Source organism: Tachypleus tridentatus, chromosome 6 (assembly GCF_004210375.1).
Source record: "Tachypleus tridentatus isolate NWPU-2018 chromosome 6, ASM421037v1, whole genome shotgun sequence".
In the NCBI taxonomy this organism is placed as follows: Eukaryota; Metazoa; Arthropoda; class Merostomata; order Xiphosura; family Limulidae; genus Tachypleus; species Tachypleus tridentatus.
Window position 1 is genome coordinate 33,297,277 of NC_134830.1, and position 60,948 is coordinate 33,358,224.

A 60,948-nucleotide genomic window follows, 5' to 3' on the forward strand; every position below is an offset into this window, starting at 1 on the left:
GTTTTGGAGGGTACACAGCATTTAAACTGCTCTGCACACACTTTCCGGAAGTACACTTTACTCACGTTTGTTTGTTTTAAATTTCACGCAAAGCTACTCGAGGGTTATCTGCGCTAGCCGTCCCTAATTTAGCAGTGTAAGAAGAGAGGGAAGGCAACTAGTCATCACCACCCACCGCCAACTCTTGCGCTACTCTTTTACCAACGAATAGTGGGATTGACCGTCACATTACAACGCCCCCACAGTTGAAAGGGGCGAGCATGATTTGTGCGACCGGGATTCGAACCCGCGACCCACGGAATACGAGTCGAACGCCTTAACACACTTGGCCATGCCGGGCTCACGTTTGTTGAAACATGGAACATACACTTTACCCAGGTTTGTTTTACTACACACAACGTACCACGTATCTTGCTCATTATTGTTAAAACACCCATTACGTAACTTGCTGACGTTTGTTAAAACACACACTAGTTAACTTATTCAAGTTTGTTAAAATACACATGACGTATCTTGCTCATGTTAAAATACACACTACATATCTTGCTCAAGTTTGTTAAAATACATAGGACGTATCTTGTTCAAATTTATTAAAACACACATCACGTATCTTGCTTAAGTTTGTTAAAATATACGTCACGTACCTTGCTTAAGTTTGTTCAAATACACACGACGTATCTTGCTGAAATTTGTTAAAACACACATCACGTACGTTGCTTAAGTTTGTTAAAATACACATCACGTACGTTGCTTAAGTTTGTTAAAATACACACCACGTACCTTGCCCAAATTTGTTAAAATACACACCGGGTACGTTGCTTAAATTTGTTGAAACACATATTCTGTATCTTGTTCAAGTTTGTTAAACTGCGAAGCATTAAAACAATTCAGAAAAGCAGTTGTTATAATTTCTCTATACACCATTGAGGAAAAACTAACTCAAGACAAGAGAAGATAGAGCTTTTGGAAGAAAACAAGCACCAGGGTACCATTTTATGTTGAAACAACCAATTAAATAACAAAAGTGTGTCTACGTTGAAATTTTGTGTGTATGTTTTCCTTGATGGTTTTCTTATTAGTCTTCCAACACACGTTTTTCTGCTGCCTCTACTCAGGACTAATGGAAACTGTATAATTTAATTTCATTATGGTGTTTATGGAGTCAGCATGGTACAGAAACAACGGAACTATCACTTTTGTTTTAAAGTCATCAATTATACACGAAGAGAATACTGCATACATATTTTATATACACCCTAGTGATTTCCTCTCACAAGTGTTTATTCCTTTTTGTTGAAGACGGGGAAACATCGTCACATCTGACCTAAAACAAACACACTAACATATGCGACAAAATAATGAAAAAAATCAATTATTCATTCCAATGTTTTCGCACACTAAGATCCCAAAAATGCTTTTAGGTATTGGCCAATTCTACAGACCGGATGAAAAAAAAAAAAAAGTCACTTTTTTCCGCGCTTGACAATTATTATACTAACTACTGTACGCACTTTCAGTAATGGAAAGCCTAGCAGAAATAGACTACTGAGAGAGCTACCTACACAATATTTCAGTTTGATTAAATTTACATGATGAAATACGGGGGAAAAAATCAAAGTAGAGGGGAAAGTGATGAAGGTTGTTGTACGGTTCTTGTGCTACAGTGAAGACAATGTCGCGTAAATGTTCTTTCAGTCGCTGTTTCAAATATAGATTTGAATTTTTTTTCCGTATTACCGTATTACGAAATAAAAATTCACGGTGTCGCTGCTCATCTGCCTTCAAATGGTTTTTACCTTACTTCACGTGTTTTGTTTATGTGATTCTATAGCTACATAAAATGACTTTCACAAGTTCAATTACTGGCTGTTTTGGAAATTGCATAGACGAAATAACCAGGATATATTTGGACTAAGAATTACATACACAAGCATACTTCTTCGTATTCTATTTAACTGTTATTAAAAACTAAGTGGTTTACTAGTTAAGGTTGTTACGAGAGTGATTCTGGTTCAGGTCTTGTTATGACCAAAAAATTTGGCATATAACTGAAGAACAGTGATGCCTTTACTACATTATAGCAACTCAGCTCGAATTCTGGTTTAAAATATTTAATTTCACGGCATAATACAAGTGATTGTTCAATGTTCTGGACTTCATTATTTATTATGTGATCAATACAAAAGAATTCAACAATTTTTAACGTTCGCTAATTCCTTCTGCTTTTAAGACTATGACCTTTCTTTTAAAAACTGAACATGGACGTCACACTTAAAACTAAATATACTCTTATATGTATTATTATTACAACCAATCAACACCAAGTAAAGTTTTACTTCTATCTTACGTATCATTATCAGAGACAATCTACAATTAAGGCGTTCGACTCGTAATCTGAGGGTCGCGGGTTCAAATCCCAATCGCACCAAAAATGTTCGCCCTCTCAGCTGTGGGGGCGTTATAATGTGGCGGTCAATCCAACTATTCGTTGGAAAAAGAGTAGCCCAAGAGTTGGTGGTGGGTGGTGATGACTAGCTGCCTTCCCTCTAGTCTTACACTGCTAAATTAGGGACGGCTAGCGCAGATAGCCCTCGTGTAGCTTTGCGTTCAATTCAAAAACAAACAAACAAACAAACACAATCTGTGCGCAGTTAGGTTTAACTAGGATAAGAACTAAAATAAACACGTCGCTTGGATACCGTTGATTTATCTTGCATGCGATAATAATAGTTTATAAAGTCTATACGTTACAGTTATAAAAATATGAAAGCAAATTTATATCTATATATAAATAAAACAGTCGTACACCAAAGGCTGAAACGTTACTAACAAAGATATACAATGAGAATAGCAATATAATGATATAAAATAATTTAAAATTTAAGTATGTGTTTTGTAAAGACCACATTCTCTTTTAGCTTACTTCTGGTTTCATATTTTGAACCATTAAAGCCTCTATACTTCCTGTCTAGAAAATTCAGAACAGTAACGCAACTGATCTTCTTCCAATGTTACCATTACTAACGTCTGTAGGGTATTTTTTAATAAGAATGCCAGTAGGTATGGATGATTCACCAATATACATCTTGTTGTAAATTTTGAAGGTTAATCAATAAACATTATTACTTATAAGGAATTTTCCGCGTAATACTATTTTGTATATGACAGCAATTTATTTTACAGATACTGATATTAAATCAGACTTTCCGAAAGGTATTGAGAAATCAAATACTTCATTCAATCCAGGCACAAGAGAAACATTGTTGTGCTCGTTGTGTTAGATTATCATCCATCCCAGGCGCTTGTCTTGATAAAGTTGTTTTAGAAAACAATGAAAATCCTTCTTGATCAACCCCTTGAAAGCTGGAGGTTAACTTGTTTAACAGAAATACAAACAAACAGAGGGGTATGTTCCACTCCTTAACAATGGTAAGAACTATTATCCATTGGACAAGAAAAGAATTTATGTTATAATGTGGTGCAAAAGCTATAGTTTCAGTTTCGGGGTTGAGTGAATTCCTAGAGACAAACTGTCTCTCAAAACTAGAATTATTTAAATGATTTATATGTATTTCTATTGCAAGTATGATATATTTTATCTTTATTTGTTCTTACATCCGTTTAAAATCTAGTCCCAGGTTTGGACAGCTAGCTAAATAAATCTAAGTGGAACAAAATATTAATATCAAACTATAATTTTCTTTGCAGTAATATCAGAATGTCATATCTTTGAAATATACGTATATAATATTTTATATAGAATTTTAGCTTTTTTCTATACTGAAAACTATGCGTACACGAAGGAAATAGTACAATATTTGTTTGCTTTTGCTTTTTCTAATTTCGCACAAAGTTACACGAGGGCTATCTGAGCTAGCCGTCCCCAATTTAGCAGTTTAAGACTATAGGGAAGATAGCTAGTCATCACCACTTACCGCCAACTCTTGGGCTACTCTTTCAGCAAATAACAGTGAAATTGACTGTAACTTTATAAAGCCCTCCATTCAAACCTTCAGATTACGAGTCGAGCACCCTAACCACCTGTCCATGCCGGGCCATAGAAGAATAGCTGAGAATATTGTACATTCTTTTAAGACTGATAAGTCTAGACACATTTCTGTTGCGTATTTTGGTAAATTTAGTGCAATGACCTTTCGAACAGTGTTACCCAGATTTGGGGCAAATTTATGTGCCCCAAAAACAAGACAACAGAAAGTAACGTGAGACAGGTAGAGAGATAACACCCTTTTCTAAATGACCCACGAAAGATCTGTTAATAGAATATGTTACTAACCGTGTCTCTGTTCTGTGTGGTACATGTGATTCATAGAATATAATGTTACAGCGACCGAATGTGACACCTGATACAAAGTTATATATATATTTATTTGAAGAGCTGATGGTGCTTGTGAAAGTGGTAATAGGAACTGGTTGTTTTTATTCAATGTATGAGATTTGAAAAGAGATTCATACGAGTATCACAGTGGACAATAAAAGAGCATGGGAAAGAAAAAACTTATATTACTTTCACTCAGAAGAAAACGTAAACCTAGGAGAGTTTTGTTGCTAATATTACCTACTTAATTCACACCTGCCCAGAGAGTTTTGTTGCTAATACTACCTACTTAATTCACACCTGCCCAAAGAGATTTGTTGCTAATACTACCTACTTAATTCACACCTGCCCAGAGAGTTTTGTTGCTAATACTACCTACTTAATTCACACCTGCCCAGAGAGTTTTGTTGCTAATACTGCCTACTTAATTCACACCTGCCCAGCATGGCCAGGTGAACAAGGCATTTAACTCGTAGCCTGAGGGTCGATGATTCGAATCCCCGTCACACATGCTTGTCCTTTCAGCCGTGCGGGCGTTATAATGTGACAGTCAATCCCTCTATTCGTTGATAAAAGAGTAGCCCAAGAATTGGCGGTGGGTAGTGATTACTAGCTGCCTTCCCTTTAGTATTACACTGCTAAATTAGGGATGGCTAGCGCAGATAGCCCTGCTGTAGCTTGGCGCGACATTCAAAAACAAAACAAACAAAATGATGTTTACGTGACTCTAAGCTGCTCAGAAGTAACTTCGAGAAGTTATACCCCCTTAAATTCGTGGTTCGATTCCTCCTGTTGGCACAGTTCAGGTTGCCCATTGTGCAGCTGTGCAGTTAAAAAGCAACAAGTACTGTTAACGTAACATTAGAGACAATTATTAATACAAGCAGTTGAACACAATAAATAAGAAATGCACTTTAAAATAATATGTGTTCCAGTCGAAATGGACTTATAAATAAACGACGTAACTTAATTGTTTTACTCAGAAGATAAACTTCTATTTAGACTATTTAGAATACTTGAACAAAAATCAACAACCTTTTTTTCTTTAAGTTTTACACATCTTCGTTGAATAACAAACTGACGTACTCAGCAGTCTCAACGGCCAAGAACAAAAGTGACAATGTATATATTGACGAAAGTCAGTATGGAAGGAAATAAATGGATTACTCAGAAAGCCCGAACACAATAAAAGCAGGAAACTGCCTGAAATATAATTGTGTTTCCCGGAGCGATTTGGGAACAAAACCATCTGTCGTCTTCCATTAAAAAGCGGCTTTATTCAAATCGCTAACAATTAATTCAACCATCAGTCGAAATTCATCAACGAAGACAAAATGCATTAAGCTGCACAAACAAAGTGCCTTCATCATTGACTATAGTGGCAGGTGAGCTATTAAAGACTATATCAGTATTTTCCATGGAAAATTGAGTTATCACTCACATCTTGCGGGTTGTCTATCAGTGGAAGGTAAGAAAACCAGGAATTTAGAGAGAGAGGACTACTGAAAAGTGATTTTCATAAAAGTTCCACTCCAGCACGATAGGGGGAATATAAAGTACCCTTGTAACGACTGACTGAACACGCAAGATTAGAGCCCATGAAGGCTATATGTTTTGAAAGCTATATATACATATATATATTTATCTATGTAGCTAACCAACCATTTCTCATGAAAAATAATTCTACTAACAATGAACTTAAAGAGCTTGTGTGCACAATGTTGTTGTTTTTATTAATAAATTGTTGCGTGACTTATTTTACCAACCTTCTAAAGTTTTGTCTAGTTTCAACATATTTTTTAAAGAAATATATATCTTAGAAATTGTCAAAATAATTAAAAAAAACCTGTAAACTGCGTTCCTAAAATTAAACTGTAGAAAATTTGACATAGTTTGATAATATACTTTGAAAATTTTAGTCGAGTTTTGTTAAAAAGATTATATAAGGAGAATGTACAATTTGATTTTTTTAAACGTTTAGAAAGAGAAATAAATGTTATATTTCGTTCCAATAGTCAATTATAAATATAATAATACATATTAATAACTACAAATATTCTGAAACACAATACTGTTTAAGTTCAACATTTTAGCTATATTTTGAATTAATTTGAATAATCCAACTACATCTACAGATAGGCACAACGGTGGGATTTTTCACACCTGTAGTCTGTAATTCATGAGCAGTTATCTCTGTTTCCTTCTTTTATTAGTTCCCAGTAGTCAGAAATTTGATCTACGACTTACTGTTATAAACATGAGATAAGGAAAGAGATTTTCTTTTAAGATAAAAATTTTATTATTCTGAATAACCCACTTGTGTGGCGAGGTTTGGTACTAAATGGTTACTTGTAGTGATTCTGATTGAAGATTTATTAGAGAATAGATGTTTCTCGTTAATACATTAAATATAAATTTATTGTTTGTTTGTTTTGAAATTTCACACAAAGCTACTCGAGGGCTATCTGTGCTAGTTGTCCCTAATTTAGCAGTGTAAGACTAGAGGGAAGGCAGCTAGTCATCACCACCCACCGCCAACTCTTGTGCTACTCTTTTACCAACGAATAGTGGAATTGAACGTCACATTATAACGCTCCCACGGCTGAAAGGGCGAGCATGTTTGGCGCGACCGGGATGCGAACCCGCGACCCTCAGATTACGAGTCGCACGCCTTAACACGCTTGGCCATGCCGGGTCATATATAAATTTATTAAGTCAGAGGAATTACCAAAAGGGCAACATTATACTAGGCTATGTCAACTGAGGATTTGAGTTCCAGTGTTAATAAAAGGTAATCGAACACGAAATAACGCTATCTATTGAGTATTAATGCCTATACACTGACAGTTATTTACTGTTATTACATTTCGCTACCTTAATTTTAGATCTATTAACTTTCAATCATGGCTAAAATATTAAACAACACTGAACCTTCCTAAAGTATCTATGGTAATAATATACTTTACCTTTTTCATTCACTATAGACAAATATACTGTTCTTAATTCTTTATAAAAAAGTGTATGTATTTTCCCTAAGTCCTAGGCTTTAAACAGTACACGCCCCCCAGCGGCACAGTGGTATGTCTGTGGATTTATACACAAAAAACCGGGTTTCGATACCCGTGGTGGGCAGAGCACAGATAGCCCATTGTGTAGCTTTGTGTTTAATTTAAAACAAACAATTAAACAGTACATGTATTTGAGTAAGCTCTGATAATTTTCTGTTAGAGACACCAGAGTTGAAAAGATTCCAGACAACAGATTTCTTGGTACAAAGACTAAGACTTGTTGAGGAGTTTGTTTACAAGCATGGTACTTCATGTTCTGTGTTTATAGGACCCCCAACAACTACACAAAACTTTTAACTTGAGCTATTAACGTTTTGTCATTTTTATTAATTACATCAGACCTGATAACATAAGACAATTTAACCCTTTTTTGGCCAAACGTTTTCCTTTAGCTTTAAGTCGGATAACACTGGTTTTAATGCTAAAATAGAAAGATATATAATGTAATAATGTTTCTATGCTTAATAGTTTGGATTAAAAACGATTGATATTATTTAATGGTATACTAATATCTCTATTCGTTTTCATCGCATTTATTTGTATTATTATTATTATCCATATTTAGAGAAAGTCTTAAACATAAGTAAATACACTGTTTCTTGTGTCCGATTGCGCAGTAAGAATAACAACCATCCCTTACTTCCAAATTATTTTACTATTCTCGACTCCAAAACCACGGATTACGGACTCTTATTAAAGAAAGTCTCTCCATCTTTAACGCTGGACCAACAACAAATAATAGCATCACCTTCTCCCTGTTGTTATTAACGTAATTAATTCTGGATTCTCAGTGTTTCCAGTTTAGATCTAATGGTGTCTTAACTACATCATGGAATAAGATAATTAATGGTTCATAATAGGGTTCGCATCGAAATTTACTCACAACAGTTGTTACACAAAATCAACATTTGTTCATATGGTTATTATTACCATTAATATTCTTTCACGAACCTGCAGCAAAACCACCTGGGTTTTTGTACCAAAACTCAGACACGTATACAACATGAAACTATTTGAAAGCTGATTATTTTGTCAATGCAATCTGGTTTGCTTTGTTTTGAATACATAATAGATACAATGTTTCTACGAGCTGTCTTTTTTATTCGAAGTGTGTGTAACGCGTGTTTATACGAAACCTCAGACACAAAGCCACCTGGCTTAAAATACTTTTATTTAAAGTGATGTTTTATTTTGAAAAAGGCTGCTTTTTTAGTAGTAAAATGTTATACTTGATTAGTGTGGATTGTGTCTTACTCGAGGCAAATACTTGTCCATTGCAGGGCATTAAAAAAAGCCAACATACAAGATAATTATAAACTGAGAATTTGAAATATATAAACAGGCATCTCTAACAAGTAAGCAATCAAGGATCTGCTGCGAACTGTTTGTTCAAGCTACAAATCCCTTTTATGGCTCCACTATAAAATTATTGCAAGTAATATCTACTGTAGTGTGAGATCGTACAGGAATTTAGCGAAAAACTGAAAGATTGATTTTTGAATTTCGCGCATAGCTACTCGAGGGCTATCAGCGCTAGCCATCTCTAATTTAGCAGTGCAAAACTAGAGGGAAAGCAGCTAGTCATCACCACCCACCGCCAACTCTTGGACTACTCTTTTACCAACGAGTAGTGGGATTGACAGTAACATTATAACGCCCCCACGGCTGAAAGGGCGAGCATGTTTAGTGCGACCGGGATTCGAACCCGCGACCCTCGGATTATGAGTCGAGTGCTTTTACCAGCTGGCCATGCCGGGCCTGCTTTCTATCATAAAAAAAATTCTGCGTTTTCCTGTCGTGCGCGTTAGTTTTCTATAAAACTTTTTGCTTCCTTAACAAAAAAAATGGGCATATCTCGATATTTTAGGTCACTCATTTCGCCGTCTGAATGTCTCGAGTTCGAATCCCTCTTCGACCATGCTTGCCCTTTCAGCCGTAAGAGTGTTATTATGTGCGGTCAATTTCACTTTTTGTTGGTAAAAATTACATCAAGAGATGGCATTGGATGATTTGACCTACTAAAGTACCTATCTTTCACTATCCTTCGTATAGTTTGGGGAAAAATGAAAAACAAGCAAGGTAATCAATATTAAACATGTCGACAAATCACTAGATTGATTTTTTTTATTGTTAGCAAAAAGCGTATGTGTAGATTGGTACTACCATAATAACTGGAGGAATGACAGAATAATGCAGGCAATTAAGTTACAAACAAAAAGCGTAAATGAATTCAAAAGCTGTGATAGACAAAAAAAATGCTGGGACTAACATAAATCTCGAAGTGGTTGATATAAATGCTGTCAAGACCTAGACAACATAACAACAATAACTTAACGCAAAAATATTCAGTGGGAAAATTTGGTCATTTAGTCTCTTCGACCTTAAAAGCCATCAGAATGCAACACCTTAACACTACATAGTGTTTAATCTGCTGTCGAGACTATAATTTATATTCATAAATATTGTTTCTCACAGCTGGACGAAATTTGACTCTGAATTGATCTAAAATTCCCTTATAGTATAATTTATATATATCCTGATATATAGCCAATCAGAAAGCAGTTAGAGATTAAAAACTCTTCCACACTCCCATGTAAAGATTGAGTTAAAAACTTCAAAAAGCTGACTTTACTGGTTACAGCTAAAGAGATGTGATGAACTCAGAGCATGAGTTGCAAGCAGTGAATAGTAGACATCTTCTGATATATTAAACTGCGTTTGTAACTACTCAGAAAATTCTTTTCTTTCAGATCATGGTGTTTTAACTGGTCGCTTTGGGAGATGCTTAATAACACTGTTGTGATATTTTTTGTCAGTAGCACAACTGCATTATTTTTACGTACGTCATTTGTGTATCTGGGGCAGGACAGGGTGGTTTTAAGCAGAGGTATTGGATTTTTCGAGTATCTTTGCTTACGCTCCCCCAAACAAATATTTAACAACCATGCTCTTGTTTATAACCTAAAGGATTTTAAGAAATCAGTTTTTTTATTTTAAAGTATTTTATTTTAACAATATTGTTTTCAAAGAAAAGTTTATCCTTATGGAAAAGGATTTAGCTCTTTTGTTCAGCAGTGATGCCTAACATATTGGAAGTAAAGAAAGTTTGAAATGAAGTTATAAAACAACTTTCCTTAAAAGCATTTTAGTGAAGTGTACATAAGACAACTTTACTTGGTAATTAATTCTAGCTTCATGCCTCATAATGGGCATAATAATAAATTAGTTGTGCTTTCTAAGTAGATTAGAAATTTGTCGTTAATTTGCCTCATTACGCCTCCTACGAAGAAGAAAAAGCTGATAAAGCTAATGAGATTATATTAAGGATAAAGATACTTTATTACAAAACGAAACTTAATAAAACTAAGTTTGGGTATTGAACCAGCTTTTGCTTCCTTTCATATCTTTCTATTAAACATTAGTGTATAGCCATTTTGGAGACAAAAATATGCTCTGCAAGTCAAACAGCAATACATAACAACGGAACTCCGGTTGTCTTACTGTTTTAAGAAAAACACGTCCTATCAATCGATTAAATTAGTTTATTATAAATTCAGTATGAAAATGGCACCTTATGTGCACGTGAGCTAAACAGCTTGGTCAGGGGCCTCTAAGAATCAGATAACTAATTATGATATATTGATCAAATGGAAAGCTGCCATCTAGCAAGAATCGCTGTTGCAAGGACTTTTCCGGCTTTTCGAAATTAATAAGCTGGTTAAACGTCCCATCTTATAAGCAACCACAGTTAAAAGTACAAAGAATTTCAGCGACATAGCGTCTTGAATCTCGGACTCTTTCATTCGCATTCCGACATGCGAACAACTTATCCACATCTGCTGTAGCGTATAGTATACACCTTTCGATAAAACAACAACCAAAAGACGGGCCTGGCATGGCCTAGCGCGTTAAGGCGTGCGCTTCGTAATCTGAGGGTCGCGGGTTCGCGCCCGAGTCGTGCCAAACATGCTCGCCCTCCCAGCCGTGGGGGCGTTATAATGTGACTATCAATCCCACTTTTCGTTAGTAAAATAGTAGCCCAAGAGTGGCGGTGGTGATGACTAGCTGCCTTCCCTCTATTCTTACACTGCTAAATTAGGGACGGCTAGCACAGATAGCCCTCGAGTAGCTTTGTGCGAAATTCCAAAAAAACAAACCCAGTAAATCTGGAGGCTTATAACGCTAAAAACCATGTTTCAATATTCGTGATGGACACAGAAGAGATATCTCATTGTGTTACTTTGTGCTTAACAATAACAACAAAGTATAGCTGTAAATAATATTGTCGTTTTACTAAAATGTATGTATATGAATTTTAGTCTTTAGTATTAGTAAATCTTTTGACTTTAACATAAGTTGGCTTTCAACAAATACTTATTGTATTTATAATAGTGTATTTTTATCACCAAATATGATGTGTTGTTATTGATGCTTTCATGGTAAATCCATTCATGTTCTTTACAAAAAATAAATCTATGTTCTCATAAATTCCGTTTCACTATTTTGCGTTCATTTTGTTTTTGTCTTTTTTTTTACGACATATTTAATCGGTGGTAAGCAGAATGCTAACAGAATCTAGGGTTGGCCTTGTAGTAGAGCTATGGAGCTCTGAGGTGGCGTGCCGGGTTTGAATCCGAGATACCATAAAATGTTCCCGTCACTTTAAGCTTTGGAAGCATTATAAGCGCGACAGTCAATCCTTGAACGTGTTGGTGGTAGAATGTTTCTGATTGGCTGTCTTCCATTTGGTGGTCAATAGTTCAAACTCAGCCTGAGGAGTTTTGATGTAAATACAAAATAATGATGTAAAATAATAAGAAATTTGATTTAAAGTTTTACTGTTTCAAGGGAGCATCAATGCTGACCACTCTTACCCTAATTATAATCCTTCGCTTGTAGTCATTATTGGGGTCTACTTGGAAGATCAGGTTTGGTTGTTATGAAACCAGTGACAGCACACTTTCAAAACTTTTAGTCTATTTTTAAGTGTTGTGCAAGTAAAAAGAAAGTCGAACACCTTACACGTTCAACAAATTATTTATTTGAATGTATGTTTAGTGTACTGTTTTTTTGGAAAAGATATATTTTCTTTTCTTTTCACTTACATTTGTAGTTATCCCTAATCGCTTCCCTTATTCGCCAGTCAATATTTGGTATCTTCTTAGGATCTCACTGGTTGTGAAAGAGCTAACTGAAACTTTGTATAGATTTTTTGAGAAACTTTGTGTATTGTGGTAATTATCGGAATAAATCCTGGATCTTCTTGTTAGAAAGTATCGTGTGTTATATAACAAAAGTGAAATATATCAAACTAATAAGACTTTAATGCCTAATACAAAATGATGAATAAGTAAGAGTCATTGGCTACTAACTATGAAAACGATCGGCAACAAATCGCCACAACTATACTGTATAAGGTAAATACAATTAAGAAACTCTATCTCTGAAATATTAAATAACATAAAATAACCACCTACGGCTAAAGGGGAATTAAATGAAATGTTAACTCTCTGGTAAACAAAAAAGAAAACGTGATATTTCGTCGACTTTAATTCTGTTAGATTTTAAATTATTTAAAATTATCCACTCAAGAATAAAGCGATTTTTACGTTATTTATTATATGTTCAACCTAAACGCAATCTTATGCGATATATATGGTAAATGGTCAGTTCATGGACCCTAAGATTTTTTCATAGATGTTTCTAGGCCTCAGATGGTCTAGCGGTTAAAACATTTGACTCGCATTTTAGTGGTGACAGGTTCGAAATTCAGCCATCAAACATGCGCGTTTTATCAGCGGTGAGACGATATGATGTGACGATCAATCCCACTATTTATTAGTAAAAAAAATAGTCTACGGGTTTGCGGTGGATCGTGTTGCTAACTGCTTTACCTACTGTTACTGATAAGTTAGGATTCACTGGCACACATATCCTCTGCAGCTTTGTGCGAAATACAAAAACAAACAAGCAGATGTTTATAATTAAGACTTTTGTTTGCTTATTTATTTATTTTAAAGAAAAGCCACCTTAAGTAATCAGCTGTGTCCACCGCGAGAAATCGAACCTCAGATTTTAGTGTTGCAAGTCCTTATCGAAGGACTTAAGACCAGAGAACATATATCCTTTTCTCAGTATTTCACACAAAAAAACACACGGGTTACGTGCACATAACCGTCATTAATTTTTAGCTTATAGACTATAGGAAAAGCGATAAGTTAACAGCGCCCACCGCCAACCTATTTTTTTATAGTCTAATAGCTTCCCCACCATACACTCATAGGATAGTTTTGTACAACAGTGGTACAAACTTGATTTACGTATTCTGTGATGTAACAATATGAGTAGATTCTAACGTTTTGTTCTAGTAGAGTTTGGTTTTGTTTGTTCTGAATTTCGCGCAAAGCTAGACGAGGGCTATCTACGCTAGATGTCCCTAATTTAGCAGTGCAAAACTAGAGGGAAGGCAGCTAGTTATTACCACCCACTGCCAAATCTTGGGCTACTCTTTTACCAACGAATTGTGGGATTGACCGTCATATTATGACACCCCCCACAGCTGAAAGGGCGAGCATGTTTGGTGCGACAGGAGTTCGAATCCGCCACCCTCAGATTACGAGTCGAATACCTTCTGGTAGAGCTAGTATAATTATGTCGAGATCAAATATCGACAGCGTGGTCCTTTGTATCACTAGTACAAAGATAAGTGAATTATAAATAGAATGGTATTATTTTTAAAATTAAAACGTATTCCTTTTGTGCTTCTGAGGATTGAGTTCTAATTATTTTTTTCCTTTTTTACAGTAAACCTGGGTCTCAAGCGACATAGTGGTCAGAATGCTCGGAAATGTATTGATCGCGGTGTATCATCACAAAAAACATGCTCCGCATTTTGAGCCCGTGGGTGCGCTGTAATCCAACTATGTCAGTTTGTAGTTAAATGCAAAGCTACACAATACGCTATCTGTGCTCTGCCCACCACGAGTATCAAAAACTAGTTTTTAGCGTTGTAAGCTTGCAGACATACCCCTGTGCTACTAGCGGGTTAAGCCTAACAGAAACAAATTAATAATTAGTTCACACACGCGTAGCACGATAATTGACGGTGGATTTTGTGGGGTATTTTTGTTTCCTCTAGTCTCGTAAGTTAAAGAGGTTTGAGCAGGCTCCCGCTAGTACAGCGGTATGTCTCCCGGATTTTCAACACTAAAATCAGAGGTTCGATTCCCCTCGGTGGGTTGAGCAGATAGCTCGATGTGGCTTTACTATAAGAAAAACACACGCAGATTTGAGTAGAAAATAAAAAAATAATTCATTTTTTAGATTTTTAAATTTAATCTCGTTTGTGTTTATAAATAGGCCAGAAAGGTCTTTTCATTTGAAAATTATCTATCAACTGGTGTACTCGTTCATGTTTCTAAATCATTTTCCGTTGTGTTAATTATTGCACAAACAAATATGTACACGATTATTTTTTAACATGCATTATATATGAGAAATAGTTATGTTAGAGCTAGTATTTTAAACCATTCGTTATTGGTATAACTACAACGTTTTTAGAAATATCTCAGACTGGATTACGTCCACCATATTACTTGGTACAAACAACTTCCTGGTCGATTTTACATTTTTTTCATTAGAAAATCTTTCTATGTCTTTTGCCTTTTATTACAATTTTTGATCTAGAATCAAAGATTTAGAACTTTAGTCAGCATCGCATGAGAAAGTCTTACTCTATAAGACTGGTATTCCGCGGATTTCCAGAGGAACTTCTCAGTAATTGTCGATGGATCTAATGTTGTAGATCACACTGTGGCCATCTTCATGTACCTTAAGCTAGATCTAGAGTTTTCAGGCTGAGTTAGTGACAGGTGTAACTCTATCCTCAAACCATAAATCACAATAAACTAAAAGTGTGTGCTGGATGGATAGATAGCGAGTGTACATGTAGCTTTGAAATATGCTAGAACGAAACCTGGATAACATAACCTCCTCATCTCTACCGATTATTCAATCATCAAAGAGCAAAGAAAAAGATCGTTTGAAGTAAATGACTAGACTCAGTAGTCAGCACAATAACAGATTAATGTAATAATATGTCCATTCGGTGATATCTGCTCTTATACCTTTCACGTGGTAAAATACGTGGCAAGAAATCACTTAAAACGCATGAAAATATTTGTGTTTTTAAAAATCGCGGGAAAAATCAAAACAAGTTGTGTTTGTACACGTATTTTTCTGGAAAGGTCAAAGTGATGAATCTCTAGTACGATGCGCGCGCGCAATATGGGTAAACAGACAAAATACCCCCCGATGGTTCAGCAGTAAGCCGGAATATACTTATAAAGTTAAAATTCGGGCTTTGATTCTTGTGGTGGGTATAACACAGATAGTCCATTGTGTAGCTTTGTGCTTGACAGCTGTTTCGTATTATAATTTATCTCGGACGAGTCTCCGACTTATTATGTTAAGTATATTTGTGTTAAGAAAAAAATGTTACGTATCCGTCTTGTTGTTAAATATAAATTTAATACATATTGAAATTCAATTATCTTCTACATTAAAATTAAAATTTCCGACTATTTGAAATCTTAATACGTAGTATACTTAACATAATAAGTAGGAGACTCGTCCGAGATAAATCATAATACATAACAGCTGTCAATAACACAATAACTGTTATTAAAAATAATGATTTATCAATACAAAACTTTTTACAAACTCACAAACAATATTCAGTCTTCTATCTTGTTTGGAACTGAATATTTTATCGTCGGTTCAGGCCCACTTCGAACGAGATAATTATGAGTTGATTCACAGATACACTTCGCTTGGTGGAATGCTAGCTAGTTCTTTTTTTGTCTGGTCTCATGTAATTTATAAGCGCTCTTTTTACCGAAGAAGAATTTGTTTGTTTTTTGGAATTTCGCACAAAGCTACTCGAGAGCTATCTGTGCTAGACATCCCTAATTTAGCAGTGTAAGACTAGAGGCAAGGCAACTAGTCATCACCACCCACCGCCATCTCTTGGGCTACTCTTTTACCAACGAAAAGTGGGATTGACCGTCACATTATAACGCCCCCACGGCTGGGAGGGCGAGCATGTTTGGCGCGACTCGGGCGCGAACCTGCGACCCTCAGATTACGAAGCGCACGCCTTAACGCGCTAGGCCATGCCAGGCCCGGCAAAGAAGAAAGCTAACGTCTTCGTAGAAATACTAATGTCTGAAGTTAACCCACTAAAGTTTATGATGTTAGAAATGTATAAAAGTTCCTGGTCAAATTCTTTATGGTTTTTTCCGATGATTGAGCGTTTATCACAATTATAGCTTCCAAGGCTTATAGTATACTGACTGTAGCGGTCCAACAATATTAAACTGTCCTCGTGTTGCAATGACTAGCTTTTATAATCATTAAGCGAGATTCTCGAGAACTCAGCTGACCCAACAATACACTAGTGTTTTCTTAAAACATATGACGTTGATTGTTTGTTTCACTTGAGAACATACAAATTTAGAGAACAGGTGGGACTTGCGCAATACATGCATTAAGTTGAAACAAATATAGATGTTAAAATAAAAGTATAACAATAAATCTGTTACATAGTAAAAAAATTGGCGTTATGCATATAAAATAATAGACATATAAATGTAGAAGAACATAACGTTTAGCTAACAAAAAATTAGTTTACCATTTCTAATCTTCCCACGATACATTAATTATTGGTTAGAAAAGCGGAAAGTACGACGTATAGATGGCCAGTAATAGTTTGTTTCTCATCAATGTGTCAACTCTGAAAAGTGGTGGATCAATATTTCATACGATAGCCCTATCGGTCAATATCTTTACTCTTGTTTATTGCTTTTATGTATTAAAAAAGGTCAGAGGTGTTACCGCAGTCGGTTCGTGTTTTGTAAGATGAAACCGACAGTCAGGTTTCAATTCTCGCTGATTCCCTAAGGCAAAAGGGGTTAACGTGTTCCTCATTTTTTGGGAAAAAATAAGATTTTTGCGTGCAGATTCCCTTCCCTCGTGCAGGTGTGTAACCTCGCAGACTATAATTATCCATCTGGTGGAAACTGTTGTAAGCTTAGGAAACTTCTAACTGATACAGACCTCTCATGACGGATCACGTATAATTGGTGCTTCAGTATAAAACATATCTTAAAGAATTGAACACAATCACCGAGAGATTAATTGTTGTTTTTAAAATACTCGGTTTTTAGTGGATATACCAATTAGTTAGTGCTCAGAAAGCGTTAGATTATGTTACAAATTAATTACAGTGAGCAATATGTAATTCACAACCACATTTTGTTCACGTTTTCTTACATGTTTACTGGCTTACAATGCTAACATACGTGGTTGGATCCTCCGCAGTAAACAGGTCGCAGATAGCCACTGCATAGTTTCACGCTATAGAACCACGGTTCTACTGTTTTATTCTTATAGGTTATTCCTGTTTAGTGACGAGGTCAGGTTGTGATCTCCGATCAACCTTTCTACTCTGACTACCACGGCTGCATGTCTGCGGACTTACAACACTAACAACCAGGTTTCGATACCGTAGTGGTGCGAGTACAGATAGCCCATTGTGTAGCTTTGTGCTTAACTTCATGCAAACAAACTTTTGACGCACAATTTAGTAATCCACCAATGTCGTACACAACAAATAAAATTCATCAAAATATATTTTATAACGCATTGTCAAAATGTATTTCACCTTTGTCGAAATAATATAAGAGCTCGTACTAAAAATAACTTGCCATTGTAATTAAAACATTGTAAAGACGATGCATTTTACTTCCTACGTAGTTTGAGTTTTTATCAAATAGATACTGATGTTTCTATTACTTTTGCAGGTCATAAATAAAAACTGGATTTTTATACGTTGATTCTTAAGGCCCAATAGAAAATAACCGATGAAGTCTTCTGTTCTATTTCCCCTCAGAGCATTCATTTTTTACACCATACAAGTAGCACCTAAAAATGCTATTTGGAAACCAGCCAAGTATTTAAGAAAGAAAGTAACCACATCCAGTGGTTGATTTTGGTACCTAAATATAATTCAAAATTTCTACTTATGAAGATTGTTTTTCAGCGTTATAAGCACACAGAACTTGCTGCTGAGCCACGGGAATGAAGCTGTATGACGTATATGAAATATAACGCACGAGGTTAAAATACTGATATAAATGCGTCTTCCAGTGATCTCTTCAGAACTTCTGGCATTCTGAATATTACAGAGTATTAAGATGATTATACGTGATTATAACAAAATATTAGCTAAAGATAATCATATCAAAACTATCACTAACATCAGATAAGTAGGGATAACCTTAGTCCCAAATTTTTATTATTAACAAGATTTAAAACATTCTTAAAATCCAGCTTTAAATGTTATAGAGCAGGGCAATATTTAATAATTCGAAAGACCCATTTCAGCAAAAGCACACTCCGTAATTTATTATCGTACACAAAATAAGTGTCAAATCCCACTATTTAATAAAATGATAGTAGCCTAACAGTTGGCGGTGGATTATACTGGCTAACTTTCTTCCATTAGACCTATCATTTCAAGATTTGAGACTGCTATTCTTTTCTAGGCACATGAAACAAAAGACGAAATTCAGTATCTTTGCGACGAAAAGCCTTAATCCAATAAATAAAAGTATCCAATAAACTAAAACACGCGTTTGTGTCATTGCAATTAAAGACAACATATTCATAATTATAAAGGCAGAAATAGTTAATAATCTAAAGAAAATATTCAGAAAATGTCAAGGGTTTTCTGGAAATGTTAATACCTGATTTATATGTATATATATTTTTTTAATATTTAAATAAAATGCTAAAAATACTAAAATTAATATAATTATGCAGCTAATTTATCCAGTAACGACCATTTTTTGAATCTTTCAACAAATTATAATTAAAGTAAATTGTCGACCGTGTTTGCTATGGTGTAACCACAACGGTGTTGATAAGGATTAATACCCTTCTCTTATGCTAACTTACGAAAGTTCCAGATTATTATTGTATTAATCCACATAGTAGAACATATGTTGTTATATCCCATGATTCGTATTAATGTTTCTAGTACATTTTTATTGACATAAAATATTTCTTCAAGGATTTTGTTTGGAAAATCGTAAAAGAGACTTACACGAAGCATTTGGGAACTGACAAACTTCAGAACATACTGGCTTAGAATCACGTATGTGACAAAAGTTACCTTCACAAATTTCATCAGTTCTAGTGACGAACTCGGTTTAGCAATATATTTTTTATTTCTTTTAATGGTTAGACATGGCCAGGTGGTTAAGGCACTCGTCTCGTAATTTGAGGGTCGAAGGTAAAAATACCCATCACACTAAACATGATCGCCCTTTCAGCCGTGGGAACGTTACAATGTGACGATCAATCCCACTATTCGTTGGTAAAAGAGTAGCCCAAGAGTTGGCGGTGGGTGGTGATGACTAGCTGTATTCCCTCTAGTTTTACACTGCTAAATTAAGGACGGCTAGCGCAGATGGCCCTCGTGTAGCTTTGCGCGAAATTCAAAACAAACAAAACTTTTTTATTTCTACGATCACTTTCTATCGTATATAAAAAAAGAACATTTTACATTTTCCAGTACTCGAATATTTATCATATAATGGACATACTGGTGTCAGGTGACCTGAGTGTGAATTGTTATTCCATTTAATCCATGATAATTGACGTTAATGATAATAAATGTAAGTTAAATAACATCAGTTACTTCAATCTAAACGACATGGTGCCATTCTTAATAAATACTATTTAAATAATGAAGTTCCAGCCAGGTAAACTGTCGTCTTTTCTATCAATAATCATGTTAAATACGTCTTACTCTGAAGACACGTGTCATTATTTTCAGTGAAGAATCTATTTCTTAATGGAATGTTATTTGCACAACTTTTGCCATTTTTTGTGAAACTTCAGTGCGACCAGCATGACGTACGATAGCTATTTTCAATTTTTTTCACTAATGAAAATTAAATAGACAGTGTTTACACAAAGACACGTCCTTCATCTCTTGTCAAAGGTTATTGTTGGTTTTCCAAACAAGAGCATGTCGTACAGCTCTTGTCACATACAGAGGTTGAGTGAGTTATATTAAAACGATTTTGGATCCTCTCCACGTAGTTACAGTCCATGTCGTTACGTCGGGTCTTACCCTATCTGGGGTAATGTTGTCATGTCCAAAGCTCTCTATGATCCTTCTAAAGTACAAAAACAACGGGTTTCCATTGCCCTTTTCAACAGTCCCAATGAAACAGAAATTCCAGTACGTTTTTCCAACTGCTTCTTGAAGTACATAACGGTTGAACGGATATGTGAAAGAAACAAGTTTTGTACTCGTGAATTATGTTGCTTTTTCAAATGGAAAATTTAACTTCCATGCTCAAATGTCTTTAAGTTAACTAAGAAAAATGGCATTATTCTTGTCCAACAGTTATAAACATCGATAGAAATAGCTGATCAGATCTTATGAGGTTACCAAAGTGTTTATTAAGTCGTGTAGGAAAACTTGTCCAACAGTTATAAACACCGATAGAAATAGCTGATCAGATCTTATGAGGTTACCAAAGTGTTTATTAAGTCGTGTAGGAAAACTTGTATAACAGTTACTGCCAGCTTTGAGGAGAGTTACTTAAATCACGCTGGGTTGCTTATACAGTAACTGATGTAATAAGACATTAGACTGACAGCACTTGTGCAAACATTCAATAAAAATAACGACACCAACGCTTAGCACAATAATTTATTTGTATAAAGTTAAAATCATGAAAATATAAGCAAAACGGCTACATGTTTCGGTGGAATAGCTCCACCATCTTCAAGGTTAATGTCACATGGTATTCAATCTCCTGAGGACAATGCACAAAATTAACTTAGATCATTTCATTTACTTCAAGGGTAGCTGTTATAATCTCTAAAAAATGTAAAAAAAGATGTTATTAAATTATTTGCAAAGTAACTGGTTGAATATTTCTGAAATCTAAATAGGTTATTTTGTATAGTAGGTAGGACAACCGGTATCAACAATAGCAAAATAGAACTAGGCGTTTTTGTGAAGCAGACTGTCGTAAAGTCTTGTGAAAAGAACATTGTCAGAGTCGTCTCAAATAACCAAGACGACAAAATTTTGTGTATCTTGATAGATATCCGTCTCTGATGAGCAGCGGATATATGACAAGAGCTTTTCTCGAGAAATAAATGTGCATAATCACTGTTTACAGGTAATCCTATAATACTAGGTCTCGTTTACAACAGCTCAAGTCAAATGTAGCACACGTCAAACCGACGTGTTTAAATTACCGACTTACGGAATATTGTCATCCTCGGCGAAGGCCAATATAATAGCAAATCAAACATTCTTCATGTGATATAGCTTGAAGATGGTATTAAAAATCGTTTGTAAGCTAGCTAAATATGGACTATAACGCCTGAATAAGTTTATATTTCATGTATTAATATCAAACGTTCAAATTCTCTATTCAGTTCTTGTTTATCGTGTACAATTGTTTCAAATATTTTCATTTAGTCAGTAAAATTTTGTTCCCTTTTAAACTGTTTGTTTGTTGTTAATTGGCTATCTGTGATGTACCCACCAAGGGTACCGAAACTCGGTTTTTAGTTTTACACGCCTTGAAACTCACCACTGAGTCACTCAACAGCAGGTTTCGAAAGGATGAGTTGAGGAAAAAAGTTCGGTTTGAATTTCGCGCAAAACTACACGAGGACTATCTGTGCTATTCGTCCCTAATTTAGCAGGATAAGACTAGAGGGAAGGCAGCTAGTTATCACCACCCACCGCCAACTCTTGGGCTACTCTTTTACCAACGAATAGTGGGATTGATAGTCACATTATAACGCCCCCACGGCTGAAAGGGCGAGCATGTTTGGTACGACGGGAATTCGAGCCAGTGACTCTCGGATTATGAGTCGAGTGCCTTAACCGCCAGGTTATGCCGGACCCTGAGAAAAAAAGAACCCTAAACAAGCGAAAAGTGTAGTATATGAAATAAATTGAACAATACAGTAAAACGAAGATTAAAAGTTTTAAATTAACAATAGTTGTAAGTAAAAACTGAATTATTTATAAATAATACAGTGCTTTCTTAAAAGCAATTATAGTTTTGAAGAAATAGAAAATACATGAATATCTTAAAAGAAATTTAGCTGGACTACACGTTACATTCCTATTGATTCGTATAAATGCAATGAAAAATAAAACATGTATTATGTAGTTTATAAGAGATACTGCATTCACATAGATTTACGGATAACGTCCAAGTAGGAAACAAACAGCACCATAGAATGTTTATAATGGGCGAAGTAATAGACATAAAAATCACTTAAAACTTAAAAAAAAAACAGATAAAACTTTATGTAATAAGAAAAAACCAAATCAAGTGACACAAATGACAAGCAGTGTTATGACGAAGATCTAATACCAAACAATTTAGAAACATGAGAGTCTGTGAAAAATGTATCATAACACCTGAGAAATCTTGGTACGTTTATTTGAAATATTGGGTTGATTTTTCTTTCTGAAGGTAGGGCAGGGTGTTGTATCAGCAATATCAAAGTTAATGGCGCCAGTTTTATTCTCTGCACAAAACAAAGTTGCAAACTTCAACAAACAGGGGGCGTTCTGAATGGTGCATTCTAATGCATTATTTCGTAACTCCGTTTCTAATTAAGGGGCGTGAACAACTTTTTTTTTTTCAAAGTTACTGGGAGCGAGATTACTGATAGAGATTAAGAGTAATTAATGCATGTCATCTATGAAAGCTGTATAAAATAGAAAGCCTTTTCCACTGAAAAATAGGTACACATATACGTATGGTTTTCGAACCTTGTAATTTAATGCCTGTGTAATTTATCCCTGGTTTTAATCGATCATCATTCTTTGCTGTAAATTATTTTGATCGCACGATTGTTTCTATGTAACTAAGGTATTGTATTGCTTTAGCTGCTATCCTCGTCCTAGTTCACTTCACCCACCTTCGTCTAGTCACATGACACTTTGATAATGAGTCGCAACCAAAGAACGGAATGCAGAACATAGCGCCATTTATTAACTTGATGGCCTAATAAGAAACAGGAGAATGAACCGTATTTAGAAAGGATCCTCACTCATAATTAGCCGTTCTAAGACGAATAGTCGGTCCTGTCAAAGGCTTACCTTTAAAACTTACACGTCATAACTTTCACTACAATTACTCCTGCAACATATATACGAACCGAAGGCGAGATGAAACTTCGCAAACTCTGACTCAAGTTTCCTGTCTTATTTAATCTATTGTCCATGGTATTGATTTCAGGAACAAACAGACATTACATTACAGAACTCTCTATGTACATATATAAATTTGAAAGAAAGTTTAGCGTTACTAACTGTACAGCTTGTTAAGACAACCCATTTATGTTCTGGTTAAGAAGTTAGCAAGTAGGATTGTTTGTTTGTTTTTGAATGTCACGCAAAGCTGCACGAGGGTTATCTGCGCTAGCCTTCCTTAATTTTGCAATGTATTACTAGAGGAAAGGCAGCTAGTCATCACCATCCACCGCCAACTCTTGGGCTACTCTTTTACCAACGAATAGTGGGATTGACCGTACCAGTATAACGCCCCCACGGCTGAAAGGGCGAGCATGTTTGGTGTGACGGGGATTCGAACCCGCGACCCTCGGATTACGAGTCGGGTGCCTTAACCACCTGGCCAGCCCGAGCCAAATATGGTTTTCCTCCAGAAAAAAACAACAAAACTTTAACATTAATAGCTAAAATTATATTATGCGTACTCTTCTGTGGTTAAAAGCTTTCAAAAGGCATAATGCGTTCGTGAATGAACAAATAAAGGGAAAAAACTTCCTCTACGGAGCTACAGCTGAAAATGACACATTGTCTTACACAATCAAAAATATAATTATAGGGTTTTATACTCGAATGAACTAAGCATGTCCTGCTCTGAACCAGAAATCTCTTCTGTTTAATAAACACTTTTTTGTCGAATTTTATCTTTACGTTTTATAAAAAAAAAAGTCAAATAAATAAAGTCGTCTTAGTCAAACATCTTTTTATAAATCTGAGTGAAGTTTATCTTTGGAACAATACACAAGGTAAAATCTTAATGAACAACACGTAACTCATCTAGTTTGATTATTTCAGAGTTTTAGAGTAGAACCACATTAAGGACTTTCTATGCATAAATATCTTTAAATTTCAGCTAAGTTTCTCAAACCAATTGCGATTTTACCCTCGAGATTTGGGAGTAATAGGTTGTAAGCCATGAATATTTGGAATTACAAGCCCGTGCTAAACAACACATTGAATAGAATGGAAGAAAGTAGTTGTCCGTTTTACACGTACAACATTTATGTTTAAACTTTCTCCCCGGAATGAGGGTCGCGGGTTCGAATCTCCGTCGTAACAAACATTCTTGCTCTTTCAGCCGTGTGAGCGTAATAAAGTAACGGTCAATCCCACTATTCGTTGGTAAAAGAGTAGCCCAAAAATGGGGGTGGGTGGTGATAACTAGCTGTCTTCTCTCTAGTCTTACACTGCTAAATTAGGGACGGCTAGCGCAGATAGCCCTCGTGTAGTTTTGGGTGAAATTAAAAACAAAACAAAACATTCTCCCCAGAAATACTGAACAGATTAATAGGATATAATTATATAGATTAATAAAAGAGAATTCTATTTTTTTCAGTTCTTAAAAAAACAAATACTACTTATAGCACTTGTTGAAACGTTTTAGAGCATAACCGCATTAATTTCTAGGAAGAAAATACACACCGTACAACGTAGATAAAATCCGAAAGTGAAAAAAAGCAACATAATTTACAATTTACAGTTTTGTTCAACTGTAAACATATCAACGATTTCTACGAGCTTTATAAATACATTTGTTTAAGCTATTTATGCATCGAGTTGCTTATGAACCTATTACTTTGTTGGGTACAAGATTTTTAATTATATATGTGTCATAACACAAAATATTTTTGCTGAAGTATCTTATATATATATATATATATATATACATTACATAGAACATATGTAATCTGGCCAATTGTTTTTAATAATATCTTTACAGTGAGTACTATAACAAGCAAAAATATGTGGTTCTTAGTGGTAGTGAATGATTCTAAGGCAGTTCGTTGCTTGAGAATTTAACATTCGTTACAGAGTAGCGCTTTGAGAATATTTTATGTCCTTCAAATTCCTGATTTTCCTTACTTAATCTGTAAACACACGCTGATAAATCTTTGGATCTTTCTACAGAAATCTGACTTCTTACATCAGATGTTACCCAGACAAGAGAGTTTGAAAAAAAAGAACTACTGTCTTTACGATAAGGATATGTGTCACGCTACATGCACTTCGGTTAACTTTCCAGTGTGTTATCTGGTTACTACCATAATTTATGTTTTCATATATTTTCATTCACGTGAAACCTGTAATGACGTGAACGATGAAACGTGGAGTACAAATTTTGGAGAATTTTACACATTTTCTTTCTTTCTTTGTTCTAAATTCTTCAGTTTGCAATAGTTTCTAATCATGTTTTATTATAACGTATTCTGTTTCAGAATACGATGAGTACACCTCGTGTAAGGTATACCTGTTAATACTTACCTTTAATTACTTATGTGAATCAGCTGAATTACGTATTCATTTGTTTGTTTGTTTCTCTCTCCGCACAATAACTTAACAATCGAGGAAAAGATCCACACGTTAGCTATCTTATCACCAGGTTCTTACTGAGTTAGTCAGTCCTATGGTTCAGCAATTAATGCCACAACCGTAAATTATCCCAGTGTATTTGTTTGTTTTTGAATATCGCGCAAAGCTACACCAGGGCTATCTACGCTAGCCGTCCCTAATTTAGCATACTAAAGGGAAAATAACTAGTCATCACCACCCACCACCAGCTCTTGGGCTACTCTTTTACCAAAGAATAGTAGGATTTACCGCACATTATAACGCACCCAAGGCTGAAAGGGCGAGCATGTTTGATGCGACGGGGATTCGAACCCGAGACCCACAGATTACTAGTCGAACGGCCTACCCACCTGGCCGTGCCGGGATCATCTCAGTGTCAGTAAGTAACAATGAAAGGTTAGCAAATTCATTATGTAAGTTGTTCTTCAAATTATGACGTCATTTCATTTTTACGTATTCTCATATCTTTCAATGAAAGGACTAGGACGCTGATATTTCTGTACCTATCCCCAATTTTCCAGCCATAATTTCTCAGCCTGTTCTTGTTTGGAACGATGGAAACAACATCAAGGTTGTTTGTGTATTTGTATTTTAGCTATATCTAAATAATTTTATACCTTTAATTTAAACAAGATGTGGTGATATATTTTAATTAGTATGTGTGTGTGTTTTCTTATAGTAAAGCCACATCCGGCTATCTGCCGAGTCCACCGAGGGGAATCTAACCCCTGATTTAAGCGTTGTAAGTCTGTAGACTTACCGCTATACTTTAATTAATAACTATATGATCTAATTATTTGGACTTTTTAATGGGTTTCTTACCTGTCTTAAGATATTTCCCAAAAAAACATTTTCCATTATTTTTTGTAAAATTAATTTGTTATTCATTAAATATGTGATCACGTTTCTTAAGAAAAAAATGGTGAATGAAACTTTTTGAACTAAACTGGCCTACTGGTTAGGCATTAATTCATAATCAAGTTATAGCTGGAAAGTCTAGAATATCTATGTTATTGAATTATTCATCTGTGTAAAATATTAAAGAAACATAATATTCGTAATAGTTGAACATTTAATTTGTCGTCTTATTTCGTTATTTTTTAATGTAAACTTTTCTCTCGATTCACTGATCTTAGAATGAATATTTAATATTTTTATTATGTGAGATTCTAGAAGTTTATTACACTCATGTAGCTTACCAGAGACATGTAACGTTTTTATTAACTTATAGGTTTTTATATTAATTATTCCATAAATTTGCGTTTTAAAATTAAATTAATAAACACGTAAAATAACCTCATTGTATGGAAAAACATGCTACATTATAGCTATCTGTACGCTACAAACTGTGGATATCGAAATCTGAATTTAAATTTGAAAAGTTCTCAGACTTTCTGTTAAGCCACCATGGAGGGTATTTTTCCATATAATGAGTTTATTTTATGCTTTCATTAATTTAATTTTTAAGATGCAAATTTATGGAGTAATTACTGTTAGCAACCTATAAGCTAATAGAAACGTTACATGCCTCTAGTTAGCAACATGAGTGTAATAAACGTATAGCATCTCACGTAATAAACACTGCTTCCAAGTATTAACATGATAAAAAATATGTCTAACTCAGACTCATTTTAACACGTTCCTTATGCAATACTGTAACGTATAAATAACAGAATATAATTTTTATTGTATGCTTGTTTATAAGCATAAAGCTACACTATTGGCTAATTGTGCTATGCCTACCGCGGGTATCAAAACCCGGTTTTTGTGGTATAAGCCCACAGACGTTATTTCAAGCCATCACGGAATACACAATAGGTTATCTACGTTCTCTTTATCACGCACACCTGAATCAAAGATTTGACTGTTATGAGTCGTTAAGCGTACAACTGACTGACAACAAAGAAATTAAAGAAAAAAAACACACTAATTTCCAAGAACGTTTAAACAACGTGTATCGTATCAAATTTAAAAGTTTGAATCATGTAATTAATATACTTTTTAATCTTACCTACAAGTGCTTGGAGGTCTTTCGCTTATTAATTATTAGAAACATTCTACTAACTTGACATAGTGTAGTGTTTCTGTTTTGTTTTCAGTTCCATCATATGAATTATTAGAAACATTCTACTAACTTCACATAGTGTAGTGTTTATGTTTTGTTTTCAGTTCCATCATATGAATTATTAGAAACATTCTACTAACTTCACATAGTGTAGTGTTTCTGTTTTGTTTTCAGTTCCATCATATGAATTATTAGAAACATTCTACTAACTTGACATAGTGTAGTGTTTCTGTTTTGTTTTCAGTTCTATCATATGAATTATTAGAAACATTCTACTAACTTGACATAGTGTAGTGTTTCTGTTTTGTTTTCAGTTCTATCACATGAATTATTAGAAACATTCTACTAACTTGACATAGTGTAGTGTTTCTGTTTTGTTTTCAGTTCTATCACATGAATTATTAGAAACATTCTACTAACTTGACATAGTGTAGTGTTTCTGTTTTGTTTTCAGTTCTATCACATGAATTATTAGAAACATTCTACTAACTTGACATAGTGTAGTGTTTCTGTTTTGTTTTCAGTTCTATCACATGAATTATTAGAAACATTCTACTAACTTGACATAGTGTAGTGTTTCTGTTTTGTTTTCAGTTCCATCATATGAATTATTAGAAACATTCTACTAACTTGACATAGTGTAGTGTTTCTGTTTTGTTTTCAGTTCTATCACATGAATTATTAGAAACATTCTACTAACTTGACATAGTGTAGTGTTTCTGTTTTGTTTTCAGTTCTATCACATGAATTATTAGAAACATTCTACTAACATAGTGTGACATAGTGTAGTGTTTCTGTTTTTCTGTTTTCAGTTCCATCACATGAATTATTAGAAACATTCTACTAACTTCACATAGTGTAGTGTTTTCAGTGTTTTGTTTTCAGTTCTATCATATGAATTATTAGAAACATTCTACTAACTTGACATAGTGTAGTGTTTCTGTTTTGTTTTCAGTTCCATCACATGAATTATTAGAAACATTCTACTAACTTGACATAGTGTAGTGTTTCTGTTTTGTTTTCAGTTCCATCATATGAATTATTAGAAACATTCTATGAATGTTTTGTTTTCATCCATCATATGAAACATTCTACTAACTTCACATAGTGTAGTGTTTATGTTTTGTTTTCAGTTCTATCATATGAATTATTAGAAACATTCTACTAACTTGACATAGTGTAGTGTTTCTGTTTTGTTTTCAGTTCTATCACATGAATTATTAGAAACATTCTACTAACTTGACATAGTGTAGTGTTTCTGTTTTGTTTTCAGTTCTATCACATGAATTATTAGAAACATTCTACTAACTTGACATAGTGTAGTGTTTCTGTTTTGTTTTCAGTTCTATCACATGAATTATTAGAAACATTCTACTAACGTGACATAGTGTAGTGTTTCTGTTTTGTTTTCAGTTCTATCACATGAATTATTAGAAACATTCTACTAACTTGACATAGTGTAGTGTTTCTGTTTTGTTTTCAGTTCTATCACATGAATTATTAGAAACATTCTACTAACTTGACATAGTGTAGTGTTTCTGTTTTGTTTTCAGTTCTATCACATGAATTATTAGAAACATTCTACTAACTTGACATAGTGTAGTGTTTCTGTTTTGTTTTCAGTTCTATCACATGAATTATTAGAAACATTCTACTAACTTCACATAGTGTAGTGTTTATGTTTTGTTTTCAATTCCATCATATGAATTATTAGAAACATTCTACTAACTTCACATCGTGTAGTGTTTATGTTTTGTTTTCAGTTCCATCATATGAATTATTAGAAACATTCTACTAACTTCACATAGTGTAGTGTTTATGTTTTGTTTTCAGTTCCATCATATGAATTATTAGAAACATTCTACTAACTTGACATAGTGTAGTGTTTATGTTTTGTTTTCAGTTCTATCACATGAATTATTAGAAACATTCTACTAACGTGACATAGTGTAGTGTTTCTGTTTTGTTTTCAGTTCTATCACATGAATTATTAGAAACATTCTACTAACTTGACATAGTGTAGTGTTTCTGTTTTGTTTTCAGTTCTATCACATGAATTATTAGAAACATTCTACTAACTTGACATAGTGTAGTGTTTCTGTTTTGTTTTCAGTTCTATCACATGAATTATTAGAAACATTCTACTAACTTGACATAGTGTAGTGTTTCTGTTTTGTTTTCAGTTCTATCACATGAATTATTAGAAACATTCTACTAACGTGACATAGTGTAGTGTTTCTGTTTTGTTTTCAGTTCTATCACATGAATTATTAGAAACATTCTACTAACTTGACATAGTGTAGTGTTTCTGTTTTGTTTTCAGTTCTATCACATGAATTATTAGAAACATTCTACTAACTTGACATAGTGTAGTGTTTCTGTTTTGTTTTCAGTTCTATCACATGAATTATTAGAAACATTCTACTAACGTGACATAGTGTAGTGTTTCTGTTTTGTTTTCAGTTCTATCACATGAATTATTAGAAACATTCTACTAACTTGACATAGTGTAGTGTTTCTGTTTTGTTTTCAGTTCTATCACATGAATTATTAGAAACATTCTACTAACTTGACATAGTGTAGTGTTTCTGTTTTGTTTTCAGTTCTATCACATGAATTATTAGAAACATTCTACTAACTTGACATAGTGTAGTGTTTCTGTTTTGTTTTCAGTTCTATCACATGAATTATTAGAAACATTCTACTAACTTGACATAGTGTAGTGTTTCTGTTTTGTTTTCAGTTCTATCACATGAATTATTAGAAACATTCTACTAACGTGACATAGTGTAGTGTTTCTGTTTTGTTTTCAGTTCTATCACATGAATTATTAGAAACATTCTACTAACTTGACATAGTGTAGTGTTTCTGTTTTGTTTTCAGTTCTATCACATGAATTATTAGAAACATTCTACTAACGTGACATAGTGTAGTGTTTCTGTTTTGTTTTCAGTTCCATCACATGAATTATTAGAAACATTCTACTAACTTGACATAGTGTAGTGTTTCTGTTTTGTTTTCAGTTCTATCATATGAATTATTAGAAACATTCTACTAACGTGACATAGTGTAGTGTTTCTGTTTTGTTTTCAGTTCTATCAGATGAATAATGAGAAACATTCTACTAACGTGACATAGTGTAGTGTTTCTGTTTTGTTTTCAGTTCTATCACATGAATTATTAGAAACATTCTACTAACGTGACATAGTGTAGTGTTTCTGTTTTGTTTTCAGTTCTATCACATGAATTATTAGAAACATTCTACTAACGTGACATAGTGTAGTGTTTCTGTTTTGTTTTCAGTTCTATCACATGAATTATTAGAAACATTCTACTAACTTCACATAGTGTAGTGTTTCTGTTTTGTTTTCAGTTCTATCACATGAATTATTAGAAACATTCTACTAACTTGACATAGTGTAGTGTTTCTGTTTTGTTTTCAGTTCTATCACATGAATTATTAGAAACATTCTACTAACGTGACATAGTGTAGTGTTTATGTTTTGTTTTCAGTTCCATCATATGAATTATTAGAAACATTCTACTAACTTCACATCGTGTAGTGTTTATGTTTTGTTTTCAGTTCTATCACATGAATTATTAGAAACATTCTACTAACGTGACATAGTGTAGTGTTTCTGTTTTGTTTTCAGTTCTATCAGATGAATTATTAGAAACATTCTACTAACGTGACATAGTGTAGTGTTTCTGTTTTGTTTTCAGTTCTATCAGATGAATAATGAGAAACATTCTACTAACGTGACATAGTGTAGTGTTTCTGTTTTGTTTTCAGTTCTATCACATGAATTATTAGAAACATTCTACTAACGTGACATAGTGTAGAGTTTCTGTTTTGTTTTCAGTTCTATCAGATGTCTTGAATACTACTGTTATTTCTTATTTCTTTTTTGCCGTTTAGAGGCTCACGCTAAAAAGATAAGAGAAAGAACAAGTATCGCACTTCTTAAAACGTGTAAAACGCGCATGCACGTTAAAATTATTCTACGAATTTTGATGCTTTTAAGTTTCACACGCCATACGCGGAACCCGTCTAATAAATCATATGTAGTTCTCCAACTTTTCGCCATGTAATAACATTCTGTATAGGAATTCAACATCATCTTGTTGTATCATGTTTGCGGGTAAGTTAATCATGCAGCAATCCCTGCAATTTATTAAACGAAAAAAGTGGTTTCGTCTCTTGTTTTTTATTCCCTTTTAATGATTTACAAGTCGTCTATTCGCTAACATTGAAGGATAGATGGCCCAATGATGAAACATTACAATAATAACTGCTCTGCTCGGCCGCAGCCAGCCCAATCATATTTTCCTTTTGACCACGCCATACCTAACCCTATCATTGACCATGACAAATGATCCACGAGGCCCACCATGCTGTCGACCAAGAAACTGTAGTAATTATTGGCACGAGCGCATTACTCCTATTGGCTAACTGACCATTCCAATTTACACAGCGTTCGAGTTATTTCGTTACGTCACGAAATCAGCCAAAAACGAAACCAAAGAGGTCTGTATCCCAGTTTGGCCACGCCTAGTTCTTCATTATATTAATAATTACATAGAAGCCAATGTCTACACTGTTTGTAGCAATGCGCCATTAAAACATATCAAGAAAAAAAAAAGAAGCGCATTAAATGCCAGTAATGGAAAATAAATCTTGCTGAGTAGTTTCTTAGTGCAATTACTGGTATTTTCCTTGATTCGCTTCGTGTACCTATCTAAATATTCATGCTACTAAAACGAGAAGACCAGTGAAGCTCGTTCATCACACGAGACATCAAAGTAAGCCTCAATCAAAGTCACGCTGACTTAAAAAAAAATCAAACAAAAAATCACATAACATGCGGTTATTTTCTCTTTTGCAGCTTCGAAACGTCTAAGAAAATATCTTTTGATTACATGTTGAAAGTTTTCTTGGTTGTGCTTTTATGAAACGCTTTCGAGGAACTACTCTCTATAATTTTCAAAATGTTTTCATGCTATTTCATGGGTTAAATGGAGTATTATTTAGTTTTGAAACTCATGCCGAAGATGCATGATTTCATGTTTAGAGGTCAGTTCTAATCCTACTAAAACTATTCTAGAGCTTTCTCTTCTTGGTGAACATGGAGAAAATAAGTATTAGACTGTGCAAATTAATATAACTAAAATTAAATTAGTATAGTTTAGTATTCGATCCTTCCAAAATTCAGTGTCTAACTAATATTTCTTATTATAAAAATGAGGTGTGAAACCTAATGTTACAATCGAGTTACTAACGGTTTTGGGGAATTGCACAATTCTTCGACAACCATCGTTAAGAGCAAATGAGAAAAATAAAACATTTAAAAAACACCTATACATCCATCTGACAGTCTTCTAAAGCAAGACAAAACTTTAATTTGTTCGCTAACTATTTATTTAGTTAAAATTTGAGTAATGGATATTACACGTGTCAACGTAAAGTGAACCATAATCTCTTAACGTAATATATAGTGGATTTCGCAGTGTGAACTTATGTGCCAGTTTCACTTGAACAAAAACAAGCACTTGAAAACTGAATTCAGTATCAACACAGATTAAACTTTATTAGAGCTTTCCAAGGTAGAAAACCTATCACAGGTACAAATAACTGAATTTCAACGGTTCTGATTTTTGCATTTTATCGTCTGTTTCAAACACAAAATGAAAGAATTATTATAATATCTTCTATCTCGTTATTCAAAAATAAATCTTCTAGTGCTTTAAATTCTAAATGGATTCCAAATTATTATTAAGAGACATATAGGAATAGTAACAAGAAAATATTAAATAAGGCGACACAAAGCAACAAGCGACTGATCATAATAATATCGAGAATGTTTCAAAGAAGGACAGGTTTTAAATATACATATTTATATTACTTGCTGATACTTTGGAAGACGTAATCATCGTTCATACGTCTTAAATTATTGTGATAACGACTGCAATATATGATAAGTTCATTATTTAAGTGTTTCTAGCTACTGTTTCCAGTTTTTTCTTTATCACAGAACGCACAAAAGTTGTTCTTGATTTCACGGTTTAAGCCCCGAAAACTAGCTAACCGTTACAATCGAGTAGGCTTAATGGCTGTAATAAACATCACGGTTGACTGCAGTGCCTCGTGAGAGACAAAAGATTGATCTGAAATGCTATATCTACGCACCTCTAATATGAAATCCTTAATGGACAAATTAAGAAGGAAGTGGATAAAGCATAACAATATTAAGCTTATTTCTCATAGTGTTATTTATTTCATATCGTTCTCATGAGGCGTGTTTATTATTCACTTGACAAAAGCTTACTATATAATTTTGCGTGTGTGTGTGTGAAAAAAATCATTTTAACTCTTCTATAAAGAAGTTTTCTATGAACTTCGAAACTGTTCATGAAGGAAAATATGGTAAGCTGAACCAGATAGTTTTTTTGTTTTTTTTTTAGTTTTATATATCAATGAAAACAACTTCCGATATTTTCTCTCATGTAAAAATTGTTTCATCTTTGCATTATTTGCGTGTATTGGCACGTATTTTAACGACCACTTTGCCATCCAGGATTTTCAAACACAATCAGGGAAAACTAATTATTATTCAAGCCTAGCAACGTCAAGCGAGCATTGTCCTTACCTAACAACATTAAACGAACATTATTCTAACGTAACAGCGTTAGTGGGTTTTTTTCTAGCCTAACAGCTTTAAGTGAACATTGTTGTAGTCTAACAGTATTAGCGAGCATTGTTGTCGCTTAACAGTGCAAAGAAAAGAACTAATTATAGTAATATAAGAGTTTAGTTATAGTAAATCAATTTCATTAACTTTAGGAAGTGCCATTATTTCAGAATGGTATTATTATTAGCATAGTTACAGTTTAACAGTGAGAGAATCGTAGAGGTTTTCACAGTTTAACGGACGTCTCGCACACACATATATATATACAAAAACAACAAATCTAATTTGGTCTTTTTATATTAAGTAAACACAAGGTTGTTTTTCAATCTGTGCTTACAACAGCTTGATGAATTCAAACAAATGAATCCACATTCGGTGTGTGAATGCATTGAAACTTCATGCAATGATAATTCCGTTATATGTATATATATGCGAAAACACACACACATAGATGCATGTACGACAGATATGCATTTTAATATAAACATTTATAATATGAAATTGGTGGTAATAGTGTTACTTTTTTGACACTAAACGCATAGGATGAGTAAATCACTTCATAATTATGTTATTCTATGTCTATGTAATTGGCAAACCTCTGAAATATGTTTAATTTTAACTAGCACAAACTAAATCCAGTGTTTCTAATACTTAGAAAGTCTATCTAACTGATATATTGTCTTATTGTTCATTGTGCCATACATTTTTAGCATACCATGTCACAGTGGTACACTTGACATGCTATGTTGTAAACTTTCAGCGTACCGCGAGGCTCTTTTATGAGACGTATTACTGAATAAATACCATAATGGTAATACAAAAAACACAGAATATTCACGTATGTTTTAAATTAATACATATATCAATGGATTTATAGCAAATTTATCAGAGAAATAGATACAACCGTCTTTATTGCGGACTAGATTGTAAAGCAAACACAATGTAGATTATTGTTGTAGTGTTTTTGCATAATTTATAGATTCGCGCAACAATTATGTGCAAAATTTACGAGAAGAATATGGGATGTATATAAAAACTTTAGTCAGTTACTGGAGATCAAAAGGTAATTTAGGAGTTATAATTATTAACATTATTAATAATTATTATTAATTGTTAACATTGCATAAGACGGCTTAATAGTCTTTTGACCTTTGACCTCCCGTCACAAAGAACGAAACCTTGTAAATATAGAATTCGTGTACGGAATTCAAAATGAAGTTTGTTCTTTCACGTTAATATTTCCAGTAGCATTGAAATGTTCTGTAATAAAGAACCATTAAACAAGACTTGTTTCAAATCCAGAATTTAACCTTCAGTTTTGTGCGAATAATGGCCGCAGAGCTCGGATGACAAGAAAAATGGTTCATAAGAATACAAACACTAGAATTCTGCAATATAAGAAACATGGCAACTTGTTTGGTATTCATGGGACAGATATAGTCAAAAGTTGGCCCTTCTGTCCTGTTTCTCTACCTTTTCTATCAGCATTTATTTATAAGAGATAACAAATTTGTAGGGTAATAAATAATTCATTTAATACTATCCAGTGACTTCTAGATAACATTCTCTCTCATCAAGTCAACGTGTATGTGTGTGGAATAAAAAGAAACACTGATTTATCAAAGCTCGTCTCCATGCCATGCACAAATTCCTTTTGTATATCATATCACAGTAGGCGTGAGCTTTTATGATTTAGCACCAAAGCGTGCAAGCGACTATATAACACGGCTGATAAACCCTACTTTATGAAATATATATCCAATAAAACTTAGTTTCCATGACAACCAACGTGCGTCGAAGCACCTATATTGTTACCTTTAAGTCTCCTTAACATAAAATTAAACCAATTGTTCTTGTTTGCATGAAACTCAAAATGAAGTCGAGATATATAAATATTTTCATTAAATAAAACACTAACAAAAACACAGGTGGTTACTCAGTTGCACTTCTTAAATAAGGCAATTCCTAATGTTCTCTATAAGCATACGAAGTAGAAAATTATACTTTCTATAAGTAGATGGAACTTTTACTTTCTTAAGGATGTTTCCTGTCATGGAAAAGTTTGAGGTTTTTATTACCCGAGCTACCCTAGCGTTAACAATAGAAGTTATTTGATTTAAGGTGAACATTTCAAATCGTTGTGTCAGATTTAAGACTTCCTTTCGTTTCTCTCTCTTTCAGATTATTATAAACCACGAGTTCATTGCACGTGTCTGATAGCTTTAGTTGATTGCTATAACATTTATAAGAATTAGATAATTAAACGGTTCTGTATTCAAAATAAAAGTGAAAATTATCAGATACTTTTACACGACTAAGAATCTATTGTTGTCATAGTAATCATCAAACAAGATATTTTGTATGTTCAATATATTTCAGGATATTAAATGAGGACTCGCTATGAAAACTAATATTTCTGTGGAAGTCCCTTTGTTTTATTACAAGGTGGCATAATAATAATAGCTATAATATTGTTATGAACGTTGTAAGTGTTTTGTTATATGTACAACAGGAATAACAGTGAGCAACAGCAAGCGTATAACAGAATATAATTTTGTGTCAATATTACAGATACAAATCTCTTGTTTTCTTTTACACAGTATCTGCAGTTAAAGAATATACAAAGGATAGCATAAACGAAATTATAAGTCATTAAAATACACCATAATATAGAATGTTTTCTTAATGTCTTGTGCTTTTCTTAATATATTATCTCTATATGTGTACAGTGCGAAATAGACCTAGCCATATCAAATATGGCAGCTTAGGCCTATCACATACACGGTGCATGTGCTGTCATTACGTTAGGTACGCACTATGTGAATCAAATTTAACCGAATCAAGCATACTAAAGATTTAACTACTCCGTTGTATAAAATATATGAATATTTCACATAGTATATCTGGAAAAATAAAAACGTAATTGCTTTGCTCGTACATCTTGTAGCGTGTAATTAGTATATTAAAATAAACCCTCTTGTTCAATATTGCAAAACAATGATTTTGTACTTGACCAAGACGATTCGAACAAATGTGATCGAAACATAAGTCAAAATATCTCCGCTTTGCAATAATAAATAATTATGGTTTAAAAGGTGTACCACATTTATCAAATAAAGTTATTCGTGTATATCATATTTTATTATACAGAAATTAAATATTAATAGGAGCTTCTGACCCTCAGGGAAGACAAAATACATTTTTTGTTCAGAGTAATACCGACTTTTTATTTGTTTGGAAGCTTTAAATATGAATAAGTTTCTGTATCAGTTTGTTTGTTTGTGTGCATTACGCATAAGTGCAAGTGATATCTTAAGCAAAAGTTCACATGGAAAATTCAAGGATTGTAATACGTACATGTTTCTAAACTGATAACTTATTTTTTACGAATAAAATATTAAACAGCATACAGTTAAATAGAATAAAACGCACAATTATCTCAGGGATTGTACAATATTAGCCCCCAGTGGCACAGTGGAATGTCTGCGGACTTATAATACTACAAACCGAGTTTCGATACCGGTGTTGGGCAGAGCACAGATATCCCTTTGTGTAGCTTTGCGCTGAATAACACACAATAACAATTGTACTTTAAAATTTCGGTTTTATGTTTAGTCAAAATATAACGTTATTGATGCTATTAATAAACTAATGTATACACATAAGTACAACGTGACAATCACGAATATCTGACATTTAGATGTTTTTAAAAAAATTGCTTTGATTTGCAACAATTACATTTTTACTCTCACATAGTGTAAAGCCATAAAATTTAGTATTTTAATATCTATACGCAGCAATAAGACATTATTATGGATATATTTCATGTTTTTGAACTGTTCTAATATATATTATATACGCACAATGAATACGCACGTGTGTATGTACGTTTTTTTAATTATACTGATATATATTATTAGTTTAGTTTTGTTCGGATGTTCATAAAATGTAGAAACAAAAAAAAACACGATAAAATTGAAACAATGTAACGAAATTACGACACTCAAAAACACAGAACTGCAGTTTGAAATTTCAAATTTTCTACAGACTGCAAATCACATCAGTTATATAAATAAATGATAATTTCATATAACATTAGACCAGTATTTTCTATTAACAATTGCCTGGTAAATAAATGACATTTTTTTATTTTAAAAAATAATTATACGAGCCATGAAGTCAACTTTTTATTTTTTATGTTAAACCAGAAAATTAGTACCTAGCAAATGCTTATTGGAATACGTTTTAAGTTAGATAGGAACAAAGACTTAAACTGTATTCACCATCATGCAATGTGGCACGCATAGAGGAAACATCAAACAATTCCAAACCGTTCGACTTTATTGTCCGAGATCAAATGCACGAAAAACATTGTAGGTTACAAACTAGGATTCGTCCCAGGTTACACGGAGCGAGTAGCGTGTCGCCATCTTCAGGGAACTTTGTCTACAGTTTCGTAAGTTACCAGAATCGAAGCTACTGCTTATTTAGTTATAACTGAAAAGAATGCCTGTAGGAGATCATAGATTTCCCCTAATACCATCTTCTATATTTACATCATGCATGAAACAACATGACCTGTGTCCTCTGTTTCATAACGAAAACTATATGAGAAACAAATTAACGCTGAAATAGATAAAAAAATAATATAACCGAATGCTTAAAACTGTGTTGAAACGCACAGTTACACAATGGGCTATCTGCAATGCGCCCACCACAGAATCCAATCCCAATTGTTAACATTATAATCCATCAAGTTAACCGATGAGCCACTAGAGACGGGAAGGGTAGTTGTACACTTGAAATAACCACAGTGAATCAGTCACCATTACCACACAACAAAAGAAAAAAATGTTGTAACAGTGCACTTCTTTTCTCTATGACGAAAGGTTTCAAAATAAATTGAAGAACAAGAAATGCCTTCAGCTTGAATGTTTCAGATACATTTATGAACAAAAGTAGAAATCGTGTTTAGTTTTAGTGTTTCAGACACATTTGTGAACAAAAGTAGAAATCGTGATTGGTTTGAGTGTTTCAGACACATTTGTGAACAAAAGTAGAAATCGTGTTTGGTTTGAGTGTTTCAGACACATTTGTGAACAAAAGTAGCAATCGTGTTTAGTTTGAGTGTTTCAGACACATTTGTGAACAAAAGTAGAAATCGTGTTTAGTTTTAGTGTTTCAGACACATTTGTGAACAAAAGTAGCAATCGTGTTTGGTTTGAGTGTTTCAGACACATTTGTAAACAAAAGTAGCAATCGTGTATAGTTTGAGTGTTTCAGACACATTTGTGAACAAAAGTAGAAATCGTGTTTAGTTTTAGTGTTTCAGACACATTTGTGAACAAAAGTAGCAATCGTGTTTGGTTTGAGTGTTTCAGACACATTTGTGAACAAAAGTAGCAATCGTGTATAGTTTGAGTGTTTCAGACACATTTGTGAACAAAAGTAGAAATCGTGTTTAGTTTGAGTGTTTCAGACACATTTGTGAACAACAGTAGCAATCGTGTTTAGTTTGAGTGTTTCAGACACATTTGTGAACAAAAGTAGAAATCGTGTTTAGTTTGAGTGTTTCAGACACATTTGTGAACAAAAGTAGAAATCGTGTTTAGTTTTAGTGTTTCAGACACATTTGTGAACAAAAGTAGAAATCGTGTTTAGTATTAGTGTTTCAGACACATTTGTCAACAAAAGTAGCAATCGTGTTTGGTTTGAGTGTTTCAGACACATTTGTGAACAAAAGTAGCAATCGTGTATAGTTTGAGTGTTTCAGACACATTTGTGAACAAAAGTAGAAATCGTGTTTAGTTTGAGTGTTTCAGACACATTTGTGAACAAAAGTAGCAATCGTGTTTGGTTTGAGTGTTTCAGACACATTTGTGAACAAAAGTAGAAATCGTGTTTAGTTTTAGTGTTTCAGACACATTTGTGAACAAAAGTAGAAATCGTGTTTGGTTTGAGTGTTTCAGACACATTTGTGAACAAAAGTAGCAATCGTGTATAGTTTGAGTGTTTCAGACACATTTGTGAACAAAAGTAGAAATCGTGTTTAGTTTGAGTGTTTCAGACACATTTGTGAACAAAAGTAGAAATCGTGTTTAGTTTGAGTGTTTCAGACACATTTGTGAACAAAAGTAGCAATCGTGTTTGGTTTGAGTGTTTCAGACACATTTGTGAACAAAAGTAGAAATCGTGTTTAGTTTTAGTGTTTCAGACACATTTGTGAACAAAAGTAGAAATCGTGTTTGGTTTGAGTGTTTCAGACACATTTGTGAACAAAAGTAGCAATCGTGTATAGTTTGAGTGTTTCAGACACATTTGTGAACAAAAGTAGAAATCGTGTTTAGTTTGAGTGTTTCAGACACATTTGTGAACAAAAGTAGAAATCGTGTTTAGTTTGAGTGTTTCAGACACATTTGTGAACAAAAGTAGCAATCGTGTATAGTTTGAGTGTTTCAGACACATTTGTGAACAAAAGTAGAAATCGTGTTTAGTTTTAGTGTTTCAGACACATTTGTGAACAAAACTAGAAATCGTGTTTGGTTTGAGTGTTTCAGACACATTTGTGAACAAAAGTAGCAATCGTGTATAGTTTGAGTGTTTCAGACACATTTGTGAACAAAAGTAGAAATCGTGTTTAGTTTGAGTGTTTCAGACACATTTGTGAACAAAAGTAGAAATCGTGTTTAGTTTGAGTGTTTCAGACACATTTGTGAACAAAAGTAGAAATCGTGTTTAGTTTGAGTGTTTCAGACACATTTGTGAACAAAAGTAGAAATCGTGTTTAGTTTGAGTGTTTCAGACACATCTATGAACAAAAGTAGAAATCGTGTTTGGTTTGAGTGTTTCAGACACATTTGTGAACAAAAGTAAGAACCACGATGTGTTTGTCCATTCTGCAAATCCTTGTAAACAAAAGTAAAAACAGTATTTAACCTGACTCTTTCACACGACTTTGTATACAGCTTTATAAAATAAAATATATCGTCTTTAATTCGGCTTATAATCCTGTAAATAAGAGTAGAAAAAATACAAAGATTGACATAAATCTCACGAAACTTAGCATGAAGACTGTTTACAATTCGAACCTTTCAAACGATATTATAAACAAACATCCATATTAGATTCGATTTCCTAAATACAAGTCTAAACTGTTTAATTAGCTACTTTCACACTACTTTGTACAAAAGGCCTTTATTTTCTTCACATATTCATATATGTATACAGTTAAACAATTGCTGTTCATGTCAAACATGCCTTCCTTTCTTTGTGTATATATTTACGTATGTGTTCAGGTCATGCATGTATTAGCAGCATTCAGAACACAGATGTTTTAAGCACAAATAGCTTTCATTTGAACCTAAATTCATTTTCTTGACCCGAGGCATAACATTGCTATTACACAGCGCTATTACTTTTTTCAATATAAAAGATTATTAAGACCAGCTTTTTTGTATGCAGTCTCTATTCTTCCATAACTGATTGCTGCCTATTTTATTGTGAGTAATGCATTTTTAGGCAACTTTCCTCCCTCAGTCTCTTCTGTGTGTTCTGTCATGGCGTACAATCTCTCTTGTCAGCTCTTCTTGCCTGCATTTCTTATGAAGAGAATAGTGGGAGTTAAGCTTCTGCATGAGGTAGCAATTTTATTACTGTATGTAGGATATTCTTTTGTTAGACAGCATGCTTAGTATGTGCTTCTAACTCCCGCGGTTTTCTGATAACAGCGCACGTGCATCAAATGTGAACAACTTAAGCGTTTTCTTTTTTTTTTTATGTATATAAAAATTTCTTAATTAAGAATTTTGTATGATGTAGCTTTAAACTTATTTTCATTTTAATGAGTTACCTATATCTGTCAAATGTTGTTGTTTTTTAATCCATTTTGAACGTTTCTTTCGTTCCTGTTAAAACAATACTCATTTCATAATCCATTGTTTTGGAAGATAAAGACTGTAATTAGCTCAGTATTATTTCTTATAAAAGCTTATTCGCTACTAAGTTATCTAAAATGGTGTTCTTGCCACACCTACACAACAGATTTATTGATACGGCGACATGCTTTCTTTATACCTTATCAATTTCTTCATTTACTGAAGTGTGAACTGAAGATCAAAGATAATATTGATTTCAAGTGGCTGAAAGCTTATCACCTGTCTAGACTATAATCTAAAACCACGAGTACATTTTCTAAAACTACAAGGAAGGTAATCTCACCACTGCCGCGGGTATTTTTATCTAACTCTGTGCTATCAGGAAACTCAGGTGTGTCCAAACAGCAAACGTAATTCATCGCGCGGATGATGCATTGGTCTACCGCAGGACGAGACAACCACCGTGGCATTCTTCTTCGGCCACTAATGTTAGGGTAGCAGAGTTCCAGCTTCTGCTATACAATTTGGCGTTGATTCTACAGTCCATATCAGAGGATATACTCATAATCACCGCTCTGCTGTCTCACCGTAGATCTAGTTGCACCACGTGAGATTTGTAGGTATTACAGGTGTTATAGTCAAAAGGCTTAACCACTGACTGAGGTACAGCCTTTTCAAGTATTGCAACAATGTGCGTCACATGCGAAGGTACTAATACTGTTACTATCTTAATAAAAGCGTATGAATATTGATAATAGCCGCTCATGACTGGTAAAATTATAGTTCGTTATATTCTATAGTTCTTTATTAGGAGAGTGTATAAACACGACAATTTTATTTTCTACATCACAACTGGTACAAGAACAGCTTTTGAAGTGTCTGCAAATAACACTAAGTACAGATTAAGCTAAAAAATGTATGTGCGGTTAGAATTTTCTTTAAGGAAGTAAAAATGTACTAATTAAAGATGAACGCAAAATATATATGCATATATATATGCTCATTATTTCGAAGAAAGTTACTTAGAAACATGTCGTACTTTGCATATGTAAAATGGACATTTATAACTGCAAAGGTACGAGGGTAAACGAAAAGATTGATAGATGAATGAATGAACAGCCAGGTGAACAGATTGCTATGTAGTTTATTGACCATATTTCTAGAAATAGTTATATACATAAACCAGGTTTGATGATGAAATCTTTATTTTTGAAGTAGACGAAATTATTATTTTGATATATATATGCTGTAGGAATACTTAACATTATCGCTGCTTTAATGTTAAAAAATTTAGGAAAATTATGCATTTTCGTTTAAATACGTTGTCCTACGTCTATAGGTGAATTGCATAACGAAACATAAGTCATTTAAAATAGTTTCAATGAGCTGTATATCTTAAAAGTACGAATTCCGTTTCACACAGGAAGTGACGAATTTCATGAGAGTGTGATTTTGTTTTAGATCTTACGAGACAGCAATAGTGTTGAAACAATATATTATCAGAAGATAATTCTAAATTTTTTAACGCTATAGACATCTATATGTTGAACAAGTAGTGAGTAAAACCAAAACAAATGCCAGTAGCCCTGTTTGTGTATCGCTTTCGAAACTGTTAACGTGATAAAACTAATAGGTTTATACAAGTCAAACCGATTCTCTCTCATATTGAGGTGGCGCGTGGCATTCGGCGCTGAACTCCTGCTTAATTAACACCAGCGGAAATAGATTTGGTGCTAGTGTTTAAAACGCTAATATAGCAAAAAGCGAAACAAATCGAAAGTCGGTCTTAAAGTATTATTTGTAGCAATATTAGCAGTTTAGTTTCAACGGCATGGGATGGTCCGTCACGTTCGAGTACAAATTTTCGTTGTTGGCTCTCTTCGTTTTGGGCCAATGCTAATTTAAGTTCTCGAACCGATCACCCCCTCACACACGCATCAGACTTGTGCTGTGTAACATTCCTTGGCACTTCCAAATAAATATGAAAAATATTTAGTCCTACACACCCTTGTGAAAACTTGTAATGGGCTAACTTAAACAAGTGTGACAAAAAATGTGAGCACATGACCCGATAAACTAAATAAATGTAATATCAGGTCCTCTGTTTCCTGCTAGAAATTCGCGAAGATGTATGTTTATTATACGACTCCTTAACACTAAAATTACCGACCATCACTCGCGTTTACTTTCAAAACACTTGTTTTAAAACTATCTATGCTTCAAACTGATTGTAACTTCATTATTTTGTTAGCTACAATGTTCAAAATATAAGCCACACAAACAAACGTTTAAACAACAATCTAATAAACGTTTTAATTAATATTTGGGGAGATGACATAGAAAATTATCTATTTCCCACAACGCTTCACACTTTACGCTGACAATAAAAGATATGTAGTTAGTTAATATGGTACAACAAGTAGTTGCATTACAAAAAGAGGTTGGTAACTAGAGAGTTTTAAAAATCAGATTGTTCATACGTTATTGTTAAATAAAAGTATTCGTTCTTTGCAGTAAATTGGGAACAGACCTTCGCCATCTTTAATAGAGGTGAGATGTCAAGACAGCCTATAAAATTAATCTTAATAATTAACGTATAGAACTTCCTTTCAGTCTAACTGTCGCCGAACATTCTACAGTACGTTTGGGATATCAAACTACAGTAACTTTAATCCACTTTGAGAATGGGGAGAAATATACACAAATATCGATTTTGTTTAACAAATTTCTCTTCAAGATTGGTTCAAGATTATTAAGTTTATATATTTTTTTTTATATGGTGATGAGAGATATTTTTTCTTAGAACTTGCAAATTTTCAACATCATGGGTTTTCAGGTTAATATATTTTGTTCTTGTAACGAGATTTGCGCAATTATTTGTTAACGCATACCCCAGTGTTTTGATTAGCTCTTATTTAACTTATATTAATTTTAGTACGGTTTTCTAGTATTAACATGTTTATCAGCTTACGAGAAGCCGGTATGAATTTAAATATTCTTAACTTTGTTTGTTCAGTATTTGGGTTGAAGGCTCATGAATCATTTCAGTACAGGTCTTGTTTTTTAACGTACACATGTAGAGAACTTGGTTTAACTAATCTGATATTTATTCATTAAAACTGTTCAATGTTAATGCCTAATCAAAGCGAGTTAACCGCTAACTTCGATATCACTTTATAATGTGTTTCAAAAGTGGTTTAGTCAGTAGCTTTACAACAAACTAATGGTTTACTCATTTCATCTCAGTACAGTAATGTTGTTGGTGTTTGTTTGTTTTTTAACAGAACTGGCTCCATCAAGAAATAATTTTGCTCTGTGCTAGGTTTTAATGCTTTAAACCGCCAAAAAATCTAAGAAAGCCTAATTGTTTGTTCTTTGAATCTCGTGCAAAGCTACACAAATGTATCTGCGCTATCCGTCTTTAATTTAACAGTGTACGACTATAAAAAGACTGGTAGTCATCACCACTGACCCGCCAACTCTTGGGCTTTTCTTTGACCAAAGAATAGTTGAATTGACCGTAACATTATAACGCCTCCACGGCTGAAAGGGCGAGCATGTTTGGTGTGACGGGGATTCGAACTCGCGACCCTGAAATTACGAATTAAGCGCTCTAATCCCCTTGTCCAGCCCGGGTCGAAAAAACCAAAAATGGGTCACTTTTGGATCACCTTGTACGTTTGAAATAAGATGTTGCTTATTCTTTTAACACGACAAATAATTTTATCCTCTTAAATAGACGCTTGATGCAAATTTGTCAGTATTTATAAACCACCGTTAGAATACAGTCGGTCGATTATCTCAAGCGAATTTCTCTCCTTTTGTTGAAATTAAACAATTACGTTAATGAAAATCCTCAACTTTACTACCATAATTTTCTTGACAACTGTAATTCATCCTGTTAAAACACTAAAGTATGTGTAAATACTGAAGTATATGTAAGTGAAAATCTTGTTGGAGGGTGAATAGAAAAAGATTCTGTTAAAATTAAATGCGTGTAAGAAGACAACACGTGTATTAGAATAAACCGAGGCAAAATATTAAAAAACGTTTCTTCGTTTGTTTTTGAATTTCGCACAAAGCTACTCGAGGGCTATCTGTGCTAGCCGTCCCTAATTTAGCAGTGTAAGACTAGAGGGAAGGCAGCTAGTTATCACCACCCACCGTCAACTCTTGGGCTACTCTTTTACCAACGAATAGTGGGATTGACCGTCACATTATAACGCCCCCACGGCTGATAGGGCGAGCATGTTTGGTGCGACAGGAATGCGAACCCGCGACCCTCAGATTACGAGTTGCACGCCTTAACACGCTTGGCCATGCCGGGTCTAAATTAAAAACGAAGAAATATGAGTTGAAGTTCTATGATTATTGTGAATACAGAGGAAGGGGAAAAACTAAAAAATTAATTTGGATAATATTATCTAATCAATAATATGTTTTAAAATAACAATTCTGCAAACGACAATGACAAATAGAAAATTGGATATTGGGTTTAATAAGCGAGGATAATAGACGCTCTCGTTGAGACTTAAATTGTTAAACAACGTTGGTAAAAGTTGAACTGTAATATTATTTTCAGTTACAAAGCAATGAATAAACTTTATCCCATAAAATCAAGTATATTTAAAATTTAATGCCTTTGAATGAATGCTGTAATGTTTGGCGCCGCATACCGCATGAAAAAGTGGCAAAATATAATTCGTACAACCCTGCGCAAACATCACAGATCATAAAGTATGAATGATAAAAAACGTCTATATCGCTATATATCTTTAATCAGGGAAAAGCTATTGTTTTAACATATATATTTTGTTAATTAAAAATTACATATATTGAAAAAAATCACTGAAACGTTCTAAACAAATTAGTGCATATGTCTATTTTCTAATCAGTAGAAAAATTTTCAAGTAAGATTTTTTTTACAGTCTTGTCTTTGCTGGCTAATAGGAGAGTTTACTCTCTGGTGTTAAGCAATAAGGTAAATTATTCCATTTTATGTAGGAAAATCAGCGTAACTGCTACTTTTGTGGTAATTTCAAGTAATAATGGTTTATCTATCGGGCAGGAGCCGCGAATAACAGGAGGAATGATCAGGAAATATATCACGGAGTTTCATTTGCATTGTTTGACTCTGACGGAGTTTGAAAAAAAAAAACGACAGTGTATGATAGAACATAAAACAATCTTTATTTATTTCAATAAATCAATCCAAGTGAAAGAGTGCATTTGGCGACAGAAAACACTCCTACTGAAGATTAATCGACTCTGAACTCAAGATATGTTCCAGACTCAGAAGGCATAGTATTTCACTCAACAGTCTATAATGTTATTTCTCTGTATAGACATGCACTACCGTGTCACTGATAATTATTTCATCAGCAAAGGCCAGAGGGTATATATATATATATATCATCCATGCATCACCTTGCTCACCAGTAGAAAATATCACAGTTCACCTTCACACAGTGTGGTTTACTTTACAGCAGTCGTTGAAGCTCCCGAGACATAGGGAAAAGTTCCAGAACAAAAGAGTGAAAAAATTAACTACATTTCTCGAACAATGTTCTATTAATAATACTCTACATTTGTAAAACTGTAGAAAAACGTGGAACGTTCATCTAATTAAATAAAACATGAAACACTAAAAACTCAGATCTACTTCGTTTAAAGTATTTCAAAATTCTATAAAATTAAGAAAAGACCAAATTCCGATTAAGAAACAACAAAATCAACGAACTTTCTTTTTTTTTTTATTCCGATAGTATAAAATACTCAATAATTTTCTCTATTTATACTATTTAAATAAGTCTCATTTTTCAAATTCGTCTTCAAAACATTAAATGGGCGTTTTCAATGATTTTTCAGTGCCTATATAAGTTTACTTCTATACATATTTATTATTCAGTCAAGCGACAACTTCAAAAAAGATTAAGGCTATGTTACAAATATGTATATATATATATCAAAACTGAACCTATATACACATTTGTTTTTGAAAACTTAATTGGGTTCTGTTTGATATAAACTCGTGTAAAAGCTATCTCCAATGTAAGATAATAAACGTTTAGAAACTGTAACATTAAATTTTGAGCCGAATACTCTGAATTATCTGAAGAAGAAAAACCAATATTTTTTTGAAATATGTAATATATTTTCTACTTAAAATAGTGCCCCCCAGTGGCTCAGCGGTATGTTTGCGGACTTACAACGCTAAAATCCGGGTTTCGATACCCGTGGTGGGAGCACAGATAGCCCATTGTGTAGCTTTGTGCTTAATTCAAAACAACAACAACTTAAAATAGTTTTGATTATGCTTATTAATCATTGTTCGTCAGTTCACTATTATATATACACATATCAAAATTGAACCTACATATGCATTTGTTTTTGAAAACTTAATTGGGTTCTATTTGATATAAACTCATGTAAAAGCTACTTCCAATGTCAACATTACTTCTTGCTAGAGGGTGTACTGAATGTCTGAGAAAGCATAATTCATCCTACTAGTATAAATATATATATATATAAATCTGATGTCAATATTTCAGCGATTATTAATATAAAAATGTTCGGAAATGAGGTTAAAAATGTATTAGTATTTAGTTCTGAATGTGTTGAAACTTTTATGAGGCCCGTGTTATGTAGACTTCGATCCCCCTATGCTGGATCTATTGGTCTACTGGTATTCTGGTAGTCATTGTAGCAGAGGTTCAAGATATATGCAGCCTTCTCTATTGATTTAATAAGTCTTTCGTAACCATTGTAATAAAAGTTCGTGCTGTCTCTATTAGTCTAATAGCTTTCAAGAAGTCGATGTAGCAGAAGTTCAAGGGTCGTGCAACCACCATTGGTCTAATAGCTTTCTGGTAACCATTGCAGAAGAAGTTCAAGGTGTATGGTTTTTCCGTTGGTCTAGTGGCTTACTGGTAATTATTGCAGTGTATATTCAAGACTTCTGTCTCTGAAAAACGAGAACTTTTCTGGACATCCTGTATCATGTACATTAAATTATTGTACAGGTTGCTGCAGGGTTAACAAATAACATATTAGTTATTAATCGACTTTACTTCTGAGCTTATGACTATATAGCTCTCCATTAACTACAGTTCAGAATATGTTCAACAAAATAATTGAGTTGGAACACCCGATAATAAATTAAAATATTCCACATTGTGTTGTCTTAACACAGTAACATCCTTTGGCGACAACAGCAGAGAACAAACTTTATCTCTATTTTAAAACCACTCAATTAGTGAATCATCGCTGGTCCAAAGTACTCTAAAACCAGAGAAAAACAATAAATGCATCAGTATTATGGGTTCCAAATATAGAAACGGGCGTTACCACTATGTACACTCTACATCTATTGATTGTAATCAAATTGACACTGTGTTTCAAAATTTCATGTGAATAATTATAATAAAATAATAAGACTGTTATTATCATCGATTATTACAGTGGATTAGTAATGGTCTTGCTACAATTACTGGCCTTTGCCTTAGTGGATTAATAATCATATTTCTACAATAATTGACCACTACAATGGATTGATAAGCAACCTGTCCATGTTGGCTGTCTTATATAGTAAATGTCAGCTATCTCATATATTAGAACTCCAATAGCTAGCTATAATATTTATAACGATCACGAAACTATAAAGGTAGCATGAAAACATTACTTACCGCTGTGTTATTACAAGGTTTTATATCTTTTTTTTAAAGTTTCATAATAGATTTATCTATTTACACTGGATCGATGTCTTAGCTATGAACATTACAACGACAACGTTTCTAACCTTCCAATACACTAATATTATGTGCCTTACTTGTTATCATCACAATTGTTGGCAAGACTAAATTAGTAAATGAAATACATGTTTGTCTTTCTTACTCCACGTTTTCTTATCCCAATACGTCAGAGTTTCTTGTAATTGCACGAACGTAAGAAGAAAAATGTATTGGTACAACTATATTTTTACAGAAAAGAAATGATTTTTTCAGTAAATTACTGTTAACACCAAGGTGGCTGTCAATTATAAAACATGACAAATAGCTCTACTGTTCTATTTCTATGTTATGAACTTTGAATATGCATACATGAATACATGAAATGACATATGATTATCATTCGAGATACTTAGAATAATCTATGACGATCGTTACCAAGTTACTTATGACGTGATACGCAATAACGGACTGGAGAAAGAGCGCCATGCACACTATCAATACACATTCGCGAATTTACGTCTTGGCAGGTAGGGTACAAGACAAGGTTGATAACTGTAATATATTCGTCTATACTATGGAACGTGCCTATTAGCATGCGTGAAATTACATTTATCACAAAAGTAATATTTCAGTAGATTGGACTTGCATGAAATATAACCCTTGCATAGAGAGGGCAACTCAGAGAACAAACCGCTTCCCGTCAACTACGTTTATGACACTAGAACAAAAATTAATATGGAAGGTCATCATAAATTTTAGGTTTTTGCTTTGAAAAGACAGGAAGTTGTAACAATACAAAAGTTGTTGACTCGCAGTTCAATCGATTTGTTCTTAGTGTTTCACTTTCTTTAAAAAGCTAATTAATTCTTAAGAGTTTTTAATAACGTTACACAGTGATTCCATATCTTTACAGGCATCTTTCACTGAAACTCAGACCGTATCATTTATTCGCCTGAAACATCTTGTCGCATCTGAGAAAGTGTGTTTAAATTTATGGATGTGTCGTTTACTTTTCCCAGAAACCAAATATTTTCACCTTAACTCAGCTTTGAACATACACGCTTCGACAAGATATGAAAGAAAGATAAACATGCTTTCTAAGCACCTTTCTAGAAAAAAACTCTAACACGGCTTAACTTTGTTTTATTCGCAGACGGATATGACTTTAGCCTAAAAAATGACACAACGTGAGCTCTGTGTACACTCGGTGCAATGCACTCTGTTAAAAGCACGTGTCATACGTTAGATCTGTTAAACACTCTGAAAATATTAACTATTACTTACTTTCTTTATCTACTCTACATCTACAGACAAGTGAAAAACAAATTCATTTAAAAACGTATCAGTAATAAAAGGTTTTGAGTTATTTTAAAATCCCTGGTATCGAAACCGATCGTGTTAAACAAAGGTATACTGACGTTTCTCCCAGACGGAGCGACAGGCGGTTGTCATTCGTGATATGTTATTATATAGTCTCGTGCCTAAAGGCAAGCAAAAACGTGACGATCTGTGACACAGGATGGAGTGTCATACAGCCAAAGCCTGACAGTTGACGCACAAAAATCATGGGTTGGCATTTTCCTTGGTAAAATATATGGTTATGTAAAGATTATCATATACAATACATGCTTCTAACAAAACTTATTTGGAACCAGTTGAGAAAGCAACATGACAGTAGCAACAAAAGTAAGATACACAACTGAGTTAACAGATGAATTTTATAATTAAGTTGCTGATATACCTAAAGCTAGTACTGTGTAATTGTGTGACAGAAGGACATCAATGAAAAGATTAACTAGTGGGATTTTCCAGTTCCAGAATGTTTTTGTTAAAACACATGAGAAATTACGTCTGTATAAGAAACACATATCGTCCAGCATCATATGGGTATTATGTATGATACATCAATTAGCTATTCTCCACAGAGCAGCCTTGGGTTGAAGAAACCACAAAACAAGGAGACAGGAAGATATTATATAGTCATTCGATTAAAGTGTATGATTGTCACGTACCGTACATGTAAGGAATAAAAATGGGTTTTATGAGTTTTTTTTGTGATTTCTGAGACGTTCATGGAGTTTCGTAATTAAATAACACCCACGCTCCACTAACGTGTGAGCGCTTCAGCTTACTGGATGGATTATAGTAGTGCGGGTCACTGGATCCGCCACTTATATTAAAATTATATTAGTGGATTTTAAACAGCCATTACCTCTAACAGGTGTTTATAGGTGTTTAAAATAACACACTCAGGTTGTGTGTTACTCCTTCTATCTTCATACTTGGCCAGACATGATCAAGTGGTTAAGGCACTAGACTGTAATCTGAGGGTCGCGGGTTCGAATCCCTGTCACACCAAACATGCTCGCCATTTCAGCTGTGGGGACCTTATAATGTGACGGTCAATCCCACTATTCGTTGGTAAAAGAGTAGCCCAAGAATTGGCGGTGGGTGGTAATGACTAGTTGCTTTCCCTCTAGTCTTACAGTGCTAAATTAGGGACGGCTAGCGCAGATAGCCCTCGTGTAGCTTTGCACAAAGTTCAAAAAACAAACAAAACAAAACAATCTTCATACTTCCGATGACGTTTGAAAGTACACTTGAAGAAGCATTACTTTGAATGAATCAAATAAAGTCGGATTAAAATTGAAGGGCAATAAATGTGTTTTTATCAACATTGAAACCAAATAGTTACTAATGACAGTATCCTTTTTCATCTATCTGAAACAAAACAAAAATGACTCAGTTGGAAACTGGAGCCTTCTTTTGTAAGAGATAAATATTAAAGATTTCTAAGATTTGTTGAATTTTTATGACACCCTTACCGTTGAAGTTGATCAAGTAGGAAGTAAAGGTTTATTACAAATAATCATCTATATAGATAACACGCTTGCGTTTGTCTGTCCGAACTTTTCTCGTAAATCTTTCGATCAAACACTACTAATATGATATTGTTAGAAATGTCTTTGTCCGAGAAGTCCGAATTGTTTATGGACTTTTTTCATTCAGAATCACCTTACCTGTTATTTGCTGAGCTAAATTTTTTAATGCAACGAGTATATTATAAAATGGCACAATGATGTTGCCATCGCGTAACAACTGGCTTCGGTTTCATTTTTTTTATTTGCAAAGTATTTAACATAAACGAAATTTAGCCCACGTGTTATTCTCCCCTCTCCCAAAAAAAAGAGAGGCTATTACACTAAACACAACTTCTATGGGGCTTTCTCAACATAGCTGGGTCTAAAATACGCATGCGCAGTTTGTTCAAAACTATATGGTTATCACTTTGTGAATACGCATTCAGAGGTTTCTGCATATTCAGCTAAGTTTGTCTTCATAACAATTTTACATTTACTTTACTTTGCGTTAATTAGCTTCAGTTCTTTTCATAGACTGCTATAAATATATTTTAGTTGATTGTTTCTTCACTGCAGGTATTATTCTTCGTTGTGGTGAGTTTCTCTGTTTCAACTCGTAAAACCATATCATAAACTGAACAATTTAGATGACGTCATCACTATAGCAACTTGAGCAGATATTGTCAGGTTGGTATTCCATACTACGGATTAACAATTATTAACAATATCAAGATATCTATTCATTCTCACCTTATTAACTGAATATTAAACGTGCCCTGAGCCAGCGTATAACCCTCTTTATTGCACTAGTGTGTTGAAATTGATTAGCATGTGAAAACATTAAGTGTTAATATAGATCTCACGTGAGAAGGGCAAGTTTTTTCTTGATTTGAAATCACTTTTTAATCACTAAAAACATTTTTAAACCTTTAACCCCAGTTTCTACTACCTGGCTAGTTACAAGAAAGTTTCTGTGACTATTTTATGTATTAAAATGGACCTTGGTCATTTTGGCAATTAACAAAATGAAAATACACTGAGGAGATTAATTAGTTTTTCAAAATGATTTGAGTTATTGTTTGTTTTGAATTTCGCGCAAAACTACAAGAGCTATCTACGCTATCTATCCCTAATTTATCAGTGTAAGATTAGAGGGAAGGCAGTGAGCGAGTTATCACCACCCATCGCCAACTCTTGGGGTGCTCTTTTACCAACGAATATGGAGACTGAGCGTCACATTATAACGCCCCCACGGCTGAAAGGGCAAATATGTGTGATGTGACAGGGATTTGACAAGTAGAAAATAATAGTTAAAAATTGGCATCTTTCTGTAGTACTATACAGTGTCCACCCCCAGTGATATTGTGTCGACATAAAACAACAAGAAAGAAATAGAAAAAAAAACTGTTGATCCTAGTATAGAACCAGTAATAAAAACTGTACAACTTTTGGTCCTACAATAATGTTGTAAAATAAAAATCCACAAACTATTAATTCTACTGTTTGGATGAAACCAACAACACGTAAAATAATGAAATAAAATAACTGTTGATCCATGTATAGTCATATGGAGTAACGAAACAAAAAATGTTTCATCTTATTGTGTCGACATAAAATATAATAAATACAGTAAAACCTTTGACACTATAAAATAAGGAAACCTATAAAATAATTGACCACATAATAATCATATGATAAAATGAAACTAGTGACCTGCTAATATTTTGTAGTGATATAAGACGATAACAAATAAAACCGCAAGTCTTACAATAACAAAATAATTAAGACTTACTGAACTTACATGTTTTTGACATCACAAAAAATAACAAAACGATAACACTGTTGATTTGACAAAACAACATGAAACAAAACCAGTAGATAAGTACTCCTATTGTAACTTACAAACCAACAAAACCAACAGACACTTACTATTATTGTAAGTTACGAAACAACAAAACAAACAAAAGTTATTCCTAACTTATGTAACAACAAAACCAGCAGACAGTTATTCTTATTGTAACTTACGAAACAATAAAACCTGAACACAGTTATTCTTATTGTAACTTACGAAATAATGAAACCTAAAGACAGTTGTTCTTATTGAATAAGTACAAAACTGTTTTATGTTTATTTTGTGCTATGTGTTTCTGTATTCTATGAGTAGTTTGAGAAACTACCTGATTGGCTGTCACAGTCTAAACAAATTACCACGTAATACTTCTTTGTACGGTAAGAGAAAGAACGGACCTAACCTGATGAAGTTGAGGCGAAACGTTTTAAAGACCGAATTTTTCCACTTCAACGGACAGCTGTAGAGGGTTCCTTCAGACTCAAAGCTCTGCTTGAAATTTATTATAGTCAAAAAAGAATTACATGGCCGTAATTTAGAAACTACCTGATTGGCTGTCACAGTCTAAACAAATTACCACGGAATACTTCTTTGTACGGTAAGAGAAAGAACGGACCTAACCTGATGAAGTTGAGGCGAAACGTTTTAAAGACCGAATTTTTCCACTTCAACGGACAGCTGTAGAGGGTTCCTTCAGACCCAAAGCCCTGCTTGAAATTTATTATAGTCAAAGAAGAATTACATGGCCGTAATTTAGTGGCATTGTCAAGACCCAGAACATGGAAAACGTTTATAATTGTCGTTTCGCTGAAAGTTCCTACAACACAGAAATATTAGACGAAATAATAAGTTGTATCGACTTGAAAAAGATGCAAAGATTTAATCTGTACGTCTACAACTGTCGACACAGGCGGACAAGAACAACTTTTGATACGGAATCTTGAAAATACGCGTGGGTGAGTAACGCCCACAATTCTCTCTGAACTGGCTCCATTATTTTGAAGTTAAAAGAATATTACGAGTGATTGTAATAAAAAGAAAATACGAAGGTGTTTGATGAGAGGAAAATGTTACAGTTTTAGAAAAAAAAAAAACATTATTTTTTTATTTTTTGTGAGCAAAAACGTAGGGAATTAGACCGCTATATTAACTTATATTATTCCAACCAGGTTTAAAATAGCATTTTTTGTTTTGTACATCCTTCCTGGTTTTATGTGTCTTTTCTTCTTGTATAGAACACTCATGCGTTAACAAACACTAAATATCAACTTTTCCAATTTCGCGTTAGTTCAGTGGCTGATTATGTTCCTTATTGTTCCTCAGTGTACATAAACCATTTATCAGAAACCTCCATAAACAAAAATATATAAATAAGTAAAAAGTAGATTAGCTCTTCACGAGCTCGAAATTTTGAAATCACTCTTAAAAGAAATAAATAAAATACTGGTATTGTGTATTGAGCTGTGTTGTCCAACAGAGAAGTTAAATAACTGTCTTATTTAAGCTGAAAAATCAAACACCTCCGAAATTGTAATCTGGATCTTCAACGTCTACCTCATCTTCTGATTTGCTGCTCTCTTCTGAGAATGGCTGCTTTCTCTCTGGCAGAATGGGTACAGGGAGCTCAGGGCAGAGTGGCACTGGGGCTATGAATGATGGAAGGTCCGGATACATGATAGCAGATGCATTCTTGCCAGCCCGACGTTTGAAAGGGTCCACCATGCAGAAGTAGCAATTGCTTGAGTGGTCAGTGGGTTCATGCCAAATATTTGGAATAGCAAACTTCACGGCTCTCTTTTCCCCTCTGTACCATCCTGCAAAAGAGCAAAATAAAATTGTTATTATGAAGAATAAATTTATTTCATCCACAACTAATGTACGTCCTAGCATGGCCAAGCGCGTAAGGCGTGCGATTCGTAATCTTAGGGTCGCGGGTTCGCGCCCGTCTCGCGCCAAACATGCTCACCCTTTCAACCTTGGGGGCGTTATAATGTGACGGTCAATACCAGTATTCGTTGGTAAAAGAGTAGCCCTAGAGTTTGCGGTGGGTGGTGATGACTAGCTGCTTTCCCTTTAGTTTTACACTGCTAAATTAGGGACGGCTCGATGCAGTGGGCTAACAACCTGCTCACTTAAATACTTGTTGAAGAATCCGCAAGCGCTTGCGGCCATATGTTCCTAGATGGAATCTGATGGTGATGACTAACTAACAACTAATGTGTAAGAGGTTCATACAAAATATTTTATGTGTGATATTTTTTCTATACTATTGGAAATACAAAAAAATAAATTAAAAGATATTTAAATTTTAAAATGTCTAAAATTTGTATAATATAAAAACTTACTATTCAAGCAAGCAAAAATTGTCCGTCCTAATTTCTAGAGTTTTTTGTTTTTTTTTGCAAAACTCGCAGTTACTCAGGTAACTAAGGTGCCCATAGTTTGTTTTGATCCCTAACAGGCATGCCGAAATATGTCTTGTGGGCTTCACACATTTTAGTAGATGATATCACAGAGTACTTTCTCGCTCTTGTCTTGATAAATTGGCCACATACATAGCAGAATGCGTCTGGAAAATGCTTGCAGCTTCTTGATGCCATCTCTGATAAAATCAGATAGGTCTATGTGTTTACTTAGGCAGCTAGAATTAAACTAAAGTGGCGAGTGGTGAACCCCTGTACATATATTATTATGGAAAGTTCAAGAAAATTCTCGTAAGTTCTACAACATTCTAGAAAGTTTTTGAAGATTATTTCTAAGTTCGAGAAAATTCTCTATCAGCTACTCAACACTGAATCTACCTGGAATGTTCTGGAAAATGGGTAAATTTGAAAATTTCGTTACTCGGGTCACAAAAGCAAAGTTTGAAGAGAAAAATAGGTCTTTTCCATTTACTTTATGCTTAAGCAATTGGGAAATAACACTTTCTGCCCGGAAACAAGAAAAAGTAAGAATTTTGTTACATGGTGTAATTTGTGATAAAAAATCCAGCCAGTTAAACTGCATTAAAAAATGACGGTATAATTCAGCCAGTCTGGCTGCAGTAAAAAAATTGGTATTTAAATTCAGCCAATCGATTTGTTTGTTTATCGAATTTCGCGCAAAGCTACAAGAGAGCTATCTGCGACGTCGTCTCTAATTTAACAGTGTAAGATTAGAGGGAAGTCAGCTAGTCATCATCAACCACCCCCAAGACTCGGGCTACTCTTTTACCAGTTAATAGTGGGATTGACCATCAAGTTATAACGCCATCACGGATGAAAAGACGAGCATGTATGGTGTGACGAGGACTTAAACCCGTGACCTTGCGAATACCACCTAGTAATGCTGAGTCCTGATTTTAGTTGAAGAGGACGTAGGAAGCCTTTAAATTTACACAAGATTAATTCCTTTCATATATTTTAACAACAACAAAAACTCTACGAGAATACAGTCCACTTTATCTTAACCTTTAATTTGTCAAAATCTTCCTCTGTGAAACTCGCCCTTTTCTTATAAGACTCTTCCTTTACATTTTGTTTCCTTTTGATTTCACAGCTACACTAATATAACTTACCCTAAAAACTTTTGAGATTAAATTAGATATTTTTTTCAAAGAACTTGTAATATATTTTACAACTTCGACACTCTTCGTGGTTTGAGACTTATTAGACCGAAACTAATTTTGTATTTCAGTTTACACTAGAAGCATTAAAAACAGTTAACTTTGACTAATTGGCATATAGAACAATTCCCCAAAAGCATATTTTGTTCGTATTAAAATACAGTTGTCCCTCGTACAGCGTATTCACAGGCTTGTGGTACGGAGCTCGTTTTTATAGGAGCGGGTCGCGAAACATGAACCTTCTGTTTCACTGTTTGGGTACCTTAACAACAGGATCACGCCCGGTCGATGAAAAATATAAATGAATGGATACGAATTTACGAATAATAGCAATAATAATAAGCACATAAAATAAATTAATAGTGAGCAGTTGCTTATTGTCAACCGAATAATATAAGTGACAAACTTAGAACTGATAAAAGTAAGATATTAGTAGGCGATAAACCAGCATCACTAGTATACTTAGTTAATTGTTTGATTGATTCCTTGAGCTGACCTGTGATTACGTTATCATCAGAAGATTGCTTTTCAAACATTTGTTTGGAGATCACTAAAGAAATTATAAGTTGATGAATAAGGAAATAATAATTAGGTGAAGCCACAAAACAATGATATGATATACTGATTCTACTTTTAATCAATAAAACTGAGACATCATCTAGCATCTGGGATCACAAATAAGTAAATGTTGCTCCACAGAAGTCGAAAGCGACATCTGATGTGAAAACACATAATTAATTCAGAAAAATGGGGATAAAGGGCGTCAGAAGTGGAATTGTTTCCTAAATAAAGGGGTTCGGCATGACAAGGTGACTAGTGCGCTCGAATTGTGATCTGAGGACCCTGGGTTTGAATCCCCGCCACACCAAACGTGCTCACCCTTTCAGTCGTGGGGGCGGTATAACGTGATGGTCAAGCCCACTATTCGTTGGTAAAAGGGCAGCCTATGAGTTAGCAGTGGGTGGTGATGACTTGATTCCTTCTTTCTAGTCTTATACTACTAAATTAGAGACGGCTAGCGCAGATGGCCCTCGTGTACCTTTGCGCGAAATTCAAAACACACACAATCTTAAATAAAGCTTCTAACATGCTACTTAAGTGAGGGATCCAGACTCAGCAAGGTTGTTGTAACTGAAAAGAAAAAAGAGAACCACAGTTTAGTGACTGAGGATTGTGGAGAAATACCAGAGTAAGATGGAGAAACGACTATCTCGATCAATTTACCGTGGCAGTAAATTACCCGCAGAACAGAGCCACTCTAGTGTCATTACATACAACAGTGATATAAATATCATTGCTTACCATTTGTTGTATCCAGTTAACTTTGTTGACAAAATTCTTTACAATTCATTACTCATTTGTTCAGGAATATTCTTATTTATCTATTTATTTGCACTCTGTATAATGTTTTATATTCGTTGCCTGTAAAGTAATCTACACATCGAGGAGGATTCGCGATTTCATCTTTTTTTTTTTTTCTAAGCAGGAGAGAAAAGTAGATGTTTAGTTCATCGATCGAGAGCCAATTCATCGTCCATGGGTTGAATGTCGTTATCATCCTGTCTTAAAGTAAGTCTCATGAAGATAAACAATCTCTTTACCTCGTGCTGTGAAGACGGTGATTTGTAATCCAAGATTTAATAATATTTAGTAGCATGCGTCACTGACATTAACAATCGTTTTATAGTTTTTCAACTGCAGTGTTTGTTCATTGAAACAGAAGGTTGGTTATTTGCTGAATAAACTCAGGTCCTTTACACGCCTCTTATGAGTTAATAAAATCAAATAATTTTATTTGTATTATTATTTCACATTGAAAATGATATTGGTAAGAAATTAATTATACCAAAAGTAACAATATAAAAATATATTTTTTCACTTATTTCTTTTCACAATCTCTTGCATACACACTCGAGTCAAGTGTGTACTAATAGTTACCCTACTGAAACTCACAGGAATTGTGAGTTTATGGTTTGCGTCCCATTGTCGCTCAAATTCGTTCCGCCCTTTGTAGTCGTAGGTGCATTTATATATCTATATAACACTAAAAGTCAAGCACTACTGTTCAATCAGAAAAAGATAAAGGGTACTGTTGACTAACTGCCTTCCTTCAAG

General features: G+C 34.0%; 1 long non-coding RNA gene across 2 annotated transcripts; it reads left to right on the forward strand.

Moving 5' to 3' along the window:
* The first annotated feature begins 26,370 nt into the window (after positions 1–26,370).
* On the forward strand, positions 26,371–60,562 carry LOC143254514 (uncharacterized). 2 transcript variants are annotated; one of them, XR_013030228.1, is made up of 3 exons: positions 26,371–26,540; positions 53,957–54,067; positions 60,320–60,562. It is a non-coding gene; the product is annotated as an uncharacterized LOC143254514 (long non-coding RNA). The 2 variants fall into 2 exon arrangements; XR_013030227.1 differs by lacking the exon at positions 26,371–26,540 and adding an exon at positions 43,090–43,497.
* Positions 60,563–60,948: the final 386 nt, after the last annotated feature.